The sequence below is a fragment of the Apium graveolens genome, chromosome 4, assembly GCF_009905375.1.
Source record: "Apium graveolens cultivar Ventura chromosome 4, ASM990537v1, whole genome shotgun sequence".
In the NCBI taxonomy this organism is placed as follows: Eukaryota; Viridiplantae; Streptophyta; class Magnoliopsida; order Apiales; family Apiaceae; genus Apium; species Apium graveolens.
The window spans coordinates 212,959,574-213,031,662 of record NC_133650.1 but is presented as its reverse complement, the minus strand read 5'-3'; positions in this window follow the sequence as shown (position 1 = coordinate 213,031,662).

Genomic DNA, 72,089 nt, shown 5'->3' with positions numbered 1-72,089 from the left:
GCTTAGTGTGTGCAATTCTCTTCATTAAGGATAAAATTTACAATCCAATGAATTTTCGGACTATATTTCTAATATGAGAAACTTTGAGACTTTGAATTTGTCGGCTAATATTTAGTCTGGTGAAGTTGCATACTGAACGTGAGAGCTTAAATTCTTGAAACTTTATTAGAAATTTCATATAGCATCTGAAACTTGAGTAGAATACTGTTCTTAAATATATCTAGGAACTCTTAATTTGGTTAAATTCCTGCAATTTTAGGTGAACTACAAGGTGCGTATGTTCTTGATATGATCATTAATTGGCTAAATGGAAGCATTTCATCTAGCATTGGCAGTGCAGCATCATTGCTAAAACTCTGGTTGAAGGATAGTTTTAGGGAGATTTCATATGAAATTGAAAATTGGCCATCTATAGTAATAGATTTTGTAAACATGCTTATGATTTCGCTATAGGCATCGAGATAATGATGAATGACAAAAATGAAGCATGCTTATGATAATATTTTTTTTTTCAGGAACTTATAATGATACTTTAAACTCTGTCCAAATGTATTTTCAGATGATCAGACTTTTAGAGTTTTATTTAGTTGTTCCTTACCTAGCTGTTCTTTTATCATATATCTAAAACTTTATTTCTTGCAGGTAAATGAGTTGACTCTTATTAAGAAAATGGTTGCTAGCTACTTCTGATAAACTTGCAAAGATTAAAAATTCATTTAATTTTGGTATGCACTAATATGAGTGAAGTAGTAGTTGTGGTAACAACTACTCGAGCAACACTGGAGGTTATAGCTGATGCAGAGAAGTTGGTAGATATATGCAAGTGCTCAATACGATAATATGCTGTAAAACCCGAGTTTTTTGTTGAGTGATCTGAACGAGAAATTGAAGAAGTAAAAGTGAGTAAACTTAGCAATGATATTATTGATGTAGTGTTATTAGAACATCTCTTATGAAAGCTTGAAATGCTGCAATACTATGTAGGATTTTCTTGAAAATTGGATAATCTCTACATGGTATAGTTCATGATACAAATCATATATTATAAAAGAGTCAAGATGGGTTTTAATGTTTAATTTAATTGGTTCTTGATGCATGCAGTATCTTTTAGTAAGCTTGCAAGATTATTGTATTGATTTTTGTATTTTTTTATGGTGATTTTTTTGTATCTTTTATGTTTTTTTAGTCAAAAGCTTACGATTATTTGGGTCATGTTTATACATTTATAATTGTAAAAATTAATACATAAAAATTGTGTTTACAGAAATACATGTACTCTTTCCTATTTGAAATTTGGATATTAAAATATCACGTGTAGAACAAAGTTTATTTTTTAAAGCAATTTGAATAAGTATAACAAATTAAAAATTTATTTTCCTTTTTAAAAAGAGAAATAACAAGTCTATACATTTTATATTATATGCATATTTTTTATTCTATTTAAATAATAAAGTTGTAGTGTGAACAAACTATGTAAACTTACACAATTTTGTGAAAGATCTTGACTCTATTTGATGTTGAAATCTGTACTATGAATAAATTACTGAAAGCCTCCAAAAAATTTAAAATAAGCAGAAAATTGTCACAATAAAGATGAATTTTGTTGGCATGGAACTTATAATTTTACTCCATATTTTTCAACGTAGCCATTACAGTTTTAAGTTTCAACAATGGTGTGCTTCCCTCTTAAGAAAATATGATATTATTAGGTTTATCATACAAATTATACGAGTAAATTAGTGATAAAAAAAGAAAATGTTAAGTTTTTAATAAATTATCATTGCACATGGATAATATATTAATATTTAGAATAAATTAGTGATAAGAGTGTGATTTTTATGCTTTATTTATGTAATCACCTTTGGTATAGAGTTTTTTAAAGAAAAAGACTAACGATAAATTATACGTTTTGAAAAATCACAATCATAATTTCTTAATTTATTTAATATTTAAAATATGTGGTATTACTAACATGTAATCTACATTAATTTCTTTAATTTCTTTTATTTTGACAATTATATGTGGTAAGTTAAAATACAACATACTTATATTATAATTCAAATATTTTATATATTCAGGAGTGGGCTATACCTCAAATAAAATGCTAATGTAATGTTATGTAATTTTGCAAATTATAGAGCGTATTAATATGGATATGTGTTCATAAAAGAAATATTTTAATTGTATAATGTTTATACTACGAGGAGTCGCAATAATATTAAAATACTTTTGAATAAAAAAATTACTTTAGCAGAATAACGACTTTTATTTTAATGCACTAATTTTTATGTTTTGTATATGTATTCAGGTAAAATATTGCGGTTTTCAATTCAACAGTATTAAAATAACTTATATTAGTATTATATCTTTTAATTTTTCAAATTTTAAACTGCGAGGGGTCGCTATAAGGCGCCGCCGTGTAATATTGCACTAAATATATATATTTAAGTTATATATATATATATAGAAATACAGTTAGAGAGTAATTGACAAAAAATGATTTCGAATTCACATGTTTAAGCAATATTTGTAGAAATGTGACATTGTAGTTTTCAATTCAACTGTTTTAAAATAACTTATATTAAGTACATTCATTATTTTTTAATTTTCCAAATTTTTAAATGGGAGGTGTCGCCGTAAGGCGATGCCGAGTAATATTGAACTAATTTTTTATATTTTAAATTTATATATAAAAATACAGATAAAGGAATAATTGACAAAAAATAATTTCAAGTTCATATTTTTAGGTAATATATGTAGAAAAATATATATGTGAAAAAATATTGATTAACTGAAAAAATCGCTTAAACAATATTTATAAACTGAAAAAATCGTGTAAACAATATTTATTAACTGAAAAAATGAATGATACAAAATGAAACATAAACAAAATATCAACACCTCTCTAAATCAAATTAACTATATATTAATTACAAAATATTTAAATGAAAATATATAATTTAAAATATTTTTCAAAAAATTAAAGTTTAATGCGTGGGCAAAAATCCCTAGTACTCTTAAATACATACTTACCTAACTTAGATGATATAAGGGATTTTTAAAGTGAATGCATGTGATATTTTTTTTAATTACAAATTAAAAAATTAAAAGTCTACATTTAAAATTACACTACACTGATATAACTGTTCTAAGTACACATACAGAGGCATTTTTCTCATTAAAATATTCAAGAGCTAATATATGTTATAAAAACATATATTTAATTAATATTTGTTATTATCATATTAAAACTTATTATTTAAGGTATCCTACATGATAATACTAAATGTAACACCCTCAAATTCGGGGTCGGAGATCTGAGTTGTCACGAGTTCCATTTCCATTAACCAACACTTAATCTTAATAAACAACCAACTACTACGTACTGTGACCCTACAATACACGCACACACACACACCACAAGTTATAGTCTCAGAGATGAATGTCAAAAAGAATACAAGTCATATTATTCACAATTATAAGTCATTACACCTCAAAAGAGTTTCTGAATAAATTTACAAGTTCTTTGTCATTATAAGAATTTATAGATATACATAAGTCTGGTACATAAAAATTGAAGGCCTAGCCTATTGGTAGCTCCTACCTCAACCATAGCGGCATCAACGCCTACAGAAAGCTGTAGAACATTTCTAATATGTTCGCGAATTGGGAGCTTGGTCCTGTAATATTTCCTAGCTGTTGTTGTGTGATGAAGAAATGAAGCAAGAGTGAGCATTACAGCTCACAAGATAATATATAGTGTTTGATAAAGCAAAGTATTTTAATAGATAACTTTCTGAAGATCTATCATGCATAAGATGATCATATATTATATATAAGTTTAAAAGATGAAATTACAAGATACTCCAAAATACTTATATATATTTATCTTATAAAACTCACTTGAAAACCACTGTTGTTCAAGGAAAAATCAGTTTCAATAGTTCATCATATATCGATAAAGATACAAGGAAAGACTTGTATAAAACTCATTTGTTTGAAAAGAAACTCTTTCGAACCCCTGTGTGAAAGTAGACACAAGGTTCTGTTCAAATACATTTAGAAGAAGGAAACCACTGGAATAACGTAATACCTTTGCTGATTAGGTAATGTACCACTCTCCATAATTCTCTACTAGTAGAAGGACGAATTTCGTTGGGTTATCACTCTGGCCACATGAGGGCGATATGCTGGACTGTCCCACAACCTCTTATTCTTTGATGGACTGCCCCGCTGCCTTTTACACTTACTCTGGCACACAAGGTGCCAGACCATTCCAGTTCCTTGAAGAATCCTATCCTTCTAATTGGAATTCGAAATTAATCGACATTCCCCGAGCGTATAATAGCTCGTTGATAGGTACAACATTATATAATCAACTACTTCTCGAATGTTGGCAAGTATCAAAACTTTCTTTATCAATTCAACAACCTTGTTTACGAAAATAAAATACAATACTGAGCCAAATCCCTTATATTTTTAGTGAGTATTTAAATCACCCTTGAAAGGAAAGATTTAAATTTGAAAATGGGTTAGAGATCCGCTCTATACTTTTGAAATCATTTTCTACAGTTTGATTACATTTTTCAAAAATAGTTTTAGGAAAGGAATGATTCAAATAAATTAAATCGTTTATGAAACTCATTTGAAAATATAGAAAGAATATTCAAATAATATTCCTCAAATAATCATTGATTAAAGGATATAATTAAATAAAATAATTAAAATAAATTCTTAAATGAATATTTGAAAATAATGTTATTTCCAAACAATCTAAACAAGAATTACAGAAGGGGGGTTGAATGTAATTCTGGCTTCTTTTTGGATTTTAAGAATGATTCTTCTATCAATAGTAATTGTGTTTGATTTGCAATGGTACAGAATAAGAATATAACAAAAATCAAATCACAAAGCAATTAAATACAAGTATTTAAAAACTTTCTAGTGGATTGAACTTTTCCACCAGAGATATATATTAAGTAGAGAACCCCGTGTAACAGAATTGTTCACAGCTGCTTACAAGTTGAAGTACAAGAATTACAGAGAAATTCTTTACAGATTTTGCTTTATCTATTTCTCTAGTTTTTCTTGCTAACTTCGATTAAATTCAATACAATTCAAATTGCTACCCTTGATTTATATATCACCAAGTTACATGACAATAAGACAAGACAATAAGACAAACTGTATCTAGTCTAACTTCATGCTTCTACACTTTTCTTTCCAGCATCTTTGGATATCATCTGTTTAGCATGGAAATGGAAATGCTTCTTTGTTCTCTAAAACCTTCAAACAGGCATCCACATTCCATTTGCATCTATCCAACGCATGTGACTATCTAGTCACTATCAACTACTCTTTTGAATTTGAACATCCGCTGGAACTTAGATTGATCATTCATTGAAAATCTGTTGGATCGTCCGTCGAGACATATTTGATCATCCGTTGGAGCTTTGTGAATTATCCGTTGAAACGGTCTTTTTGGCAGTTAACTCTATTTTATTTATACAAGATTACAAGGTATCTAATATTTACAATTCACCATCCTATCTTGCATATCAATCTAGTAGTTAACATAACTTGGACAATTTACAACATCTAGTTCACTAAGCTATCCAAGTATGGAGAAATGTCCTACTAGTCTTATTGTTACATAAGCTACTCTTTCAACGGATGTTGGAAATAATCATCCGTTGAAAGCTACAAATTCATTTAACTAAAATCTATTAAGTGTTTTTTTCAAGTTATCATCAAGTACTCAACATATTCCTAACAATCTCCCCCAATTTATGTCTACTAGAATTGTAGCCATAAATTAAGAGAAACTTAATGATAACAAAACACTCTATGAATACAGAATGAGATATAGTAGATTAAAATTTACAAGTGCTACAGTTTATTGAAAATTCTCACAAAGAAAGATTTGTAGAGTGTATTACAGATCATTTTCAAGGTGCTCCTCTAGACTGAGCAAATTAAGATGATTTCCTTGATTGCCTTGGCTTCTTTCCCAGCTTCACATCATTCTCTTCAATCTGGTTTTGGAGTTGTCTATAAAATTCTGATTCTTCATTATCTGTTAGATCCAGCTTTTCTTGCATTTCTTTTAGAGTTTCATTGCTTGCAATCTTTCGCTGATCTTCCAGTCTGAAGAATCTTCTAATGTTCCTTTCATCCTTGAACTCCATGATCCAGATTAGCCTCAAATACACTATATCTCCAATAAAAGGAATAGATAATACTCTTGGGAGTGCATTTGGTCCTGTCCAGCTATTTCTTTTCTCCGCAATCTTGTTTATTACCATTTTCTTGGCTATTATGTTGAATCCAAATTTTTTCTTGATTGAAGAGAAAACAAGAGTTGAATAGCCTTCATTGAGACTTCTGTGAAGTGGCCACGTAATTTCTTTACCACCCTTATACCTGAAGACTAGTCTCTATGGAAGGTGCTTGTAGGCATCAATAGACCTGAATTCTTCAAGCTCATCCAGATAGAGATTTATGTCTGAAAATTCTTTGATGTCATATATGAAGAGTTGATCTCCTTTTTTGACAGTAGGTTTGGGTTTGGCCACTTGCTTGGATTTGAGCTTGATAGGCTTGACTATTTTGACCACTCTTTCTTTTGTTACCTTGTTTAGCAAAGATGGGGAGGTTTAGATCAGGAAGAGGCAAGCTGTCCCAATCTATAGGTTCATCCTTTGGAACAACAGGATCCCCATGAAAGGTGATGTTGGGATCAACCTTAAATTCAGCCTCCTTCACAGTAGGTATGGTTGATTGGCTTGAGGTTGTATATTGGGCTGACATGTAGTCTTCCTTATCTTCACCAAAATTGATCTTCCTCTTTGCATGCATTTTGTATCTAAACTTCCTTTTTATCTGATTTAGTTCTTCTTTCTTTCCTTCACCCAGATTCTTAGTTAGCAAAACAGTTTTTGTGATTGCAGGCTTTTTAGCTTGATTCTTGGCTTCTAAAAAAGCTTGCTTTTGTGGTTGTTTGAGCCTCACATTTTCCTCTTTCTTAGCTTTTGCAAATTTTGGATGTCCAGCCACTACACAGATCAATTTACCATTTCTGTAGATTTTAGCAATCCTTTCTTTAGCACTGAGTCTCTAGGGTCTTTGAAGAAAGCTATGGACCTTCCAAGCAGCTTCTTTTCATCTGGCCTAGGGGTTTCATATGATAGGTCCAATGGATTTTTGGCTGAATTCTTTGGATAATTCCTTTTTGGATTGAAAATCACACTGGCCTTTGGAGACTTGATTGTTGAGGGTTGACCCCTTTCTAAGTTCCCTAGGCTCATTTCATTAATTGAAATTTGTCTCAACTGAGAGAAGTGAGAAAAGACCTTGTCTTTTTTCTCAATTGGACCAAACTTCTTTTGAATTTGTTCATCAATTTTCTTCCATTTATCATCCAGTTCTTTCTTAACTGCTGCAATATCAAGCTGTTTAGATTTTTCATTTTATTCCAACTTAGCAGCTGTTATCTTGATCAGATCAATGCTGTCCAAGACTGGTGGCTGTGGAAAAGTAATTGCTGGAACACTTACTTTGCTTACTTAAATTTTGAGCACTTGCTCCCCCTTACTTGTTGACTCTCATTGACTAGCTGGAATAATATCTTTCTCCCCCTTTTTTTAGCATCAATTTGAGTGGAGGTTGAGGTCTGTGCAACCACCAATTTTTCAAGTAGCCGAGTTTGTTGGGCTTGAGGTAGATGGATTGCAGTTATTGAAGCCTCTAGATTTTTGAGTCTTTTATCCAAGGAATCCACTTTGGTGTCTAGATGATAGTATTTCCTCATTTGCCTGTTGATGTCTAGCATGGTTGTGTTAGGAAACTTGGCCTCCAATCTTTCAGCAACATCCTTTTTTATCTGACTAATTTCAGTTTTCAGTGTAGTTACCTCTAGATTGTGTTGGTGAGAATGGATTTGGTGGAATTAAAGAGAGCCTAGATGTGCTTGAAGAAGTCTCTTGGTGTTGGCATTTGTAGTGTCTTGAAGAGCTGTCTGACTTTGTTGAATTATGTGAAAGAAGGTAGATTTGAAATGATGCTCATCACACTCTTTGGAAAACACCCAAGATGGAATGTTTGATCTTGAGCTGGGGCCTGCTTCTCCCCTATATCCATGAACTCTCCCTCATCATCCTCTTCATGCATCCCCAAAAATATCCTCAGAACCACCAGTTCCATAGTCAACATCATCACCAGCTGTGGGTGGCATGGCTGAGATGACATCTTTGGCCCTTTGCATAGGAGCAGTAGTGTGCACCAAGTTGAGCATTCTTTCAGCAGCCACATTGTCCTGTTCAGCTAAAACTTGATAAGCTGAATCAGGGTGAGTAAATGCCTCAGCTTCATAAGAAACAACATCTAAGACATCTTGATATTCTTGGTGAATTAGTTGTCTCTTTTCAGCCTCATTGACATCCATTAACTCACTTGCAATGGGCTCTTCCCATTCTTCTGAACCTGCTTTTCTCTCATTTTCTCTCTTTTCTTGCATCAAGGGCTCCCCTTGGCTTCCCACCCTCACACTCTCACCTTTACCTACTAAGGTGGAACTCCCCTCACTCACTTTTGCCAAGCTGGAAGAAATAGCTTGCATGTGTTCACTCTTTTCCTCTCCTTTTTCCTGAGAGCAACTCAGCCTCTCACTCAATTCACTCCCTTCCCTCATTCCTAAGAGTGATTGTACAACTACTAGATCATCTGCACTTGTAACATTTATTGAAGTTTGAAGTGGTGCAGTGATTTTCAACGGATGGGGAACATCCATTGAAATAGAAGTTGAGAGTTTCACTGGATGACTATTGTTAAGCACATTCGTCGAGATACAATCACTAGTCGACGGATCAATAATATCCGTCGAGATAGAAGAAATGACAGAGTTTGGAGTAGAGACTACTGTTGAATCTGTGGTGATTGATTTCAGATTTTGCACAGATGTTTCAGTAGACTCAGAAAGAAATGGCAAGTGAGCCAACGGATCATCTAAAAGATGATGCTCACTTGCTTGGATTTTTGGCTCCTCCATGAGAGTTAAAGATCGAGAATCAGGAATTGATGTATGAATCATATCTACATCCAGTGAATGTGTGGGTGAGTTTGGTGTGATTGGTGCTTCTATAGTTAAAGATGTTGGCTGTGACTCCACATTTATTGGAGCCACATCAAACTGACTTTGAGAATGTGCATTTACTGAGTTTTTGACTGCAGTAGGCACTGTGTATGCACCCTGTGTATCCCCAATGGTTTGGATTTCTTCTTTCTAGCATAAGTTTGGGGTGAGCCTGTGTCCCTTACCCTTTTGGCATGTGCTCTTGGCTGAGAGCTTTGTTCAATAGTCACATCCTCTTGGGAGGATGCAACTAGCAATGAGCTATTATACTTATTAAACACTACAGTTTGTTGGGAAACTGCAGTGTGGCTAGGCTGGGATTCACTCACCTCTCAAACCTTATTCTTAGGGCTTCTTTGATGTTCACCCTATCCCTCATCAGCCTCACTTCCCTTCACACTTCCCTCGTGATTTTTAGTGGATTTTACAACTAGCTTCTGTTGAGAGAAACTAGAGGGGGCTTTCTTTGACTTGGGTCTTGAAACTTTTGGTTTTGTGGCTTGGGTAGGCATCTGTTTGGTCATTGTCATAAATGCCATTGTCACAGATGTTTGTAAAGAAATGGGTTGAGAAGTAGTGGAGATATAAGTGTTTACCTCACTTACCTGAGTCTGTTCCATGATGGGCATGAATACAAGTGGAACATCCTTATGATGATTTGACCTGTTAAGATCAGCAATAACTCTTCTCTTTTGGACCCAACAATCTAACTTGTTTGTTGGGTTCTCAATTGAGAGATTCTCAAAAACAAAATTAGCTAGCATCATAAAAAATCTAGCATAATAGATATTCTTAGACCTCTTATTATATCCCCTAATTTACTCCATATCTCATACACGACAAATGTGCTGAAATTGAAGTACTTATCACTAATAAGCATATACAGCATGTGAACTAGTGAGTAAGATATAGCATCAAAATTACTAACTTTGCCAGAAAACACTTTGATAAAAGAATCACACAAGAAACTCCATTCTTTTCTAAGGCCTAATCTTCTAACCTCACCTAACTTAGTGACAGTTAGAGCATAACCCATAAAGACTAGCATGTTACTCACATTAGTGTCTGTGTGTGGAGCAAGTGTGTTATTTTCAGGAAATTTAAAACATTTTTCTATTGCATCACAGTTAACACAGTGTTCATTACCTTTGAGAGTGAAGGTAATAGTCTTGGCCTTTGAATTGAACACAACTGTAGTCCAAATTTCCTCAACAACTTCATAGTAAATGGTTGGGGACTCAAAGAGAGTTTTTGCTTTTGGGAAGAATAAGTTAGAGAAATTGCTTTGAGAAAGATAAAAAAAAGAATAGAAATGTAATTAGCTTTTATACTTTCTCAGAAATAAACTATCAAAAAGTAAAAATTAAAATAAAGTGACCAATCAAATTAACCCAAAATAGCCGTTTTAAAATTATAGAAAACTGTCAAAATTCTAAGATTATCCGTTGAAATATATACGCAGGCTGTAAGTAAATTCGACAGATAATTCTCAAAATCAATGGCTAAGATTGAGTGCAATTCGACGGATAATGAAAAAAATACCCAGAGTAATAATTGATATTTCGACGGATGATATTATTCAACGGATGTTCATTTTCAACGGATAATGAGCATCTGTCGAGATGTAAATTCTGACTTAGCCAAAATTTACATTATTGACAGGAAATATCAACTATTATTCTGGCTGCAATACAAACTGCTTAGACATCAAAATAGATTAAGAGTAATTAAGCATGCCTAACTCACTTACCAAACTAGTGAAGGTGGATTCATCAAGTGGTTTGGTAAAGATGTCCGCAAGTTGTTTTTCACTTGGAACAAAATGAAGTTCCACAGTACCATTCATAACATGCTCTCTAATGAAGTGGTACTTGATGTCAATGTGCTTTGTCCTTGAATGTTGTATTGGATTCTCAGTGATGGCAATAACACTAGTGTTGTCACAGAAAATAGGAATCTTATTCACTTGTAGACCATAGTCCAACAATTGATTTTTCATCCAAAAAATATGTGCACATCAACTACCAGCAGAAATACATTCAGCTTCAGCTGCAGAAGTAGAAACTAAATTTTTCTTTTTACTGAACCAGAATACAGGCTTGTTTCCTAGAAATTGACAGGTTCTTGTAGTAATTTTTCTATCAATTTTACAACCTGCATAATCTACATCTGAATAACCAGTTAGATCAAAGCCATAATCTCTAGGGTACCAAATGCCCAGTTTTGGTGTTTCCTTGAGAAATCTGAAAATTCTCTTAATTTCTATTAAATGAGATTCTCTAGGATCAGCCTGAAATCTAGCACAAAGACAGTAACAAAAATTATATCTAGCCTACTAGTTCTTAAATATAAAAGTGAGCCAACCACGCCTCTATAGCTTGAAATATCCACAAACTTTTCAGTTATGTTTAATTCAAGTTTAGTTGCAGTGGCCATGGGAGTTTTTGCAGATGTGCAATCCATTAGATCAAACTTCTTCAAAATATCATAAATGTATTTGGTTTGACTAATGAATATTCCATCATTAACTTGCTTAACTTGTAAACCAAGAAAGTAAGTTAGTTCTCCCATCATGCTCATTTCATATTTACTTTGCATCAATTTGACAAACTTTTTGCAAAGTTTCTCATATATAGAACCAAATATAATATTATCTACATAAATTTGAACAAGTATACTAGAGCCATTAACATTTCTAAAGAAAAGGGTTTTGTCAATAGTACCTCTAGTGAAGTGATTTTCTAAGGGAAACTTTTACAAAGTATCATACCAGGCTCTAGGTGCTTGCTTCAATCCATAAAGTGCTTTCAAAAGATAGTAGACATATTATGGAAAATTTGGATCTTCAAAACCAGGAGAATGACTGACATAGACTTCCTCTTCCAAATCTCCATTTAGAAAGACACTTTTGACATCCATTTGATAGACCTTGAAATTGGCATGGGCTGCACAGGCTAGGAAAATTCTGATGGCTTCAAGTCTTGCAATAGGAGCAAAAGTTTCATCAAAATATATTCCTTCTTGTTGACAATAGCCCTTAGCAATCAATCTAGCTTTGACCCCGACCACTATGCCATTTTCATCCAACTTGTTTCTGAATACCCATTTGGTGTCAATAGGATTCTTTCCTTTAGGCTAGGGTATCATCTTCCATACTTTATTCCTTTTAAATTGGTTTAGCTCCTCTTGCATAGCTAAAACCCAATCAGGATCCAACAGAGCTTCTTCTACCTTTTTAGGCTCTTCCTGAGATAGAAAGATGCTATATAGACATTCATCTTGAGTTGCTTTCCTTGTTTGCACTCTTTAAGATGCATCACCAATGATCAATTCAAATGGGTGATCTCTAGTCCATTTTCTTTATTGAGGTAGATTAGCTCTAGATGAAGAGGCCTCATTGTTGTCTTGATGAGTGACAGAGTTTTGATTAGAAGAAACTCACCCTGAGTTTGTGGATCTTTGACTTGTAGTTGAGGTTCTTTCTACTTGTGATATGTATTGGCCCTCAATTTCTATTGAAGGTTCAACGAATTTTGAATTCTGCCTTTTGACAGATGATGCAAATTGTCTTCCAACGGATGATGCACTTGGTCTTTTGACGGATGTTGAATTATGTGCTTTATTAGTTGTAGATTTTTTTGTATTTTCCTTGGACATTGGTTCTTGATCACTTTCATCATCACTGTCGTCACCAACCATCTCAACATTGTCAAATTTGAGGCTTTCATGGAAATCTCCATCTTGCAGTCCTTCAATCTTTTTGTCATCAAACACAACATGTACATATTCCATAATAATGTTGGTTCTTAGATAGTAGACTCTATATGCTTTTCCAACAACATATCCAACAAAAATGCCTTCATCTGCTTCGGCACCAAACTTCCTTTGCTGATCAGTTTGATTCCTTAAGATATAGCATTTACAACCAAAGGCATGAAGAAAGTTTAACGTTGGCTTCCTATTCTTGAACAATTGGTAGGGATTCATGCATTTTGCTTGATTAACCAAAGAGATATTCTGATTGTAGCAGGTAATATTTACAGCTTCAGCCTAAAATTATGTTGGTAACTTTGATTCTTCTAGCATAGTCCTTGCAGCTTCAATAAAAGATCTATTTTTCCTTTCCACCACACAATTTTGTTGTGGGGTTCTTGCTGCTGAGAATTCATGCATGATCCCATTCTCTTCACAAAATGATCTCATCACAGAATTCTTGAACTCAATTCCATTGTCACTCCTGATTCTTCTTACTTTGAACTCAGGATGATTGTTGACTTTTCTTATGTGATTGATGATGATTTCACCAGCTTCATCTTTGGACTTCAGAAAATTTGTCCAAGAGAACTTTGAGAAATCATCCACAATTACTAGACATTACCTTTTCTTTGAGATTGACAATATGTTTACTGGGCCAAATAAATCCATATGCAGTAATTATAGAGGTTCTTCAATTATTGAATCAAGCTTCTTTCTGAATGTTGCTTTGATTTTCTTTCTTTTTGACATGCATCACACAGTCCATCCTTTGAGAATTCCACTTGAGGAATACCTCTCACCAAGTCTTTTCTGACTAGCTCATTTATAGTCTTCAAATTGAGGTGGGACAGCTTTTTGTGCCATAGCCAACTTTCATCTTGACTTGCCTTGCTAAATAGACAAGTGACAGATTCTGCATTTGATGAGTTAAAATCAACTAAGTACACATTTCCTTTTTTCACTCCAGTGAGAACCACTTTGTTGCTTCTCTTGTTGGTCACAACACAGGCTTCAGAATTGAATGTTTCTTGCCCTTGTCACAAAGCTGGCTGATACTTAACAAATTATGCTTGACTCCATCCACTAGGGCAACCTCTTTAATGATGACATTATCTTTTGAAATCAAACCATATCCCATAGTATAACCCTTGTTGTCATCTCCAAAAGTGATGCTTGGGCCAGCTCTTTCCTTGAACTCAGTGAGCAGGGTAGAATCTCCAGTCATGTGCCTTGAGCACCCACTATCCAAATACCAAAGATTCTTTCTGTTCCCTGCACACAACAAAATCAAATCAAGTTGATTTTGGTACCCAAGTTTCCCTGGGTCCTGTTTTTCTAGCCTTTTTCTTATGTTTCTTGGGTTTGTCTTCATTTGACTTAGGTACTTGAAGTTCATCCTTAGTCAATTGAGTAGAACCCTTAAAACCATTCATCACTGCAAAATTATCATGCACAACTTTATTAACATGGAAAGGCATATTCTGTGCAAACATGATATTCCCGTAAGGCATGCTAAATGGCATTTGTGGCATACTAAATGCAGCATAATATGGATTTTGTGCAAATGACATGTTAGCATACCGCGTATTTAAATTGTGTGCACGCATAACATTTACAGGCATTATGGCATACTGGGAAATGAAGATGGTGCAGACATGGGAGCAGGCATATCAAGTTTGCAATTAATAGATAAATGATTAACAATACCACACTTAACACAGATATTTCTTGGTGCATATTTATCAGGTGTGTGGTTATTATGTTTGTTAATCCCTACTTTCACATTTCTATTATTTTTCCTTTTTGACTTTGCTTTCACTTCAATTTTCTCCAATCTGTCATTCAATTGCTTGATAGACAGATGACCTACATTGACTCTTTTTGTTCTGTTTCACTTGACTTGTTTCTCCTAGAACAAAGTTCTTAGAAACTGATCCATATTTTTCATTCTACTTAGCTAGCTTAGCTTTGCTAACTGGCTTACTTACACTCAACGGATGTGGCTCATTGTCTTTCGATGGATAATCATTTTGAATATTCGACAGATAATTTTCATCATCCGTCGAATCCACATCCATTGAAAGTCCTTTAACCAGATTGGAATCAAGCTTCTCCTTGTTCTTTTTCCAGGCTGCATCACAAAAAGATTCTATACCTTGAACTTTAGTAATTTGAGCATGGACATCTCTAGATGATTTCCATGCCTTAATTACTTCCTGTTCTCGTTCAAGTTGCATTCTTAAAATCTCCTCTTTCTTTAAGGATTCAGTTAGTTCATCCTTAGCAATCTTGCATTCTATTTTCAATTTTACAAACTCAACAAATTTGGTCTCTAGCACATTGTTTCTTTCACTTAAAAACACATTATTATATTTAATTTTATTGTTTACTTTAGTGAGAGACTTGAGTGTAACACGCTGGTGATATAATTCAGTAGACATGTCATTTATGGCATCATTACACTCAACTTTAGATAAATGAGCTAGGTTGGTAGTGATTACCTGATTGCTTGATGAACTTGTCTCTGTTTCATCTGATTTGGCCATGAGTGCTAGATTGACATAGCTTGTATCTTCATCCTCTTCCAATTCATCTGCAGCCCAGTCATTTTTTCGTGTAATGAAAGCCCTTTCCTTTTGCTTGAGCAACTCAAAGTATTTATGCTTATAATCAACAGGCTCAAACTTCTTTTTACCAGAATCAGGCTTTCTGCACTCACTAGCAAAATGACTTGCCAAGCCACACTTGAAACAATTGAATTTAGACTTATCAACCATTTTTCTGTTTGACTTAGTTGCTCCAAAATTATTCTTGAATTTGAGCTTGGCAAATCTCCTGGATATAATAGCAAGATGCTCATCTATGTCATCCATGCCATCTTGACTAAGATGGTCTTCATGTTCAGCTACTAGCCCTTTTCCCTTGCCTTCACAAACTCTAGGGTTTGGTGCAGAATCAACAGCTTCAACCTTTATCTCCTTCTCCTTTTTTTGCTCAGCAACTAATGCAATGGACCCTTCCTTCTTTCTTCTTTTTCCATCTTCTCATCTTGCTCTATTTGAAGCTCATAGGTTTTGAGGATACCATACAGTCTCCAAGGTGAACTCCTTGTAATCTTGAGAATTTATAAATGAGACTTCATAAGCTTCCATTCCTTTGGAAGAGATCTAAGCAATTTGAGGTTTGAGTCTTTTGTTTGATAGACCCTTCCATGCAGTTTTAGAGCATTCAGTAGTTTTTGGAATCTACTAATAATGTCAGTGAGTGAATCACCTTCTTCACTATGGAAATGCTCATATTGCTGAATCAAGAGTTATATTTTGTTCTCCCTTACTTGCTTAGTTCCATCACATATAACTTGAATTGTATCCCAGACATCCATAGCAGTTTTGAAGTTTATGATGTTGTCAAACATGTCACTGTCAACAACATTGAACAGAATGTTCATGGCCTTTTTATCCTTTTGAACTTGTTCTTTATCTGGATCAGACCATTCTACTTGAGGCTTTGGAACTGATGCTTCATTTCCTGTAGCAGCTCTCATAGGGACATGTGGACCTTTCTCAATGCAGTCCACATATGCTTCATCTTGATATAGGAGATGCAGGTGCATCTTAACCTTCCAATGGTGATAGTTGTCTTTGTCCAGAAATGGAATCTTTACTCAACCATCTTTTCTGTTCATCTTGTTAGTTGTTGTGATCTTTAAACTCTTTGTTCTTCAAGAGCTTGCTCTGATACCAATTGTTATTCCCAAACAATCTAAACAAGAATTACAGATGAGGGGTTGAATGTAATTCTGGCTTCTTTTTGGATTTTAAGAATGATTCTTCTACCAATAATAACTGTGTTTGATTTGCAATTGTACGGAATAAGAATATAACAAAAATCAAATCACAAAGCAATTAAATACAAGTATTTAAAAACTTTCTGGTGGATTGAACTTTTCCACCAGAGATATATATTAAGTAAAGAACCCTGTGTAACAAAATTGTTCACAACTTCTTACAAGTTAAAGTACAAGAACTACAGAGAATTTTTTTACAGATTTTGCTTTATCTATTTCTCTAGTTTTTCTTGCTAACTTCGATTAAATTCCATACAATTCAACTTGCTACCCTTGGTTTATATATCACCAAGTTACATGACAGTAAGACAAGAGAATAATGTTAGGAATATATGTGCATTAGTTTGATGATATGTTTAACAAAACACTTAAGTAGAAATTCAGTGTCTGTAGCCTCAACGGATAAGACCACTTTGGCTATCCGTTGATGGTGTAGCTTTACTTAGAAATAAGTCTAGTGTTGTAGCATATTTCAGTCTCTGTATTTAAGATGTAATTCTTAGAAGTTGAGAGAAACTATGAGTCATGTTGACTACTAGAAGATATGCAGATAGGAAGGCCAATTGTAAATATTTCATGCCTTGTAATTTTGTATAAATGAAGTGGTATCAACGGATGACTTAAAGACCTTCAACGGATGAGAAGCTAAGCTTCAACGGATGTTTCTAAAGCTTCAACAGATAACATCCTTCAACGGATGAGTGCATCAACGGATGAAAGCTTCAACGGATGTTCTGTTGATTAACCGTTGATAAGTGGTAGTTGTACCTACAAACAGAGGCACGTGGGTGAACAGAGATAACTGAAATGTGGCAGCCTAATTTCAGGAACATCAGAAAAAGCAGCCGTTCTACTCTAGTATAAAGAGACATTAAGTCAACAAAGTACTGGAGTGAACTGGAGAAGAAACAAGTGGAGATCTTACTTTATTATTTTATTATATCCTTATCTTCACTTGTAAACTTGGTAACATATAAACCAAGTAGTAGCTAGTAATTAGATAAGAATTTTTCCAGAGCTGTTTAGAAAAATCTTGAGAGAAAAATTATCTAGTTTGTACTAGGATGCAGCTGTGATCAAATTCTTAGATCACAGAATTTCTGAAATACCATCTCTGGTGGAACAACAAATCCACCAGAAAAGTTTTTAAAGGTTTATTGTGTTCTTTACATTTGTGTTTGAATATATATCTGTCTGTATCAGCTTAAAGCAATTCACACACTTGTTCATCTTGAACACACAGTCTTTATAAACTGCTCAAAACTTGAAAAAGTTTTGAGATTTACATTCAACCCCCCTTCTGTAAATCTCATTGTTAGTTCTCTAGAAATAACAATTGGTATCAGAGCAGGCTCTTGACAAACAAAGAGTTTAAAGATCTTGGAATCTAACAAAGATGAGTAAGAAGGATATTGGAGTAAAAATCCCAGTTCTTGACAGAGACAGTTATCACCACTGGAAGGTGAAAATGCACCTTCATCTACTCTCCCAAGATGAAGGTTATGTAAACTGTATTGAGAATGGTCCTCACATTCCCCACAAAGTAGCCACAGTTGCTACGGCCACAATTGCTGTTGGTCAATCCATTCCAAAACCTAGAGCAGAATGGACAATGGAAGACACAGAAGAAGTCCACAAGGATAAGAAGGCTATGAACATTTTGTTTAATGGTCTTGACAAGGATATGTTTGATAATGTGATAAATTGCTCAACTGCCAAAGAGGTTTGGGACACAGTTCAGCTGCTGTGTGAAGGTACAGAACAAGTAAAAGAGAACAAGATGCAGCTTCTCATTCAACAGTATGAGTATTTTCATTTTGAAGAAAATGAATCTTTAAATGACACATTTAACAGATTCCAAAAGCTGTTGAATGGATTGAAGCTGTATGGTAGAGTGTACCAGGTGAAGGATTCAAATCTTAAATTCTTAAGATCCTTGCCAAAGGAATGGAAACCCATGACTGTCTCCTTAAGAAACTCTCAGGATTATAAGGACTTCACTCTTGAAAGATTATATGGAATCTTGAAGACTTATGAACTAGAGTTGGAACAGGATGAGGTATTGGAGAAGGGGAGAAAGAAAGGAAGTTCAGTTGCATTGGTAGCTGAAAATGAGAGGGAATGCAGACAAGAAACTGTGAGATCTACATCAAACTCCAAAGATGGTACAAGATATTAGGAATCAAGCAAAGGAAAAGAGCAAGTTGCTGAGAATGAAGACAACTCCAGTCAAGATGACTCTGATAGTGTTGATGAGCATCTTGCATTTCTGTCCAGGAGATTTGCAAAGATGAAGTTTAAGAAAAACACTAGAGCCACTAAACCTCATAAGAACATGGTGGACAAATCAAAGTTCAAGTGTTTCAATTGTGGTATAAGTGGACACTTTGCAAGTGAGTGCAGAAAGCCAACCTCTGAAAAGAAGAAATTTGACCAAGTAGATTACAAGAAGAAATATTTTGATCTGCTCAAGCAAAAGGAAAGGGCTTTCATTACTCAAGAAAAGATTGGGCAGCTGATGGAGAGGAAGAGAATGAAGATGTGGAGTATGTCAACTTAGCTCTCATGGCTGATTCTGAGGAAAATGAAGTTAGTTCATCAAGCAATCAGGTAACAACTCAGGTAATCACTACTGATGTAACACAACTTACTAAAGAAGAGTGCAATGATGCTTTTAATGACATGTCTACTGAATTGTATCATTTGCGTGTGTCTCTTAAATCTCTTGCTAAAGAAAATAGTAGGATTAAAGAGAACAATCTGTTTTTAAGTAATAGAAATGCTATGTTGGAAGATAAGTTGATTGACCTAGAGAAAACCAATCTGCATTGTATATCTGTTGAGAATGAACTAGCTGAATCTATTAAGAAAGTAGAAATACTTTCTAATCAATTAAAGAGAGAGCAAGAGGTGATTAAAGCCTGGAAAACATCTAGGGATGTTAGTGCTCAAATTGCCAAGGTCCAAGGAATTGAATCATTCTGTGAAACTGCCTGGGATAAAAACAAAAAGAAACTGGAATTAATTGATGGGCTGTCAACGGATGTGGCCGTTGAAGGAAGAAAATGAGCATCCGTTGAAGGTTCCTCAATTAAAATAGGCAGATGTTTCTATTAGTGAAAATCTAAAGAAACTCAACAAAAAGTTTGGTTCAACTTCCAAGAACTTTGTTAAAGAAGAAGCAAGCACATCCAAAGATGTCAGTAAGGTGAATATAGGGGACATGACCTTAGAACAGTTAAATAATAGGCTCAAGATGGTTGAGGATAAAAAGGAAACTAAAAGAAAATCTAACAGAAATGGGAAGGTAGGTGTTAACAAACATAACAATTACACACCTGATAGGTATGCTCCTAGAAAAAGCTGTGTGCATTGTAGTAGTGTTAATCATCTATCTGCTAATTGCAAATCTATTAAGAAAACCCCCATAACTGTACCCTCTTCCATGCCTAACATGTCTGCATCATCTCTACATGCTATGCCCACTATGTCTCAACAGAATCCTTATGCACATTTTGCAAACATGCCATATTTTAACAATCCTTATCTTGCTGCATTTAGTATGCCTCAAATGCCATACAATATGCCTATGTGGAATAACATGTATGCACAATCCATGCCTTATCATATTCCAAATGTGCTAAATGATTCTGTGACTAACCCTACACCTCAACCAACTACATCTAAGACCAAGGTTGACTCAAAGTTACCTAAGTCTAGAGATGCAGGAGGGATGAAGTCTAGGAGAAAGGCTAACAAGAATGGACCCAAGGAAACTTGGGTACCAAAATCAAATTGATTGATTCTATGGTGTGCAGGGAAATAGAAGAAATCTATGGTACTTGGACAGTGGCTGTTCAAGACACATGACAGGAGATTTCTCCCTGCTCACAGAGTTTAAGGAAAGAGCTGGCCCTAGCATAACCTTTGGAGATGACAACAAAGGGTTTACTATGGGATATGGCTTGATTTCAACAAGGAATGTCATCATTGATGAAGTTGCATTAGTTGATGGTCTCAAACATAACTTACTGAGCATCAGTCAACTATGTGATAAAGGGAATACAGTTTCCTTCAATTCTGAAGCCTGTGTTGTCACTAGTAAGAAAGACAACAAAGTGGTTCTAACTGGAGTTAGAAAAGGAAATGTGTACTTATCTGACTTCAACTCTGCAAATGCAGAATCTATTACTTGTCTCTTCAGCAAAGCAAGTTCAGTTGAGAGTTGGCTATGGCACAAGAAGCTATCCCATTTGAATTTCAAGACAATGAATGATCTAGTCAAAAAGGACCTAGTAAGAGGAATTCCTCTTGTTGAATTCTCAAGGGATGGTTTGTGTGATGCTTGTCAGAAAGGCAAACAAAGGAAAGCATCATTCAAAAAGAAGCTTGAAACAACAATTGATGAACCATTACAGCTGCTACATATGGATTTGTTTAGACCAGTCAATATATTGTCAATTGCAAGAAAAAGATATTGCTTAGTGATTGTAGATGATTTCTCAAAGTTTTCATGGGTCTATTTTCTTGGATCAAAGAATGAAGCAAGTGAAATCATTATCAATCACATCAGGCAAGTCAATAATCATCCTGACCTGAAGGTTAGGAATATCAGGAGTGACAATGGAACTGAGTTCAAGAATTTATCAATGAGGCTGTTCTGTGAAGAAAATGGAATCATGCATGAGTTCTCAGCTCCAAGAACACCTCAGCAAAATGGGGTAGTTGAAAGAAAGAACAGATCTTTAATTGAGGCTGCCAGAACAATGCTTGAAGAATCAAAGTTACCAACATATTTCTGGGCTGAAGCTGTTAATTGTGCCTGTTTCACTCAAAATATCTCTTTGATCAATCAAGCTAAAGGCATGACTCCTTATCAGTTGTTCAAGAGAAGAAAACCAACTCTAAACTTTCTTCATGTCTTTGGATGTAAATGCTTTATACTAAGGAATCAATCTGACCATAAAGGGAAGTTTGATGCAAAGGCTGATGAAGGGATATTTGTTGGTTATTCAGCTGGAAAATCTTATAGGGTCTACAATCTAAGAACCAACATTGTTATGGAATCTGTGCATGTTGTGTTTGATGATAAAAAGATTGATGGACTAACAGATGAGGGACAATATGAGAGACTCAAATTTGACAACATTGAGATATATTGTGATGATAGTGAAGAGGAGACTGATGGAGATAACACTTCAAAAGGGATTCAAAACATGCCCTTGGATAATGCACAAAATACTGCATCCGTTGAAAGACAGAATTATGCATCCGTTGATAGAGGCAATGCAGTATCCGTTGAAAGACATGGTGTATCATCCGTTGAAGTACTAAATGAAGCATCCGTTGATCATAGTTTATCAACGGATAATCGATTTACATCATCAGTTGATAGAACTCCAAGTTCCCTGCAAAGGACCAACAACTCAGGGGGAGTTTCAACTAGTCAACACTCTATCTCACATCATGACAATACTGAGGCCACCTCATCTAGAGCACATCTTCCACTTCAAAGGAAATGGACCAAGAATCATCCCTTTGAACTGATCATTGGTGATGCATCATCTAAAGTGCAAACAAGAAGAGCTACTCAAGATGAATGTCTGTATAGTAGTTTTCTATCTCAGGAGGAACCTAAGAAAGTGGAAGAAGCCTTATTGGATCCAGATTGGATATTAGCTATGCAGGAAGAGCTAAACCAATTTGAGAGAAACCAAGTTTGGAAGCTGGTACCCAAACCAAAGAACAAGAGTCCTATTGACACAAAATGGGTATTCAGAAATAAGATGGATGAAAATGGCATTATCATAAGGAATAAAGCCAGATTGGTTGCTAAAGGCTATTCTCAGCAAGAGGGAATAGATTTTGATGAGACATATGCTCCTGTTGCAAGACTTGAAGCCATCAGAATTTTTCTAGCCTATGCAGCTCATGCCAATTTCAAAGTCTATCAAATGGATGTCAAGAGTGCATTTCTAAATGGGAAATTAGAGGAAGAAGTCTATGTAAGTCAACCTCCAGGATTTGAAGATCCAAATTTTCCAGACTATGTATATTATCTGTTGAAAGCACTCTATGGACTGAAGCAAGCACCTAGAGCCTGGTATGAAACCTTATCAAAATTTCTTTTGGAGAATCACTTCACTAGAGGTACTGTTGATAAAACTCTCTTCTTTAGGAATGTTAATGGCTCTAGTATACTTGTTCAAATTTATGTAGACGACATAATATTTGGTTCTAAAGATGATAAACTTTGTAAAAAGTTTGCTAAGCTAATGCAAAGTAATTATGAAATGAGCCTTATGGGAGAACTAACCTATTTTCTTGGTTTACAAATTAAACAAGTTAGTAATGGAATTTTCATTAGTCAAACTAAATATATTCATGATCTTTTAAAGAAGTTTGACTTAATGGAATGTTCATCTGCAAAAACTCCCATGGCCACTGCCACCAAACTTGAATTAAATAAGACTTAAAGGTCTGTGGACATTACAAGTTATAGAGGCATGGTTGGTTCACTTTTATATTTAACTGCTAGCAGACCAGATATAATGTTTGCTACATGTCTGTGTGCTAGATTTCAAGCTGATCCTAGGGAGTCTCACTTAATAGCTATCAAAAGGATTTTCAGATATCTCAAGGGTACACCAAATTTAGGTATTTGGTATCCTAGAGAATCTGGATTTGATCTAATTGGTTATTCAGATGCAGACTATGCAGGTTGCAAAATAGACAGGAAAAGTACAACAGGCTCCTGCCAATTCCTGGGAAACAAGCTTGTATCATGGTTTAGCAAAAAGCAAAATTCAGTCTCTACTTCTACAGCTGAGGCTGAATACATTGCTGCTGGAAGTTGCTGCTCTCAAGTGTTATGGATGAGAAATCAACTCCTTGACTATGGACTTCATGTTGATAGAATTCCTATCTTTTGTGACAACACAAGTGCCATAGCCATAACAGAGAATCTTGTACAGCACTCAAGAACCAAGCACATTGATATCAAGTACCACTTCATTAGGGAGCATGTCATGAATGGTACAGTGGAACTACATTTTGTTCCAAGTGAACAACAAATTGCAGACATATTTACCAAGCCACTTGATGAATCAACATTCACAAGATTAGTAAGTGAGCTAGGTATGCTTAATTACTCTTAAAATTCATGTCCTTATTGCAATTTGAATTGAAGCCTGAAATATATTAGTTGCTAGAACAAATTTGACTTTTAACAAAGTTTATACCATCAACGGATGTTTCCTATCCGTTGAAAGTCAAAATTGCTCTGTCAACGGATATTCATTATCCGTTGAAAGACAAATACATTTCTGGAATTTTTATCCGTCAACGGATAAAACTGAAGTACCTTTCAACGGATGACAATTTGCCTTATCCGTTGAAATGTCAAATCAGTCGATTCAGGTGTTTCACAGCCGTTGATTCTATTTTCTTAACCGTTGATACTCATACATACATCTGTATGTATTGGTTTTAAAGGTAGTTGTTACAATACTTACAGTTTATTCTTAAACGGCTGAAATTCACTAACATATACTTATTGATTAATCTTTTACTTATTTTTTTTTAAAGCATATAAGCCCTTCTGATTTTTCATTTTTACTTTACGCTTTCTTAAAATTTCAAGCATTTACCATTTTCTCTCTGCAAAACCTTCAAGTTATTCTCTGCAATTTCTACTCACAACTATGGCACCAGTCGTGAAAATTATGTCTCAATCTGGGTTCATCTATGAGAAGAACAATTTCATAGCTTTGGTAGAAAAGAATGAAGCCCATTCAGACTATCACAAAATGATGGACTTCATCAAAAATTGTAAACTTAGATATGCAATGCTGGAAGCCCCAACGATTTACTGTGAAGTAGTTGAGGAGATTTGGACAACTGCTGAGTTCAACTCCATAGATATGACTATCTCCTTCACTCTCAAAGGTAAAAATCACTGTATTAACTGTGATGATTTACAAGCATGTTTTAAATTACCTGAGAACAATGCCATGACACCACACACTGATAATGATGTATCCAGCATGTTAGATTCCATAGGTTATTCTCTTAACTCTGCTAGTTTAGGGAGTATTAGAAGAAAAGGCCTTAGGAAAGAATGGAGTTTTCTTGGGGATGCCTTTATAAAGGTTTTCTCTGGGAAAATTAGTAATTTTGATGCCATAACTTCATCTCTTGTTAATATGCTCTATATGCTTGTTTCTGATAGGTATTTTAACCTTAGCAACTATGTGATGCTAGAATTGGGTACTAGATTAGGTAACAAAGCTAATAGACCTAATAACATCTATTATGCTAGATTCTTTATGTTATTGGCTAACCATGTTGCTGAAGGTTTTGTCATAATCAATGAGAATAATAAACTCAAGTGCTGGGCACAAGAGAAAAGAGTTCTTGCAGATTTATTGAGAATGGATCTCAACAGCAGTGTGCCATTGGTATACTTACCAATCATGAATGCACCTCAGGTAGGTGAGGTAATTGCTTCTACAACTCCTACTTCTTCCAACCCCTCTATTTCTTTATCTTCTAGTGTGGCCATGAAATCTGTGACAATGCCCCAATAGATTTCTACCAAGGTCACCAAAACTAAACTTTCAAAATCAAAGACAAAGAAAACCACCTCTGTTGTTTCTCAAAAGACAACAGTTGTAACACCAACCATTAACCCTGAGGGGAGTGAACAGGGTGTGAGTGGTGAGGGGAGGGGTGAACATCAAAGAAACCCCCAGGATAAGGAAGGAGAGTTAAGTGCTTCCCAAGCTAGCCAAGCCACAGTTTCTCAAAAAGCTGTGGTGGTTGAAAAGGTATCTAGCACATCCCTAGTTGCATCCTCCCAAAAGGATGTTACTATTGAAAATAGTTCCCAACCAGGAACACAGAACAAACGAGGGAGGGACACTGAAGCCAAACACTCACCAACAAAAGCTTTTATTAGAAGAAAGAAGGCTCGAACCCAATCTTCTACAAAGGGTGCACACACTGCACAGATACATCCATCTGTATCTATGCCTTCTCAAACTCAGTTTGATGTGGCTCCAATAAATGTGGAGTCACAGCCCCATTCTCTCACAATAATCACACATCAATCACCAAACACTTCATCACCATCTCTGGATGTGGATATGTTATTCCCATCAATTCCTGATTCTCCCTCTTTACAACTCAGGGAGGAGCCCCACTCAAATACAGGTGATCATCATCTCTTAGATGATTTGTTGGATCACCCGCAAATTCTTTCAGATATAATTGAAGGATCTGTGTCACCACATCTCAAATCAATCTACACAGATTCAACAGTTATATCACTTTCAATTTCAACTTCTTTTCCTTCTTCAACGGATATCACTCATCCGTTGACAAGTGGTTGCTCTTCAACGGATAAGCTTAACAGCAGTTATCCGTTGATAACATCAGTTTCACCTTCAACGGATATTCCACATCCTTTGATAGTCTCACCACACATAACTGAATCAATTCCAAGTGTAGAAGACATGAATACTGTGCAATCACTCTTAGGATTGAGGGAAGGGAGTGAAAATTTGAGTGAGAGGCTGGGTTGCTCCCAGGAAAAAGGAGAAATTGAGAGCTCAAAAATGCATGCTATTTCTTCCAGCATGGCAAAAGTAAGTGAGAGGAGTACCACCTTAGTAGGTGAAGGTGAGGGAGTGAGTTGTGTGAGCCAGGGGGAGCCCCTGATGCAAGAAAATAGAGAAAAAGAGAGAAAGGCAGGTACAGTAGATATAAGGGTGGAACCAGCCATTGCTAGTGAGTCAATGATTGTGGATGATGCTGAAAAGGAAAGACAATTTCAGCAACATTACAAAGCTGTAATTGATAACATTTCCTTGGATGCTGACACTTTTACTCATCCTGTGTCAGCCTATCAAATGTTGGCTGCTCAGGGCAATGAGGAGGCAGAAAAGACACTACATCTAGTACACACAACAGAATCTCTTCAAAGGGATAAAGCTGCTATTAACAAGATGCCTTCTACAGCTGGTGAGCCATCTGAGGAATTTGGAGTAAATTCTGATGATGATGACTCTGTTTCTTTTGATGGAAGCATGAACTTAGGGGGAGATGAAGGCCCTAGTTCAATTCCAAATCTACCTGAATGGGCTTTGACAAAGGAGTATAGATCAGGGGAATTCAATGTCTCCTTAGTTAAACAAATCAACACTATTCAACAGGCCATTCAGAACACTTCACATGCAAGTATCAAGGCTATCCTTCAAGCTCACCTGGACTCACTGCATCTCATGAAGTTGCAGCAAGTAAAGCAGAATCTGAGTATGGATGATCTCAGGAAGGATATTGCTGACTTGAAATCCTACAGTTCTGAAAAATTGGATTCAGTCATGCCCTATGGTACATTGCAGGACTTGGTTTTGAGATTGAAAAAGGAATCAGTTACTGAGAAAAGGCTGGCCAAGTTGGAAGACAGAGTTCAAGTTATTGAAGATTCTGTGGCCACCATTCTTCACAACCAACAATCTCAAACCAGTCTCCTAATACAGCTGGCAAAAGCACAAGGCTTGACCCCTCTCCTTGATGATAACAAAAAGGGGGAGAGTAAAAGGGAAGGGGAAGGAGAGCCATCTACAAAAATCAAAATATCTAAAGTGCTAGTTCCTGCCATCACTACTTCTCCAATCATTCAAATCAAAGGAAAGCCTGATGGAATTGATTTGATTCAGCTAGCAGCAGCTGAAATTCAAGTGAAAGAGCAAAGGAGGAGAATTGATGAAAGGTTGCAACTGTTGTTTGGCTCTACACAAGATAAATCAACATCTGTGAAATATAGCACAAAGATTGAACCAATCAACATGGAGCTCAAGCCAGTAGGGAGACATAAGGATGGAGAAGCTTCTTCCAAAGAACTACAAGCTATAATTCTCAAGCCCAATAAAAGATCCAATAAGGACTCTACAAAGAATCCTTTAAAAGAAGTGGACTTTCCTCCTCCAAAAGCTAATGAGAACAAGCTTTTAGGTAGGAGTATTGCTTATCTCAAAGAGACCATGGATGAGGCTGTAAGGAGAAATAGGGCTATTATCTCTAGAGAGGGAAAGAGCATATGTGTGATGCAAGGACATCCCAAATTCTCAATAGCCAAGAAGGAAGAAGTCAAGCAACTAAAGGCTGACAAAAGAGCACAAGCAAAGCTTGAACAACAGCTAAAGTCAAGTCAAGTTGAAGAAGAGAAAGGAATTGAAGTCAGGGGTGAAGACAAGATTGCAAACTTAGATGAGGTTTTTGGGAGTATATTTGGTGAGAGTATGGAAGAAAGAGAGGAATGGCAGAAGGGAAACAGAAGAAAGGCCAAGGCACATAGAAGGAGTGAAGATAATACTGAAGTAACCAAATCTATATCCAAACCACTACCTTCCATACCTGAACCTCTTGTTGCTAATCCCACTATAAACATCCATGGTGAACCAATCATTCCAAAAGAGGAACCTATTGATTGGGACACCATCAAATTGCCTACCTTTTTAACCACTCTTCCACTACCAAAGAAACAGAAAAGAAAACCCAAATCTACACCTCCCATAACCTCTAAGAAATTCACTCAAAAACAAAAGCCTAAGCCTAAGCCATCCATTTCTAAAGATGATTATGTTCACATCTGTGACATAAAAGAAATTTCAGACATTGAACTCTATCTGGATGAGCTGGAGGATGTAAGAGGAATAGCTGCTTACAGACAGCTACCAGAGAGATTAGTGTTCAGATACAAAGGAGCTGGGGAAAGAACATGGCCTCTCCACAGGATTCTGAATGAAGGCTACTCTACCTTGATTAGAGTCTTTTCAGCTATACAAAAGGATTCTGGCTTTACCAGAACTGCCAAGACTGAAATTCTCAACAAGATTGCCAATATAAGGAAAACTTGGAGGGAGCCCAATGCTTTACCCAGGACTTTACTCATTCAAGAAAGGGGAATTACAATTCACAAATCACCTCATTGGTTGATGGAATTTAGAGATGATAAAGGAGTCAGAAGATTTTTCAGACTTGAAGACCAACTCAAGATTGCCAGCAATGAAACTCTCAAGGAAATGCAATCTAAGTTGGATATCAGTGTTGAAGATGAAGCTGAATTCTTCAGACAACTCTAACTCCAAATTGAGGAAAATGACAAAGGGCTAGGAAAGAAAACCAGGGAACAAAGAAGAAAAAGATGATTTGCTCAGGCTAAAGGAGTATCCTTGGAAATACTGTAAATCTTCAATTTCCTCCTAGTACATACATTTTTGCAGCATTTTCAAATTTCTACTTAGTTTCAATTCATATATCTGTTAAGTGTTTTGTTATCATCAAGTTAACCCTGAATTTATGCCTACAATTCTTATAGACATAAATAGGGGGAGATTGTTAGGAATATATGTGCATTAGTTTGATGATATGTTTAACAAAACACTTAAGTAGAAATTCAGTGTCTGTAGCCTCAACGGATAAGACCACTTTGGCTATCCGTTGATGGTGTAGCTTTACTTAGAAATAAGTCTAGTGTTGTAGCATATTTCAGTCTCTGTATTTAAGATGTAATTCTTAGAAGTTGAGAGAAACTATGAGTCATGTTGACTACTAGAAGATATGCAGATAGGAAGGCCAATTGTAAATATTTCATGCCTTGTAATTTTGTATAAATGAAGTGGTATCAACGGATGACTTAAAGACCTTCAACGGATGAGAAGCTAAGCTTCAACGGATGTCTCTAAAGCTTCAACGGATAACATCCTTCAACGGATGAGTGCATCAATGGATGAAAGCTTCAACGGATGTTCTGTTGATTAACCGTTGATAAGTGGTAGTTGTACCTACAAACAGAGGCACGTGGCTGAACAGAGATAACTGAAATGTGGCAGCCTAATTTCAGGAACATCAGAAAAAGCAGCCGTTCTACTCTAGTATAAAGAGACATTAAGTCAACAAAGTACTGGAGTGAACTGGAGAAGAAACAAGTGGAGATCTTACTTTGTTATTTTATTATATCCTTATCTTCACTTGTAAACTTGGTAACATATAAACCAAGTAGTAGATAGTAATTAGATAAGAATTTTTCCAGAGCTATTTAGAAAAATCTTGAGAGAAAAATTATCTAGTTTGTACTAGGATGCAGCTGTGATCAAATTCTTAGATCACAGAATTTCTGAAATACCATCTCTGGTGGAAAAACAAATCCACCAGAAAAGTTTTTAAAGGTTTATTGTGTTCTTTACATTTGTGTTTGAATATATATCTGTCTGTATCAGCTTAAAGCAATTCACACACTTGTTCATCTTGAACACACAGTCTTTATAAACTGCTCAAAACTAGAAAAAGTTTTGAGATTTACATTCAACCCCCCTTCTGTAAATCTCATTGTTAGTTCTCTAGAAATAACAAATAAGACAAACTGTATCTAGTCTAACTTCATGCTTCTACACTTCTCTTTCCAGCATCTTTGAATATTATCTGTTTATTATGGAAATGGTAATGCTTCTTTGTTCTCTAAAACCTTCAAACAGGCTGTCATATTCCATTTGCATCTATCTAACGCATGTGACTGTCAAGTCACTATCAACTGCTCTTTTGAATTTGAACATCCGTTGGAACTTAGATTGATCAACCGTTGAAAATCTGTTTGATCATCCGTTAGAGCTTTATGAATCATCCGTTGAAACTGTCTTCTTGGCAGTTAATTCTATTTTATTTATACAAGATTACAAGATATCTAATATTTACAATTCACCATCCTATCTTGCATATCAATCTAGTAGTTAACATAACTTGGACAATTTACAACATCTAGTTCACTAAGTTATCCAAGTATGCAGAAATATGCTACTAGTCTTATTGTTACATAAGCTACTCTCTTAACAGATGTTGAAAATGATCATCCGTTGAAAGCTACAAATTCACTTAACTAAAATCTACTAAGTATTTTGTTCAAGTTATCATCAAGTACTCAACATATTCCTAACAAATAATATTCATTTAATAAATAATAAAATATATGTAAGTTAGAACTTTAATCGAGTAATCAAAGTATATTTATTAATAATATTTGATCATAAATAAGATCTTAAATGAATATTTGAAATAATATTCATTTATAATTTAGAAACTAACGAATAAATATCATTCGATCAATAATTTTGAAAACTATATAATATACTCAGGAACATCGTCTCCCGATTTGAAAATAAAATATTCAGCTCGTAAGCTCTAGACTAAAGGTATAACCAAAGTATAACTATCTCTAGCATAAGTATTATGCAGTTTATAAATAATTGAATTGACAATGAAATATCAAAATTTCAAAGCAAAAATGCATATATACATCATATTAACATGCTTCCATATATCGCAAGATTTGCTAATAATAATCATGCACTTATCTCAAGATAATGCATATATATATATATATTTATAACATCACAACAACAGTTATACGGGTAGAAAACTTGCCTGAGCGATCTGGGTGGTAATTGGTCTGGGATGTGTCCGTAACCTTCCTTGGATCCTTAAACATACTAACAAGAGCCTGTAATCCTTAAGAGAGACTTGATCTATGTTTATCATGTTCAAACATACTTGTCTGGATGAGGCTTATGAACAAGAGTTGTAGGCCATCTCAATACCTTTACAAAGAGATATAGAACAAAATATTTGAGTGAGAATCGAATGAGATAAAGCAGTTTTAAGGAGTTGATCGTGTTTTGGCCGAGAGCAAATGTGATGAAAAGGGGGGAAGAAGAAAAATGCTTGCTTGCTTGGTCACTTGGTATTTATATGATGAATGGCTTGGTTAAGGATTAACCTTGGTTAATTCCCTTGATTAAAACACTTAGTCCAAATTGATTCTTGTAAATTATCTCACTAATCATGCTTACATTACTAAGCTTACCTCTTCTCCTTGCCACTTGTCAAGTTCCTATGGCTTGATGACCTAATATTGTTCTAATCCTCTTGATTAGTGCTTAATCATTTGGTTAATGGTCGCTTAGCTGTTTTACGGTTCGCTTTACTCTCGTTCTCATTAATCATTTGAGGAATCATATTCGGGATCTTATTAATTTGGTTTCCCTAAACCTTTCTTAATATCTTATATTCCTTTAATGACCCTTTGTTATAATCCTTGAATTGAATTCTTTTTTAATCATGTTGCCTTATACTTTATTTTTACGACATTTGTTGGATTTTCGGGTAAAATCAAAGTGTCAGAATTCGAATTCGAATTCTGACGACCTTTACATACACTCATTTACTTTATGGAATACTAATACGATCTCAAAATTTCCATAATAGTACTCCTATATAATGTGGTCTGATAATTTTACTCAATCATCAAAATCAACAAAAGTTACTATTCATTAGAGATTCAAAATTTCCAAAAATTGGGGTTATTACACTAAAGTTGGATAATAATTGCAATAAGAAGTTGGATAATCGCACGGGCCATTTTTAGTAATGCATCGAAATGTGTATATTATTTTTGAAATTTTAATTTTTTACAGTTAAAAAATAAATTATACAATCTCTAATAATTTAATTAAAGTATACAAAGAATAGTACTGGAAGTAATTGATGCTCAATGATTACTTTGATGTTTAAGTAATGATTTATTATTTTACATTTATTCTTTTTCCCCCTCTTTCAAGCTTTGACGATTCTGGTGATAACAAATATTTTGGTTGTACGTGATGTATGAGTTAAATATGTTGTTCTTTATAATTTGAGTAGTTCTAATATACATGAGCGTAAGGTGATGAATTTATTTTGCATATGAAGTAAAAGATGTCTCAGTCCAATCTCAAATTTCTTGTGCTGAAGTGTCATTATAATGTTATTAAAATATTTATGTTAGTGTTTAGTTAGCAAATATAGGCATATCTACTATTTATCCACGAGATACGTACTTATTGATATGTAATTTTGGGTGATAATGTTGGTATCAGACCACATATTGTTTTTTAGTATAAAGACTATTATAGCATTATTTTAATCGTTGTTCATTCTGTTCATGAATGGTTTCAACCTTTTTTCATATACAGATTCAGTTGTCATATATATTGGCTTTCCGATCAAAATATTTTTAAATTAGATAAAATTTTCATAAATATTATTGTAGCACTTAAAATTTTTGGTAATCGTTTAATATTTTGGAGACTAATTTTGTATGGCATATAATTAGAATTTGAAATATGATCTTTAAGAATTTATCATTATTAAAAAATATATACACATAGTTTAAATTTTAATACTCATGCATATTTTTTTAACAAAGTAGAATATGAAAAAAAGGTTGGCTGAGTAGAACGCATTTAGCTTTACTCGATCATGCGATAGTATGGACCAAATAGTGAGTACTTTTTAAAAATCGAGTCAAATAATAAACCAGATTAACAATTTTAATATAAATTATTTATTGAATAATCCAGATAGAGGTCTCTAATACCTTAATCCCTATGAATGTAGGATGATATAGACACCTTATTTCATTGGTATAAAGTCCTCGTTGATCCAATAAACAAAGTTTTTAAATTCGCTAATTGAAAAAAACACTTCATAGCTCTCATACATTTTTGAAAAATGGTAAATTTTGTGTTTTTTTAAAAATCAAGTAAATTCTGATGCTAAGTTAAAAATAAGCTTTAATTAGTTGGTCTAAATCAAAAATTGAATAAATTATGAGTCATATATACAGTTAACACCACTCCACTTATCCCATAAATTTTGACTTATTTGATTTTGATCAAATTAATAAAACTCAACATTCTATTTTCTTAAAATTATATTACATATGCTTTCTATCACAATAATATTTATTGAATAAACATGCATTATATACTTTATTTGTTTATATTTCGTGTAAGTGTGAACATGATCATTTAACATTGTTAATTAATTCTTATATAAGATATCGTAAATTTTAATAAGAAAATTATTGAAAGACATATATATTACATTATTTACTAAAAACATGTCATGTCCTAATTTCTTTATATTTTTCGTATAATGAATATCGTTATGTGTTACATATTGATCAAAATAATTATCTTGATTGCAACTTTAATAATTGTGAAATATATAGCTATATATATATATATATATATGAAATGAAAAAATATTATCAAAAATATTATTTCATAAATTACAATAAGGAAGTCAAATTTTACTCATATATATATATATAATGAGTAAATTTCTAGAGAGAACCCTCTTAAAAAGGAAACAAGAGAACCTTTGATATAAAACAAGATTCCAAATATTTTTTTAGCTTATTTTCACAAAATAATTATTCATTGATATTATAATAATCATTACATAAACTTCAAAATCAAGAATTGAATCAACATTCATGAGATTCAAAAACAAATTCCTATATTTTATGAGATTCAAAAACAAAATTTTAAAATTTATGAGATTCAAAAGTAGATTTCAATTTTTTAATGATTTTTTTAAATTTTCAAACAAATTATTGTTTATAATTAACTTTATTGAAGCACTATCAAAAAAATATTTACATATTTTTAAAATTTTAAAATTAATTTTTAAAAAAGGGTTCTCTCATTCTCTTTTTAATAGGGTTCTCTCTTAAGTGTTGGCCTATACACACACACATATATATATACTTATATACATAGATACATATATATACATATATATTCATATATATACATACATATATATATATACACACGGACATATATATATATAGACTAAAGTTCACTGGAGTCCGTTTTTTATTTGGATACCTGTAGTCCAGTTTATAGGCCGTTAGATGGGATGAAATGGAGGTCTTAGTTTACATTACATGTGTATAAAATAAAATCTAAAATTAACGGCCTGTACTTTACATACATAAAGGTAGTTTTTTCTTCCTTATTCCACCTAAATTTTTTTTATCTATTAAAACTTTTTATTTATGCATAAAAACTTTTTTTGTCATTTACTCTATATTAAATATATTACATTATGATGTTTATTAGGCTAAGTTATGTATTAGAATTCTATTTATGTATATTTTCACATACTATTTATTTATTTTAAATTATACTTTTTATTTAGATTTTAAAATACTACACTTTATTTGTAAAAGATCTACAACACGTTATGCATTCTATTTTTTAATATATTTTTTCACATAATATTTTATTCTGGAAGTTGCATTATGTTAGGTAATGAATCACACAAAGGGGGGGTGAATTTTTTTTTTTCTGATTTTAGGCTTTTCTTGAAAGTTAATGGTTGAACAAAGTAAATTAAATCTTATATAGAAAAGTGTTGTGCAGAATCTAAACTTGCAGAAAATAAAGAACACAGATCTTCAAAACTCACTTAATTTTTATATTAAAAATTAAGACTGTTTTGCTACAAAATTTCTAAACTCTTTGATGTTAAAGAGCTCAGCTTCTTCTTGAGAGTGATACAAGAGATTTGATGTAAATTGTTACTTCTAACTAGAGGACCAGTGTTAACTTTATAACTCAGTTAACTGTTGGTTTACATAGTGGATAATAAATATGCTATTAGCTTTTCAAAACAGTCACTTGTCATTTCTATTTATAGAAAAGAAAATCTTTCATTAGCATATCTTTAACATCTCGTGTTCACTTTAATCTTCCTCTATCAATTAATCTTTGCCATTGATCTTGCACACTCTTCAAGCTGCTTTTTGTAGACTTGTCAATCCAGCTGTTGGATTGTTTGTTGATTGTTTATCTTGGATATTGAAGTGATCTGCAATTCTGTACTTTGAGACTGTACCTCAAGATCTGCAGTTTAGATTAATAGAACACTTAACATCTCGACAAGTACATAGGCTTATCGAGATCTCTAGCACTCCATATTAAGTTTTTCTTGTAGAGGTCTTCAGCTTGTCGAGATCTCTAGTCTTCACATCTTCACTTTGACTTATCGATAACTCAGAGTTCTCTACTGAATGTAGACTTGTCGATAACTCTAAGTTTTCTAGTGAAGGAATGACTTGTCGATATCTCCAATCTTCATTTCTTCAATTTTGCTTGTCGATATCTTCCCGAGTTCTCTAGTAGCTTTCCTGACTTCTCCACTCTGAATTCATTCATTTCTTCTATCCCGGTGGATATTGCTCATCCGTCGAGTAGTGATTGTATCCTGACGGATGTGCCTAACAACAGTCATTCGTCGAATAGACAAACTACTATTCCGATGGATGTTCCTCATCCATTGGTACTTTCTGCAACTTGAATGACTTCTCGATAAGCCATTCTGGAGTTCTCGAATGACTTCTCTATAACATTAAATCTGTGACTTGTAGAGATCTTGACTTAGGGTATTTTTCTCCAAATAGATTTATTCAACTCCAAGCTTCTTCAAAATTCTTCTGAGGCATGATCTTCTTGATCTTCTTCCAGATAGAATTCTTAGGCTTGATACTGTTTTAGGAAAAAGACTCCAGTCTGCTCCTTTGCATTTTAACAGACTTTAAGTGTTACAATTACAAAACACAAATTTAGATAACAATACAACTTACTCAGAGTTGACAAGGTATAGGCATGTCTTTTACAACAATCTCCCCCAATTTTTGAGAAGATTGCTTAACATAAATTCATGCCTGTTAACAAGACTAACCCCAAGTTTAAAACTGATGGAGGATAAAATTGAAACATAAAGCTTGATAGAATTACAGTTTGTACAAAATAATATTCACATGGTTCCATGATTACAGGGGTCAGGTAAAAATAGTTTTTACATCTTCTTCTTCTCTAATTTTATCCTTCAAGTGATCAAGAATTTCAAGTTCTTCTATGATGAGTGTTCCACTTAGAGCTTCCACAAGTTTTTGCATTGTTGCCTTAGGATAACCTTGGTCCAGATACTCTAAGCTGAATCTTGAGAATCCACCAACTTTGATGTTTAGAAATCTACTATCTTTAGAAATTCTGCTCATTTCTTTTACTTTCAACTCTTCTGATCTTTTTATAAACATATCTATTTATTCATCATGTCTTCTTCTTCTTTCTTCAGCGTCAGCCTTATCTCTTTTCTTTGTTTCCTCCCTTTCAATCAACCATTCAGCCAAAGATGATCTCCAAGTCCTTGTAACAGTGTCCTTGCCTTTTAACAAACTTAAAACTCTCTTAGTTTCTGCAGAAGTCAAAGAATCCATTAACTTTTTGTTTAGAAGAGTGAATGTACCATCCTTAAAATAAACTCTAACTTCTCTCAAAGATATAGTCCAGATTTTAACAATTTCCTCAACTGGATGTTGGAAATGGTCTTCATCTGAGGTGCACCAATTTAGAGGTAGAAAGTCAGATTCCTTAAAGCAATTACAGATGGCCCTTTCAGTGACTTCTACTTCCTTTGCAGGCTTGACTTTCTTAGGCTTTCTCCCAACAGATTTGAGCTTGAATTTTAGTTAAGGTTTGTCTAAAGGTAGGATTGTCATTTTCTTGAGATTTGTGTGGCTTGAGGTGATTGGAATTTTTAGGAAAGAGTTGACAGTTTGTCTATAAAGAAATTTTAGCTTAGATGTTTGGGAAGGTTTGATGTTAGAGATAGTTGATGTTGTGTGTTGAGCTAAGGTTTGAGATGGTTGTATTTGGATTTTTAGGGTTGTTTGAGTTCCTGAATCTTTATGAGGTTTTTTGCTCTTCCTCTCTCCTCTTCTCTTTTTCTCTTCATATTTCTTGTCATCCTCCTTCTTCTTCTCTCCGCCCTTGCTACCAGATGGCTTACTAGACTAACTTGGATTTGAGCTAGAAGGATTCTGATCACTCTTCTTATGTTTATCATCATCCAAGTCATCATTGTTAAACTGAGTTTTGGGCAAGTTGACTTCTGTATTATCCAGATATCTCTTTAGTAGCTTTATCATTTCCATATCATCATGGTTCTTGTTTTTCATAGCTTTTAAGCTAGTTCCTAGGATCATGATAAGCTTCTCATTGCTCATGACACATTATTTAGGGATATTGAAAAATCTGAATTGTTGGTGGTTGGACAAATGTATGCTATACCTTTGCTTGGCTGTAGATATACTTCAGGAAAGGCAGCTACATGAGCATCTTTCAGTGCAGTTAATAGCTTGGTATCTTCACGAGTTATAGCTCTCACTTTGCTGAAAAAGATACCTAACTCAGATGCCCTCCTTGAGATAAGGCAATTGAGGGACACCTGCATACATCTATCTATCCCTAAGTCATTTACATTAACCATTATCCTATCTTTTGGAAAGTTATCCTTGTTGACCTTGATCACTCTTATGAAATTGATTGTCTTATCCAGGGCCTTTTTATATGTGAAGTGATTGTTGTTAAGAGAAGCTTTTAAGGCATTGAGTAGTTCTTCAAACTCTCTGCTCAAGCTAGGTCCTTTAACAGACCTAATAAGTGTCTCCTTGTCAAGATCAACTTCTTTAGCTTTCTTTCCAGCACCCTGAACTTGATGTTGAGATGACCTTGATTGTGCCAACCTAGCCTCTATCTCCCCCATAGTCTTGTTGGCAGGCATGAGAAGGGGAGTAGGGATTTTAGGCCTTACTTGTTCAAGCAAAGAAGGTAGTGGTATGTTGAGTTTAACTATGATGGCTTCTAAAGCTATAGAATTCTGCATTTGAAGATGCCTATGGGAGTCCACCAGAGTTTGGATATCTGTTTGTTGGCTCTTGACAAAAGATGTCAAAGCCTCAACTTGTGCAGTGAGAGAGGAGTTGGAGTCTTGCAATGATATGACTTGACCCTGTAGAGACTGAATTTGCAGATTTGTTGAAGTGGATCCAGGCTGATAAGAGTTGCTAGATGTGCCAAAGTGTTCTTCTATAGCCTCTTTGATCCCTTCTTTTAGCAAAGCTGAGGGCTTAAATCTGCTCTAGTGAAGTTGATCCAGCTGGACCTTGGTCTCATTTGAGTGAGTAATTTGTTTCTGGATTACTTCATGGAGATTGGTGAAGGATAGTTTGAGGTTTTTGACTTCCTTCTCAATAGTGCTAAGATCCATCCTAGCCATTTGCTCAGAAAAATGGTTGAATTTAGAAGAGATCTTCTCTTGAGATGGTATTATCACGTCCATTTTCTCATTCACCAGTTTCCTGATTCTGTCTTCATGGCCAGTGAGTTTGATTTCAATAGCCTTACCAAACCGATGAAATGCTTTGAGCTGAGCATTTTATACATCTGTAATGGCATCATAGACAACTTCTAGACTCAAGTCTTTTACATTGCTTCCCAGAATAGTAACATACTCTTCTCTAAATCTGGGCAGAACTTGATTAATCTCTAAGGCAAAGTCCTCAGATAACCATGCATCCACATTCCCATCGAGCTCAGCATTATTGACAATTTTCTCCTTTTGTTCCTCAACTTCTTCATTGTAAGCAAGCATGATGGCTTGATAATCTTGGTTTCTCATGTCTAAAGTCAGAAGATGCTGTGAGATGTTGGCCAGTCCAGAGATCTGCTCTACTAGTAGATCATCTACAGAAGTTGGTTGAGAGGTAGATTCTTGTAGCCATTGAGAGAGTATGTGAGGTTGTTGAAGTTGAGAGGTGGATGGTTTATCAAAAACTCTTGTGACTGAGATCACAGTTTGACTCACAAATTTCTCTGTGGTTTTGACAGTGTGTTGTCCTCCACTTGTAGTGGGAACCTTCAATTGAATTGGAGGGGATTTGACTGGGTTATTGTCATGTACACCAGCCTCAAACCCTTGTGTATCTTGCAACACACTGGAACTTGAATGTGCTATGCTTTCCTCCCCTATTGCAGGATCATGGGCAAGTGTACTCCTAGCTTCAACTGCAAAGGCAATTTCTGCTAGGGTTGTAAGGGGAGTTGTTCCTTCATAAGGAACCTCCAATTGAATTGGAGAGGATTTAGATAGCTCCCCCTCAGGAGTACTACCATCAAACCTTTTAGTCTGTGAAGACTGTTTTGCACATGAAGGTGCATTAGAGGTATCCATGGGGTCTTCGGTAAAGAGTGATGAACCCCCCATGTTTGTGATGGTGTCATCAAGGTCTACCCCAGCATGTAGCCTCTCACCATCTAAATGAGGTGTCTGGGTGGTGAGCAAAGCTTCTTGAGCTAAGTCACTTGATTTTTGGTGCACTTGAGAAATAGATTCAAGTGGAATTGGAATAGAAGAAATATTATATAGAAGAGATTGTTGCTCAGTTGTGAGTGTTGGTAGCTCCCCCTGAATAGATGAGGGAACTTCGAGGAATGTGCTCTCACAATGTGTGCCTTCCTTATTTCTCCTACCATACACTTGAATTGCTTCTTGTGCAGGCTGTGCAGACTCACTCCTGGTTGTTTTTACAACTGCATCCTGTTAGGAGGATGTAGAGGAGGATAGAGTGGTCAGCTCAGTTTGTTTACTCTTTTTAGATCTTTTGACCAGAGGTGGTTCTCTTTCAACTCTCTCCTCACCACTCTCACTTATCACAGCTAGGTTTATCCCCTTTCTCTTCTTTTTACTGACCTCACCTTTTTGAGAAGATGAGGTAGTTGTGTTAGTCCCTTAACAATGTAACAAGAATTGCAGAAGGGGGTTGAATGGAATTCTTGAAACTTTTTCTTGAATAAAAATGTTCTAACTCAAATATATATATATATAAGTGTGAATTGATTAGCAGAATGCGGAATAGTTACTTGAAATGAATCAAAACACAAGTAATTAAAAACAAGAGTCTTTAAAAACTTTCTGGTGGATTTGAATGATTCCACCAGAGATATGTAATATATATCGAGAGAACTCTGTGTGCAAAAAGCTCACAGCTTCTTACAAAATGATAACAACTAAGAATGAGAGAAATGCTAAGAATACAGCTTACAAATGTTTCTCTCTTTCTATCTGAGTTTCTTAGTTCCTTAGTTTCTATTCTATTTGCTGCTTCTTGGTTTATATATCACCAAGATTACAAAGTAATAAGACAGGATAATAAAACAAAAAACTATCAAGTCTAATACAATGCTACTTTATTACTCTATTCCAGCATCTTAGAATATCTTCATAATAACATGGAAATGACAATGCTTCTTTGTTCTCGAAAACCCAATTGAATAGGCTACCACATTCCATTTGCATACACTCGACGCATGTGACTGTGTTGTCACTGTCAACAGATATTTGAATTCTTTATCCGTCGGGTTCATGATCATCCGTCGAGTTATTGATCATCCGTCGGGTTGTTGATTATCCGTCGAATTCATTGTTGTTTATCCTTCGGGTAGCAATCAGGCACTAGACTTCATTTCATCTATGCAGAATTACAAGACATCATCTATGTACAATTAATCAACATATTATGCAAATCTAGTTAAAGTCAACATGACTTAAGTACTACTACAGATTCTAAATAATGTGTATGCAGAAACGTGCTACAGACTTATTGTTACATAAGCTACTCACTCGATGGATAATAAATCATCATCCGTCGGGACTATATTGAGTCATCCATCGGGACTATAATCCTTATCCGTCGAGTGCTATAATTTCACTAAGTAAAATCTACCAAGGTGTTTTGTTAATGAAATCATCAAGTTCACAATATATACACAACAATCTCCCCCAATTTATATCTACTGGAATTTTAGCCATAAATTAAGAGATACTTGATGATAACAAAACACCCTAAAAATACACCTTTGAAAGTAGATAAATAAAACTGTAAAGTGCTTCAATTAACAAAATGTACAAAGTTTAGCTCATAGTCATTTTCAAGGTGCTCCTCTAGCCTGAGCAGATTTATCTAGTTCCTTGAAGGTCTGGATCTCTTTCCAAGCTTTCTGTTGTTTTCTTCAATCTGATTTTGGAGCTTCTTGTGGAATTCCAGTTCATCAGATTCTGAGAGATTTAGCTTTTCTTGCATTTCCAAGAGAGTCTCATTGCTAGAGATGCTCAATTGGTCTTCTAATCTGAAAAATCTTCTCACTCCTATGTCATCCATGAACTCCATCAGTCAGTAGGGCCTTAGATGCACTCTTCTCCCTGTGTAAGGGATGATTAGAGTCTTTGGGAGTGCATCTTTAGCTCTAACACTCCTTAGTTCTTCAATCTTCTTCAGAACCAATCTTCTTGCAGTAACATTGAACCCAAAGTTCTTCATGAAAGATAAATAAACCTTAATCAGTACAGCTTGTCTTTATAGAAGGATCCTGTGAAGTGGCCACTGAATCTCCTTTCCTCCCTTGTACTTAAACACTAACCTTTCAGGTAGGTTTCTGTATGCATCAATTCCTCTTACTTCATCTAGTTCATCTAGATAGAGGTTTAGATCAGAAAACTCCTTGATGTCACACAAGTACATATAATCTCCTTTGTTGACTTTAGATTGAGCTTTGACTAGAGATTTGGATTTGAGAGGTGACAACTTCACTTTCTTGACTGCTCTTGACTTTGTTCTCTTTGGTTTGTTAAGGATTGGCAGACTGAAGTCAGGAATTGGTATGTTCTCCCATTCTATTAGCTCATCCTAAGGCACAATAGGTTCACCATGAATGTTCCTGTGAGGATCCACCACCTTGATATCTTCAAATACCATAGAGGGTTTTGATGCTTAAGTTGTAGTTGGAGTGGATTCCTTGGGAAACTGATTCTCCAATTCCTTATCAACAATGTCCAGTTTCCTTTTGGGTCTTTTAGCCAATTCCTTGATTCTTGGAGACTTCTTCTGTTGTTCAACTTGCTTCTTTGGATCTTGAGATTCAATGATTTTAGATGTCTGAGCAGGAATTTGTTGTGATGAATTTACAGCATGTAGCTTGGCCAAGATAGCAATTTGCTCTTTCTTTTGTTTAGCCTTTTTAGCATCTAGAGCAGCTTGCTTCTTTTCCTGCTTCAATCTGGCCTTTTCTTCTCTCTTTGCTTCAGCAAATTGAGGGTGACCATCCACTACACAAATTTCTTTCCCATTCCTGAAAACTTTAGCAATTCTCTTTTTCAAAGCTGAATCAGCTGGATCTTTGTAACACCCCCAAATCCGGGGTCGGGGATCCGGGTTGTCACGAGTTCCATTTCCCTTAATAACACCCAATCTTAATAATTACTCAACTACTCTGTACTATGACCCCACAATAAACACACACACCACACGTTATAGTCTCAGAGATGAACATCCAAAAATAACCACAAGTCATTTTATTCCACAATTATCTGCCAATACACCTTAAAAGGTTTTCTGAATAAATTTACATTTCTTTGCCATTATTACAATTCATAATTATACATAAATCTGGTACATTAGAAGTTGAAAGCCTAGCCTATTGGTAGTTCCTACCTCAACTACGGCGGCATCAATGCTTCTAGAAAACTGCAGAACGTCTCCTAATCGCTTGCGAATCGGGAGCTTGGTCCTGTTCATCCTTTCTATCTGTTGTTGTGTGATGAAAGAAGAAAGCAAGGGTGAGCAGCAAGCCCACCAAAATAATATGTATAATGATTAATAGTATATGAGCCTTCTCATAGTACTCATGAAAGTCTTGGTCAAAAGAAATGAACCAAGTTTGATATCTTAATGCGATGAAGTCGCAAAATATTCAGTATATATACATATATACTTTTCAAAATCTTGGAAGTCCTCTTCCATGCATAATACACACAAAGTCCCAGTGTATAAGTGTATAAAAAATATCGTTGCAAGGTGATCTCATATATCTAACCTTGTCTCAACATTTTTCTGAAAATCTTTGCCATTCATAAGATAATTATTAACTAGATATAAGTTTAAAAGATGAAGTTACCAAATGCTTCACTACACTTATATCATTTATAAAGCTACTTGAACTACCACTGTTCAAAGTATAAAGAGTTTTCAACAGTTCATCACATAGATGAGACTACAAGACAAGATTTGAATAGATTAAATCTTTGAAATTCTATTAAAGAAAATGAAGTCATGATATACTTCATTACGTTCTGATATATATATATATATATATATATATCCACATATACATCTTCTTCATACAATTTCCTGAAAACCTATGTCATGTAAAGTATGAACAGAATTGCAATATCCAATAAATTTGGAAAGGAAAAGAATTTGGCATAAACCAGATATCTTGCTGATCAGGCAAAGATACCCATAAGTAACCTTTTCTACTAGTAGATGGACGAATTCCCCACTGGTCATCACCCTGGTCTCAATAGGACCTTATGCTGGACTGCCACTCAGCCACTTATGCATTTGATGGACTCCCACTGAGCCACTTACACTATCATGGATGCCCACTGAGCCCATGTTGCTTATGCCGACTCAATAGATGGACTTACTTCCCGAACGTTCAGTAAGTAATCAATTCATTTACCAAAACTGCAACCTTGTTGCGAATATAAAAAACACCAAAGAGCCGGATCCCTCAGGTTTTGAGCGAGTATTTAAATCCCCTTAAAAAAGGAAGATCTTAAATATAAAAATGAGTTTTGGGATCCGCTCTAACTTTTAAAAATCATTTTGAAGACTCAAAAACACTTTAAAGAGTGTTTGGAGTAAAGCTGATTTAATGAAGTAAATCAGTCCCCAGTATATTTAGAAAATGTCTGAATATTATTATTTAAATAATATTCTCATAAAGAATAATCTTTATAAAAATAATTGAAGTAGAAGTATTAAAACTTATACTTGAAACTAGTATTAAATAACCAAAGATATACTTATACGAAAGTACTATCTTTATTTGAATAATCGAAAATAAGTTTGATTATTGACACCTTATTCTTTAATAAAATAAAGAATATATTGCAGTAATAAGCGGAGTCATAATACCTCGAATGAATATTATAAATAATATTCATAAAATAAAGGAGTCATACATCCTCAAATGAATATCCAAGTAATATCCAATAATAATATAAAAGAGTCATAAGCCCTCGAATGAATATTCAAATAATATTCATTTAATAAAATAAAGAAGTCATAAGCCCTCGAATGAATATTCATAATAATATTCATTAAATAAAATAAAGAAGTCATAAGCCCTCGAATGAATATTCATAATAATATTCATTAAATAAAATAAAGTTATCCAATAAACCTTATTCGATTAATAGTTTTGAAAACTATAACCATATATATATAAATATATATGTATATATATACATATATACAAAATCTACTCGGGATCCTCGACTCCTGGTTTAGAAAATATTTCCACCTTTTGGGTCCTTATACTAAGGGTATATGCAAGTTATCGCTATCCTCTAGCATAGGTATTATCAACTGAATCAACAGATATATATAGCAAGAATACGAAACAGGCATGCATATATATATATATATATATATATATATATATATATATATCATAGCAGCATGCTTCAATATATTGCAACATTTGCTAATTAACCAACATGCATCTTTCGCAAGATAATGCAAGTACATATATACATCACAACAACAGTATAACGGGTAGAAAACTTGCCTGAGCGACAGGGGGTTACGAATGGCTCGGGACGAGTCTGGTAACCTATAAACAACAAGTAAGTTGGAATTAAACCAAAGTCACTTGTAAATCTATACTTTAACTAACTTAGACTCTAACGCTTGTTTTGCGCTTACTGATTCTCTTAAGTCACTCGAGTACCCTCGGCTCCACCATTTTTAATAATTTAACCTTTATGAGTTTTAAGGCGATTCCTTCGTGAGTGTCTTACCAACTGCCTAAAACACTTACCATAAATGTTTCATACATTAATTAACCCTTTTTGGTCTTTAACCTATGTTTCAAAGTAAGGCGAGGGGAAAAGTTTCGTTCGCGAAACGCCGTTACTTGAAACGGTCGTTTCTCCTAAACTGTGCATCGGAATCGAACGAACTACATACCAAAACGAAGCTCGTAACATGAGCTATCTAGACATGGCAATGGTCATAATATAGCAGGGGGTTCTCGGGTCCTAAAGTTATGCACAAAAACAGTCTAAAGAAAATCGGATGTTACGACGGCTATGTTTACGCGATTTCCCAATTTTAAACCATTCAAAACCATCCCAATTCAACCTCAAATCCAACATACAACCAACATCCATCCTTATCACATCATAACAACCCCAACCAATTTAATTTTAACATTCATACTTATGCCTAAGCTTAACTTTAACCATACTTAAGTTCTTTTAATCAAAACAACAACATTTACCATTCCATTTCACTACCATTTCAAATCCCAAACTCTAATCACAACAACAAGCTACAATATCACCCTACTAATCAAAATCATCTTATAATACATAGGAATCTAGGGTTTGGAGATGATATACCTTCCTTGAAGTGGTGGGGGGAGCTAGGAAGCCTTAAGAAGCTTTGAGAAGTCTTAAGAATGCTTGGATCTTCAAGGAAAACAAGAAAAATTTCAAGTTAAAAACTTGAAAACACTATTCATTGTCTTCTTCTTTGATTAAATGAAGAAGATTGAGAAGGAATTAATGGCTTAAACTCATGATATAGCCCTAACTAAGCATAAAGATGATTAGGGAATTATCTTACCAATTTAGGATGCTTGGATCTTTGATTTTGAAATTCTTGCCCTTTAAAAAGCTAAAAAGCCGAGAGCAAGGATGAACAATGCCTTGGTTCTTTTTGATTTTGATGAAGAATGATTTTGTTTGGCTTGGTTGATTTGTTTTTGTGTTTGATTTAGTCAATTACCTTGTTGCCCTTGAATTTGTGTGGTTCTCATTCAACCACACCTCCTTCCTTCCCATGTCATGCTTGTGTCATCCTCATGATGTCATCCTCCCCTCCTTGTCCCCTTCTCATTGGTTGGGTGACATCATCCTCTCTAATCCCTTTGATTAACTTCCTAATTGTTTGCCTAATGACTGCTGATCTGTTATACGGTTCGCTTAACTTTCGTTTTCGTTTATCATTTGAAGGATCATACCCGGGATCTTATTACTTAGGTTCCCTTAACCTTTCTCAATACATTATATTCCTTTTTATGATCCTCTATTATAATCCTTTAATTTAAATCCTTTTATCCTGTTACCTTATACTCAATTCTTTCCGTATCTATTGGATTTCCGGGAAAATCAAAGTGTTCGGATTTGGATTCTGACGATCTTTACATACACTTATATCCCATATAAAGTACTAATAAAATCTCAGAATATCCATATCAGAACCCCTACATAGTGTGGCATGAAAAGTTTTCTCATTCAGCTAAAACACTATTCACAAGGGTTACAAAAAGTTCAAAATTTTGGGGGTTATTACAGTCTCCCCTCCTTAAAAGGATTCCATCCCGGAATCATATTGAAAATAAATAGGGATACTCTCTTAGCATTGCACTCTCTAACTCTCGAGTAAATTTTCCCACATTGTGGTCCTACCACCAAACTCCGCCTAGTTTGATAACCCTTCTCCTAAGTACTTGTTCCTTTTCACTCTATAACCCTTCCTGGTTGCTCCATATAGGTTACGTCTGGTTGCATGTCTATGCGCTCATATGCCCCTATTTATCTGGCATCCAAATTATACTTCCTTAACATTGATACGTGGAACACGCTATGAACTTGCTACATGTTCGGGGTTAGGGCTAACTCATATGCTAACTTCCCAATACGTCTTAGTATATCCCAGGGTCCAACAATTCGTGGATTTAGCTTTCCTTTCTTTCCGAACCTCATCAATCCTTTTTCCAAGGGATACCTATAACATTACTAGGTCCCCTATTTCCCATTCCTTGTCTTTTCGTGTTAAATCAACATACTTCGTGTTCCCATCTTGGGCTACTACCAGCCATCCTCTGATTAGATTTATCATATCCTTGGTCCTTTGGACTACTGCGGGTCCGAGCATCTTGCGCTCTACAACTTCATCCTAACATAAGGGAGATCGACATTGTCTTCCCTCAAGGATCTCATAAGGCGATACCTCAATACTGACATATGATCTATTGTCGTAAGAAAACTCAACCTGTGTTAAGTGATCATTCCAATTTCTTTCAAGTCTATTGCACAGACTCTCATTATAGCTTTTAGCATTAGAGCTTTTGCTTCTCACTACCCATCCTTTTCCAGTTCGTAGTCGCTACTACCTTCCGTTCCTAATATTATACTAGTTATACTTTTGCTCGTTAGCGTTCTATAACCTTTTAATAACCATGCCAACCTTAGTATCACGAATGTGTTTCCATTCCGAATACTACCACAACTTTATTACTCCTTTTTCAGCTGTTTCTATTTCCCAAAGCTTAATCCTTCATATAGAAGTAAAAGAATTTATTGAGAGATCACTATGATCATGAACACTTGTTATATCGCATAGTTAGTACAGAAGGTGGCCAGCCTTTAGTACTTGACAAGCAATTAAACAATAGATGGTATCCTACTAGGCTTCTATCACACAGATAGATAGTCATTCAGCAATACCTCCCCTTTCTGGAAGGGTTGTTCTTCTCAGCTTACATGAAATGAAAAGAAGAGAAAAGAACGAATTAAAGAGAATTGTATATATGAAAAAAATATACTGCCGCAAAATATCTAGCTTGGAACCTACCTCTGAACTATAGAGGTTTGTCATAGGAGAACAAAATATATACGTATTTATATCAGCATCAAGTATTATAGCATCGTATTTCCCATGCCTAAATATTTCTATTCCGTCCATCATTCTATGGACCCATGCTCTTCCTCGAGCTTATACACAATCACCTTTGAAACTCCCTCGATTTCGAAAATCGAACCTGGGATCTCATTTTAGACATCACCGTTACTAGAGTTCTATGCTTGCACCGCAACCTTCCTCGTATAATAATACGACTCTCTATTGATAAGAAAGAATAAATATACAATAGGTAGATACTCTACTTAATTAGTCTATCAATGATAACTTATACACTACCACCACCCGATTAGATGTACTCAATCTCAACACCCATTCCAATACAACTCTCACGGTTGTAATCAGCTCATTACTCGCAGAATCATTGCTGCCTTACTATGGTCCACCACTGACCTACTGTAGTCATTCATTTTCCATGAAGTCTTAATAGCTAACCATACGGAGTCCATACATCTCGTATCTAATTCTCCTAAGGAGTTAACATAACCACCAATCACAATTCATGAAGAACACTCCAAACTCTGACGTACTTTCATGACATGAAGCAGATAAAATTGCAGAAGAGTTTCAATCAAAGCAACGATAGCAGGTTAATACCATTCTTAATCATATGCCTTAAATAGAAGACTTAACTCAAAGGTTCATCTAGTCCTTTTTGAAACATGGTCCTGGCTTTTCCCAAGATAGGACCTCCTAAGATAGATAGCCCGTTCATGGCGATTACACGAATTAAACCTTTACCAACTACTATTACGGTTGGGTATTGCACAGTCATCAGAAGGAATGTCACTCTTCCAAACCATAATACAACCTTCACAGTTTTAACCATCATCACTGTATTCTTTTGGCACAAGCGCCTATAATTATCCTCTTACCTTTAAAGTGTCGGCCACCTCTTTGGCCTTTCCTGATAGTAAAATTTCCTTACAGTCAATGTCACTTTAACCACCTCCAAATAAATTTTCTACCTTATTTCAATCACAGCTTATGTGAAAATGCTTTCCTTAAAATCTGATGAGTAAAAAAAAAATCACCATTTTTCCATAAGTTATTGCCTCAGTCTTTAGAGGTTAATCACTGTCATGACTGACTCTCAATCATAATTAGAACATCTTTTATCTTAAGTCCTAATTGCCCTGAATAATTTCGACCATTACTGGTTCGATCCATATTTTCTCGTGGTTTAACACGTGCCCCACTTGGCAACATTATAATTACGTCATATTTCCTTTATCCACATTTCTATTCTTGAGAATTTTGAATATTACCTTTATCCTTGTAAAACCTCTAAGGTTATCCTTGAATCGTTCCTCCTGTATTCCCTAGATACAGGGCATATCAAAATACCATATACTAATACTAGAATCATTGTCTATATACTTTTGAAAAAATTTCTCCACTGATCCTTTAAAGGTTGTTGTTACCTTAATCCTTTCCAATTCATATTGTCAAAACTCACACTGTCCCTATTAAGGGTGAAATTCCAACCTTTATGCATTCCCCGAGGATTCATTTTAAGTTACCGATGTTCTATTCTTAATTCCACCTTTAAAAGGTACCTGCATCCTTCCATGGATAAATCAAGTCATATATCCTTGATAGATTATCTTATTCATCATTTCCACCTCGATAGTCTATACCTAACTTCATAATAGCATCCTTATTCAAATTGAGGTCAATCCATATGGCCTCCAAAAGATAACAATGGTCATCCGCTTTTCTTTCCTGATTTGGTAATGATAACATGGATGTTCTGGAAGATATTGTCGTGTTCAACGTGAACTTCTTCTTAATAATTCCTTATTTACTTTTGTTGTTTATCTCAACAGTCACCTTAATATTGGGATATCTTTCATACCTGGCGTCTCCCTTTCTGGGTATCAAGCCATCGGTCTTACACTTCACATTCTTGAAGGTCACTCCCTTCATCCAATTTTCCTAATTTCTTACTTTCTTGCCTCCTCAGTCTATCCGCGTCTCATTGTTTATCCTTCGAACTATCTCAAGATTTCCCCGAATCCTCCCAACTTAAAGGGGATAAAATATATGTATCTCTTATGCCTTCAACCATCAATTTTAACTCATGGTAAATCACCCTCATCCTGACGATTACATACTTTTCTATTTCTATTGTTACGAGTCTTTAGGGTTTCCTCATACCCATCTTCCTTATCATTCCTCAAACTCTATCGCCTTTATATTCCTTTCCACTTCAGCTTCTTTTTATTTTCGTTTCCATTACAACCATTACATGAACCAACACTACATAAGCATTGATTTCAAACATCCCGTCATTCTGGATTCGTGTCCTCAGAACGAATCTTGACAACTTTTACATCTTAGATTCATAATTCATCATACTCGTCTGCCTTTGTTCTGGCTCTAAAGCTTTTACACTATCTCCTTATCTTTGGGAATTACTTTCCCGAAAACAATTGACTGAACTTAAATCAGTTTATTCTAACCTCTGGCTCCGTGCCTTTCTTGGTCTTTCACCAGCGGGTGGTCTCTCTCTTAGGAGGGTAAGTGACAAAAACAGTCTTTTGTGGTTCATCAATCATTTTAAATCTCAAATGATTCCTATATTTCCTTTAGCCAGGCTCTTGCCTCGGCTGGGTCAGCCTGTTCCTTGGAACTCTGAGAGCTTAGCGATTTAAAGGTCATGAAAGAATTTCACACCACATTGTTTCTTCAAGGTGGTGGTTGGGAATAAAATATAAGTTCTGTTTAGACAGGTTCATGAATTTCCGTATAGGAGTACCGTCTCGGGTCTCCTTATCTCGCTCGACTTTTGCTTTCTTAGTCTAAATATTTCTTCCTACTCCCCATAATTGGAGTCATCTTTTAATTTAAAATCTTCATTTTCCACTTTATTATATTCCGGGTTCTTTATATCTTAATTGCAACCTCCCTGATTATCACGTTCCAGGTTTGCCCTTAATCTTATTCCTTGTGGGGGCATATTACTTGGAAAATTTTGAGAATCTCCGGATATTTGTCTTACTTACTTTGCTTAAGTCTTCCCCTCGTTTAGTCCTTGCACGATTGCAAATTATGAATTCTTAAGTTCGATAAACTTCATGACACTCTCTTAAGTGTTAATAGAGCAATTAACAATGTGATTTATCACAAACAAACTGACCTAAACTGAAATTAACGAATATATACATAACCATTTGTTCGAGGGTACAACAACTAAACATATTAAAGAGGATTACATCATTTGAACTTATCGCTCCTATCCCAAAAGTACTACCATAGATAGTCATCTCATCATTAAAACTAATCATTCATAACTTAGGCTAATCCTCCAAAAGCGGTGCTACATGAAACCCTTGTTTGATTGCTCTGGCTCTACACACTACCATGGATTAAGAGATGCGAGCACGCACGACATCCCTAACCTGCTCCATCACAGAGGTGATGAGGTCTAAGATAGTCGCAAGTAAAGCCGGATCAAGCTGACCCTCAAGATGGCCTCTACCTGTAACACGGGTGGTAGCCTCAATCCTTTCCATGCTATATGCTAATCCTGCCGGAAGTATCCCGCCCTCAATCCTTGGTGCAGTAAGTCGATCCAACAGATCACTCCTAACATTACGGGCCTCAGACAGGCCACCCAAAGTCATATAATAATTGGCGATAAGAGAAGCCTGAGTGGTAGCATCTAGCAGTCCATGGGGCACAGGTGGCGCAGACCCAGGAGATCCAAATGGATAACCAAGCACGGTATCAGGTGACAATGGTGCAGGAGATAAAGGTGGCATTTCCTCAGTAGGTGCTGGGCTTTGTACCGGGGATGGGACAGGAATTGGTGGGACCTCATGGATGTCTACAGGAACCTCTGGAAGAGGGTCTGATACTGGTATAATTGGTGTCGTGAAAGGCCCCACTCCTTCTGCCCTCATTAACCTTTGTGCCCTTGGTAACTCTTCATCCTCTAGTGCCACCCTCGCGGCCATTCTTGCTCTGGTAGTCGCCCTGACTACGGTCATCAGTTCCTCAGCTCTTCATTCTCATCAGGATCCTCCATGAGATCCTCTTCAGCCACAATCCTTTCCGGAATAACATCCTCAACCGCAACATTCTCTATCTGAACCTCATCCGGTCCCTCATTAGGGTACTCCAACGGATTCACAATTTGATCTCCAACTTGTAATAAAACATCCTCATGTTGATGCTCCTGAACCTCAAGGTTCGGTGCCCCGCTGCCCTATACGAGAACGAACTATGTTACTATCACGATACTTATAAGGGTTCCCGTAAGGATTTTATCTGTCAGTGCTATGTTAGGTAGCCCGAATATGAACTTGGCAAGAGTTCTTATTATCTTAGTGAACTTATTATTTAACGTCATATCATCTCTGAGGTTTATAACGCTTAGCTCTGATACCATTTCTGTAACACCCCCAAATCCGGGGTCGGGGATCCGGGTTGTCACGAGTTCCATTTCCCTTAATAACACCCAATCTTAATAATTACTCAACTACTCTGTACTGTGACCCCACAATAAACACACACACCACACATTATAGTCTCAGAGATGAACATCCAAAAATAACCACAAGTCATTTTATTCCACAATTATCTGCCAATACACCTTAAAAGGTTTTCTGAATAAATTTACATTTCTTTGCCATTATTACAATTCATAATTATACATAAATCTGGTACATTAGAAATTGAAAGCCTAGCCTATTGGTAGTTCCTACCTCAGCTACGGCGGCATCAATGCTTCTAGAAAACTGCGGAACGTCTCCTAATCACTTGCGAATCGGGAGCTTGGTCCTATTCATCCTTTCTATCTGTTGTTGTGTGATGAAAGAAGAAAGCAAGGGTGAGCAGCAAGCCCACCAAAATAATATGTATAATGATTAATAGTATATGAGCCTTCTCATAGTACTCATGAAAGTCTTGGTCAAAAGAAATGAACCAAGTTTAATATCTTAATGCGATGAAGTCACAAAATATTCAGTATATATACATATATACTTTTCAAAATCTTGGAAGTCCTCTTCCATGCATAATACACACAAAGTCCCAGTGTATAAGTGTATAAAAAATATCGTTGCAAAGTGATCACATATATCTAACCTTGTCTCAACATTTTTCTGAAAATCTTTGCCATTCATAAGACAATTATTAACTAGATATAAGTTTAAAAGATGAAGTTACCAAATGCTTCACTACACTTATATCATTTATAAAGCTACTTGAACTACCACTGTTCAAAGTATAAAGAGTTTTCAACAGTTCATCACATAGATGAGACTACAAGACAAGATTTGAATAGATTAAATCTTTGAAATTCTATTAAAGGAAATGAAGTCATGATATACTTCATTACGTTCTGATATATATATATATATATATCCACATATACATCTTTTTCATACAATTTCCTGAAAACCTCTGTCATGTAAAGTATGAACAGAATTGCAATATCCAATAAATTTGGAAAGGAAAAGAATTTGGCATAAACCAGATATCTTGCTGATCAGGCAAAGATACCCATAAGTAACCTTTTCTACTAGTAGATGGACGAATTCCCCACTGGTCATCACCCTGGTCTCAATAGGACCTTATGCTGGACTGCCACTCAGCCACTTATGCATTTGATGGACTCCCACTGAGCAACTTACACTATCATGGACGCCCACTGAGCCCATGTTGCTTATGCCGACTCAATAGATGGACTTACTTCCCGAACGTTGGGTAAGTAATCAATTCATTTACCAAAACGGCAACCTTGTTGCGAATATAAAATACACCACAGAGCCGGATCCCTCAGGTTTTGAGCGTGTATTTAAATTCCCTTAAAAAAGGAAGATCTTAAATATAAAAATGAGTTTTGGGATCCGCTCTAACTTTTAAAAATCATTTTGAAGACTCGAAAACACTTTAAAGAGTGTTTGGAGTAAAGCTGATTTAATGAAGTAAATCAGTCCCCAGTATATTTAGAAAATGTCTGAATATTATTATTTAAATAATATTCCCATAAAGAATAATCTTTATAAAAATAATTGAAGTAGAAATATTAAAACTTATACTTGAAACGAGTATTAAATAACCAAAGATATACTTATACGAAAGTACTATCTTTATTTGAATAATCGAAAATAAGTTTGATTATTGACACCTTATTCTTTAATAAAATAAAGAATATATTGCAGTAATAAGCGGAGTCATAATACCTCGAATGAATATTATAAATAATATTCATAAAATAAAGGAGTCATACATCCTCAAATGAATATCCAAGTAATATCCAATAATAATATAAAAGAGTCATAAGCCCTCGAATGAATATTCAAATAATATTCATTTAATAAAATAAAGAAGTCATAAGCCCTCGAATGAATATTCATAATAATATTCATTAAATAAAATAAAGAAATCATAAGCCCTCGAATGAATATTCATAATAATATTCATTAAATAAAATAAAGTTATCGAATAAACCTTATTCGATTAATAGTTTTGAAAACTATAACCATATATATATATAAATATATATGTATATATATACATATATACAAAATCTACTCGGGATCCTCGACTCCCGGTTTAGAAAATATTTCCACCTTTTGGGTCCCTATACTAAGGGTATATGCAAGTTACCGCTATCCTCTAGCATAGGTATTATCAACTGAATCAACAGATATATATAGCAAGAATACGAAACAGGCATGCATATATATATATATATATATCGTAGCAACATGCTTCAATATATTGCAACATTTGCTAATTAACCAACATGCATCTTTCGCAAGATAATGCAAGTACATATATACATCACAACAACAGTATAACGGGTAGAAAACTTGCCTGAGCGACTGGGGGTTACGAATGGCTCGGGACGAGTCTGGTAACCTATAAACAACAAGTAAGTTGGAATTAAACCAAAGTCACTTGTAAATCTATACTTTAACTAACTTAGACTCTAACGCTTGTTTTGCGCTTACTGATTCTCTTAAGTCACTCGAGTACCCTCGGCTCCACCATTTTTAATAATTTAACCTTTACGAGTTTTAAGGCGATTCCTTCGCGAGTGTCTTACCAACTGCCTAACACACTTACCATAAATGTTTCATACATTAATTAACCCTTTTTGGTCTTTAACCTATGTTTCAAAGTAAGGCGAGGGGAAAAGTTTCGTTCGCGAAACGCCGTTACTTGAAATGGTCGTTTCTCCTAAACCGTGCATCGGAATCGAACGAACTACATATCAAAACGAAGCTCGTAACATGAGCTATCTAGACATGGCAATGGTCATAATATAGCAGGGGGTTCTCGGGTCCTAATGTTATGTACAAAAACAGTCTAAAGAAAATCGGACGTTACGACGGCTATGTTTACGCGATTTCCCAATTTTAAACCATTCAAAACCATCCCAATTCAACCTCAAATCCAACATACAACCAACATCCATCCTTATCACATCATAACAACCCCAACCAATTCAATTTTAACATTCATACTTATGCCTAAGCTTAACTTTAACCATACTTAAGTTCTTTTAATCAAAACAACAACATTTACCATTCCATTTCACTACCATTTCAAATCCCAAACTCTAATCAGAACAACAAGCTAAAATATCACCCTACTAATCAAAATCATCTTATAATACATAGGAATCTAGGGTTTGGAGATGATATACCTTCCTTGAAGTGGTGGGGGGAGCTAGGAAGCCTTAAGAAGCTTTGAGAAGTCTTAAGAATGCTTGGATCTTCAAGGAAAACAAGAAAAATTTCAAGTTAAAAACTTGAAAACACTATTCATTGTCTTCTTCTTTGATTAAATGAAGAAGATTGAGAAGGAATTAATGGCTTAAACTCATGATATAGCCCTAACTAAGCATAAAGATGATTAGGGAATTATCTAACCAATTTAGGATGCTTGGATCTTTGATTTTGAAATTCTTGCCCTTTAAAAAGCTAAAAGGCCGAGAGCAAGGATGAACAATGCCTTGGTTCTTTTTGATTTTGATGAAGAATGATTTTTTTTGGCTTGGTTGATTTGTTTTTGTGTTTGATTTAGTCAATTACCTTGTTGCCCTTGAATTTGTGTAGTTCTCATTCAACCACACCTCCTTCCTTCCCATGTCATGCTTGTGTCATCCTCATGATGTCATCCTCCCCTCCTTGTCCCCTTCTCATTGGTTGGGTGACATCATCCTCTCTAATCCCTTTGATTAACTTCCTAATTGTTTGCCTAATGACTACTGATCTGTTATACGGTTCGCTTAACTTTCGTTTTCGTTTATCGTTTGAAGGATCATACCCGGGATTTTATTACTTAGGTTCCCTTAACCTTTCTCAATACATTATATTCCTTTTTATGATCCTCTATTATAATCCTTTAATTTAAATCCTTTTATCCTGTTACCTTATACTCAATTCTTTCCGTATCTATTGGATTTCCGGGAAAATCAAAGTGTTCGGATTTGGATTCTGACGATCTTTACATACACTTATATCCCATATAAAGTACTAATAAAATCTCAGAATATCCATATCAGAACCCCTACATAGTGTGGCATGAAAAGTTTTCTCATTCAGCTAAAACACTATTCACAAGGGTTACAAAAAGTTCAAAATTTTGGGGGTTATTACAATCTTTATAGAAAGTAATTGACCTTGACAGAAGCTTCTTTTCATCAGGCTTGGGTATCTCATACACAGTATCCAAAGGATTCTTCAATGATAATTTTGGATAGTTCTCCCTTGGTTTCAGAATTATTTCAGCCTTTGGAGATTTGATGCAGGATGACTGTCCCCTTTCCAGATAGTTCATGCTCATCTCATTCACAGAAAGTTGCTTGACTTGAGAGTGATAGATGGCTGACTTTACTGGCTCCTTGACTAGTCCAAACTTCTTTTGTATATCCTCATCAATCTTCTCCCAGTTGATTGGCTTCAACTGCTTTATTTCAGCTGCTCTAATGTTGGCTGTTGCTGCATTTATCAGATCTATATTGTCTGTAACTGGTGGTTTTGAAAGAGTAATTGAAGGCACAATTACTTTACTGAGAACAACATACAAAACTCCACTTGGTATGTCCCCATTTCAACTGGTGTATGGTAAGGGATGTCATTTACCTGCAGAGCTTGAGCATAAGGCCTATTGGGCATTGAAAAAGTTGAACTTGGATTTAGATGCAGCTGGAAAGAAGCGAATGCTTCAGCTTAATGAACTTGATGAATTTCGACTCCAAGCGTACGAGAACAACAAAATGTACAAGGAAAAGGTGAAAAGGTGGCACAATAGGAAGCTACATCCTAAGTTATTCGTGCTGGGGCAACAAGTTCTCTTATTCAACTCTCGTCTCCGACTTTTTCCTGGGAAGTTGAAATCAAGGTGGTCTGGACCTTTTAGTGTTAAAACTGTGTTTCCTCACGGAGCGGTGGAGATTTTTGAGAATGATCCGGACCAAGCATTCAAGGTTAATGGTCAGCGTTTGAAGCACTACTATGGGGACATGGCAAACCGAGAAGTGGTTAGTGCCATTTTATTGTCAACTTGAGGAAGGTACGCAACGTCAAGCTAATGACGAAAAAAAGAAGTGATGCGTGGGAGGCAACCCATGATTTGTTGTTACAGGAACCCTTAGAAGTTAATAACCTATCCAAAACCACAAAAAAATCAGAAAAACGGGACCAGAAAAAAAAATTCCAGTAGCCCCCTGAGCGCCCCCTCAGCTCTGCTGAGCGACCGCTCAGCAAGTTGAGCACCCGCTCAGCTTAGCTGAGCGACCGCTCAGGGGTCAGCTGGGAGAAAAAAAATTTAGTCCACAAAAAATCCAAAAAAAAATCAGAAATTAAAAAAACAAATTACAGCCCATAAAACCCACGACCTATTCCCCATTATCCCATGATTTTACACCTTAAACCCACTACTAATCAAATTCTACCCTAATCCATACCCTATATATACATACACCTATCCCATATATCTCCCATACACTTTCTACACTTCAACTCTCTCCCAAACACGAAAACACAAATCTCAAGCACTTTTATTCAGATTCGATGGCACCCAAGAGAGCAAGGACTATTGATAGCAGCAGCACAGTCCCTACTGCTGATTCTTCGAGGGGTACTGCTGCGAGGCCTCGTTTGAATGATAGGGCTACTGAGGAGGAGTACACTAGGCTTCTAGGGAATCCGATTCTGAAGGAGAGGGGATTTTTACCATCGGGGAGGGATGGTGAGTTGCTGCCTATGATTGCTGAGAAGGGGTGGATAGCTTTTTGTGAGTCACCTGAAGCAGTGCCTATGAGCGTGGTTCGCGAGTTCTATATGAACGCGAAGGCCGATAAGAATGGGTTTTCTGTGGTCCGAGGGATGACGGTTGATTATCACCCAGCGGCGATTCGCCGTGTGATTGGGCAGAGACAGAGGAAGCCCACGGAGGAGAACTGGAACGAGAAGACTGCTGAGGATTTTGACTTCGATTTGATTTGTGCTACTCTCTGTAGATCGGGCACAGTATGAACTTTCAAGACTGGAACTAATGAGTATCGTCACTTTCCAGCGATCGTGATGAACAGGTATGTCCGTGCATGGAATTCATTTATTTGTGCTAATATTCTGCCTTCTTCACATGCACATGGGGTCACAGTTGAGAGAGCACAGTTGTTGTGGGGAATTTTGAATGAGGAGTACTATGTGGACCTTGGTGAGTTCATCTACCAAGGAATTCTGAAGTTTTTGAGGGGAGCTAAGCACATGAACATCCCCTATGCATCCACGGTTACTAAGCTTTGCCGAGCGGTGGGAGTTCAGTGGCCGTCTCATGAGCAGTTACAGTTGTCGGCTGCTCCTATTGATTCCGGGACTCTGAATGCGATGCAGGAGTGGACTGGTGGTGAGCCCGAGGAGCATGGGCTGGGTTATCGTCTTCCAAGAGGGCGTCCAACACGAGGTGCTACTATGGCGAGGCCAAGGCGTGATGAGGCTGGTTCTTTTAGAGCTCAGGAGGGTGCTAGGATGGCTGATGCCCAGTATAGGAGGCTGTCACGGAGGATGGATGCTATGTACGAGACGCAGAGCAGGTTTGCTCATGAGCTCACCCTTGCGCTAGGGACTGCTTTTCGACGCCTTTGAGCTGACATCCAGTGGCCAGTTTTTGGTGAGGATTCTGCATATCCGCCTCCTGATATACCACCCACTGAGGGTGATGATGATGATGACTCCGAGTAGGTATACCCTATGTTCCTTTCTACTACCTTCACTGGGGACAGTGAAGATTTTAAGTTTGGGGGTGGTAGTTAAGGAATATTTTGTGTGTGTGACATATAGCTACATATTCATGATAGTTTAGTTCATATAATTGCATAATTTTTTCCATATAGTTTTTTTTATTATTTATAGATTTATTTGATTATCATGTCATGTAGTTCATGCATATGCCATGATCCCTTTTGTGATGATTTACCGACTGATTTGTGATGTTGATGCGAGTGTAGTGATAGCATTAAAGTGATGTTGAGTCGTGTAGGTTGATATGCATGCTAGAAACGCTTGTATTTTCACTAAGTCTTAGAGAATGCTTAAGGACTAGATTGTTGCTATGGTCTGATTATTTTCGAGGTTAATCTATTTATTATGCTTAGAATTTTATAATAGGTTCTCAGTGATAAAGACATGAAAAGAAAAAAATGGAGTAAAAAAATGGAATTCGTTGCTAATTGTGGCTAGGCGTCAAATGGCTAGTAGACGGCTCGTATGTTTATGCGAGTAGTCTAGGCTTGAGCAACATGGAGCGAAACGCACTTGCTCAGAAATTTTGAAAAAAAAGAAAAAAAAAGTATGTGTTTATGCATAATTCATCACAAGTGGGCTCTTTGGTATTCGAGTTGTTAAGTTCTTAGGGGACTTTGTGCCTAGTGACCTAAGGCTTTTATAGTCTGGGATCCGCTAACCTAACACTCGCTACATGGATACCATTGTATAAGTCTTTTGTGGACCTCACTCATTGCACGGTCAAATAAGCATTATTGTTATGAATAAAAAGCATGATTCCGTAATAAGCTCCAGGATTCTTGTAGTGTTATAAGTCACTTTGTGCCTAGAATTTTTATTCTTTGTATAATCATGTGATTGCCTTGATGATAGTTGAGTTATAATAATTGATCTAGTTCTGAAGCATATCTGTTAAGCATCTGCACACACCACGTTTCTGGCTATATGTTAGTTTGCATGATGTAATTGATCTTTAGTCGCCTAATTGCATTTGTTGAGATGTCGTAAGTTGGTTGGTTTGGTCGTAGTAAGGGGGATCACTGCATTCCATATAGATTGCATTCATGCATATTTTTATTTTGTTTTTGAGTCTGTGACGCTTGAGGACAAACATCGATTTAAGTTTGGGGGTGTGATAAGTGGCATTTTATACCACTTAGAACGTCTTATAATAGCTTAAATTGGTGTCTTGAAATCAAGTATTTTGTGTATTTGATGCCTTTTTCTAGTGTTTGTGCATTTCAGGGTATTAGTTGCATTTCGGGGGAGAAATCATTAATAATAAGTCTTGGCAAGTGTTCAGCATTGTAAGTGGGAAGAGAGGAGCAGATTACAGCGAAGATACGGAGCAAACAGACAAAAATTTTAGAAAGGGTCTGAGCGCCCGCTCAGCTATGATGAGCGGCCGCGCAGGAAGCTGAGCGCCCGCTCAGCTATGCTGAGCGGCCGCGCAAGGTCGAGAATTCAGAATATATATTTTAGACTTCTATTTCTGTTTGGCTTTCAACTTCTGTGTAATCTGAGTTTTATGGGACTCCTATATAAGTAGATTCAGAGACGTTTCACGTGTTTTGGATTATTGTATTGATCAATGAGCGAAGGAGATAAGGAAGAAGACCGTTTTAGCACACCGCAACGAAGAGAAAACATATTTTCTTGTGATTCTTTATTTCGTTGTAACGTTGGATGCTAGTTTTCTTTACTTTCAACCTATTACTCTTGTGACGTACTCTGGTTTAATATAATTAGTTTAGTTATTATTCTTTTGTGTTTATTTATCATGTTTTCATTTGAACCTATGATGACGATGAGTGCTAACATGGACTAATCGTGATCATGGGGTCGTAACGGATTTACTATGGAATTCTTTAGTTAGTTGTTTAATACCTTAGTGTGTGATGATTGTATGATATCTAGTATTGGTTGTGCGTATTCGTCTTATGTGCGTCACGAACATATAAGATAGGGTGTTAATCTCTTGTGAAGCGACGGTGGATCTCGAGATTTAGAACTTGCCATGCTAGCATAGGTTCATGTATGTGTCTGCATGATTAGTGGGTAGCTCTAACCGTTTTATTCGCCCTGTGTAATCAAAAGGAATAACTTGTTCTTAAATCATTATGTTGTCAATTTCTGTAGACATATAGGGACTCAACATAATAGATGCCTATTCAACTTCTATCTTAATTGTGGATGTTTGGTAGAATGGTATTAGTACAATGAAAGTTGGCTTTTGTCAGTTTCATGTTATTCGATTAATATCATCACTGTTGCATGCTAAGGGTAATAACAATGACTATTGAAGAAAGTAGTAATGAAGTTATGATCTCATGAGTGTTTTAATATTGTTAATTCGAGGTGTTAATTAAGTGGTTAATTTTAGTAGTTAATTTTAGTTAATAATTAGTTACTCAAATCTAAGTGTTATTGTCTTAACATTGAGAAGTAATCATACATTGGTGAGTGAGTTTAATTGAACATAGTTAGTCTGAGTCTCTGTGGGAACGAACTAGAAAGTATTCTATATTACTTGCGAACGCGTATACTTGCGTGTATTATTAGCGCATGTTTTCACCCTAACACTTTGGAAACTGGTTTCATTTCAGGTGCTAAATCAATCATAAACGCATTTCTTTATCTAAAGGAAATATTGGTAACTCGTCTGAAAACATATCTAGAGACTGTAAAATCTTCAAGTTCGGTTTGCTCCTGACTCTTATTTATAATCGCCATAGCACTTATATTTTGGTCGTTGTAATCTTAAATCATTCTTAACAAGTTCTTTACTTTCCTTTGTCCTCTAAACTTCTCCATGTTCTCATTTGGCGTCTTCAGAACTATCTTCCATCACGACGGTCTACTTGGGCATCACACTTGAATAGTTAATCCACTCCTTAGAATAATGTCAAATCCTCTTATCTCAAATGATATCAATTCTTCACAACTTATTACCAGAAATATTGATTACACCATTGGTACTTACTTATTCAATAATTGCACGTTCTTAACTTGCTAGCCCTTTAGTTATAATCTTATCAATTCGACAGGGTAATTCATCTTATCAACAAAACCTTGAGAGATATACGATCAAGTTGCTCCCACATCTTTCAATACTTTAATGCATAAGGTATCCACAATAATCATCCATGTCATCACATCCATACTCTAAATAACACATTTCTCAGGAAAATCGCAAATTCTCATTTTCGGAGACGTATTCCTTATTGAAGTAGATCCCCTTGACTCTTAGTGCATCCCTGGCTAGGGTTAGAGATTTGCAATTCTCGCCATATGCTCTTGTTTCCTTTCCATGCATGAGAGGTAGATGGGACTTTGCCTGCTTGGTGTATAATATGTTGACTTTTATTTGAAAAGCCCTCACAAAGAACAACTATAAGACGAAACAACTAGAAGGATTCACAATTTTAATAGACTTAGAGTTGAAAAGAAAGAAGAAGTAATGATTTGAATATGAATGAGACAACCACATTGGTACTTAAGATGGCCAGTCTTTCATACCGTATGGCATACAACACATGATTAGGTGGCGTCCCACCCGACTCTTCGTCATTCCGACAAAGTGTCTCATCATAACACTGTTTGTCTCAATCAGAAAGCAAAACTTGAGGGGAACAATTAAATTTGAATGGATTGCAAATTCCTCCGTTTTGATATCATCAGAAAGAATTTATTAAGAAAAGGAGTTCATACATTTTTAGGAATTAAAAAGGAATATACGCTGTAATGTTGAGGACAAGAATGATACCATTGGTCACCATCCACATTTCGCTTGTATTCATCTTTCGAGTTTGATCGATCATATCCCAATTGTGTCATATAACAACTTTAAAAGTATGCTAAAATGTCTTCACAACTAAGCATTATGGTAGATTCTTACTTGTTAAGTCTCGCGTCTATAACATCGCACCTACACGTATAATACTTTAACAATTCGATCATAATGGCGTTCTTATCAGATAACCTTGAGTTTCCTCTTTTTAATTTAGAATAACCATGAATCATTCAACATAGCGATCTTTTTATTAATAATATTCTTCTTTTAGAAAAGTCTGGAAATCTTCCCAATCTTCTTCGGTCATGCTCAGGCTTCCGTTAAATCAGTGAATTCCTTGAACTCTGATAATCCCAGTAATTGGATGGATAGTTACTCCGTACGCTGGTTCTGTTGTTAATCTTATCAAACAATACTTACACCTTACTGTTAGGAACAATCAACTTCTTCATAATCACAGGTTACTTCGTTCTCCGAATTAGCAATACTAAGTTTGAAACAACATCCTTCCAGATAATCTGGGTCTTTTAACAAACAAGAAACTCAAGTAGTAACTTAACAACCGATGTTTAAAACTTATTTTATTCTAGAAAGGTTTTTAGAAATTTTTATAAGGGAAAAAAAATCTTTTTCGAAAACTTGTTAAAAATGGTGAAAATCGCACATCTAGTTGTCCTTACTATATGCGTTGGTTGTTGTCCTTCTTATAACCAGATACCAAGTTAAAGAAACGATCACTCAAAGGTCCATTCACTTCCATTTATCTCCTCTCCTTCATCGGGTCTATTACCTTCCTTAATCGATGAAAACTTCAAATATTGTGGCATATTATCTTATTCGTGGATCTACATCAAGGCTTCCATACTGATAGTACTCCCGTTAACAACTTTGCAATCGTTAAGTGGAACAGACTGTCCAATAGTCAACAAGTCAGCTAATGTCAAATCATTTTGTTAAAATATATATCACATCATCATAACACCATTATCTAACTTCAAGAAATCTCCAGATCCCTAATCTCCTCTAACTCTCTCTCTCTTCAACACTTATCTACTTTATTCCATAAGCTAGTCATGGGTGGCCTAATTACTAATAGCTTCTTGTGACCTGGTAACAGCTATCCTCCGGAACACTTGAATCTTCTTTCTAAACTTCTTCTCACTTTAATTTATATCTCAATACTCACCATTTACTGCAGCTCCCGAATCCATCCTCATAGATACAATTGCTTCATAGAACAAGTTTTAAACTGTGCTATAGAACAGGGTGTAGGGTAAATTGAAAAGACACACTCACAGCCGATGTCTAGTAAAACAAGAATAAACAGATAGAGGTTTCTTAAATAGGTCGTCTCATATCAAGAGGTAATAGAATAGCGTGGAATAACTTGGAAAGGTGCAACTGTCTTAACAGAAGGTAATACCATTAATACCAATGGAAGAACAAAGTGCAAATCAAATTTAGAAGAAGATGACGATCCTCAAACGGAAGGCTCCAAATGATCAGATGATGTAGGAAAATCAGGATCTGCCATTGTCGTTGTCTAGAAATCACGTTGCAAGCTAAGAATCCCGAATCGCAACACGAACTGTGCCGGAGACCTACTATACAGTCGCACTCAACCTGACGATGACCTATCTTTCTATTTCCTATTCCTAATCCTAACCCTCTACCCAATCCCAACAATCTAGGCTTGTTTTAGTGACTTATAACCTGTAGCTCTGATACCAACCTGTGGCGCCCTCCAAACCCGGGTCAGAAGTTTGGGGTCCACAACACATATACAATATGTAAACCTGTATATGAAATATTATTTGCAATGACCCTGCTTTACATAACCACGGATCGCAACAGGTTAAAGTATGAAAACAAGCCAAACCTTAACTTTTATTACAACGTACCAAATCCCAACTAATTTAACTTACAACTGATAATAAAATTATTCTTACAATCTTATTATCTCACTACCATATGAAGCTTCTTCTAGCTTGATCCAACTCAAACTGGAATCCTAGCTCGCACTTTGGACTGAAGAGCTTCACTATCATCCATATCCTTCTTAACTGTAAAATATATAAAAAGATTCGCAAGAGTGAGCTAACTAGCTCAGCAAGTCATAATATCAATAACTGAGGTTAAACAATGATTAAACGAGATGATTCAAAGGAATCAAGTTTCTTGTTAAACAACCAATAGAATTGGATATTCATTTTAAGTTTTTAAAACCAAGGTTAGGCTGCTGATCAGTCACGTACTAACCCCGAGCAAAGGACACAGCACTGCTCTAACTACTGGATCCAAGGCACACATTGGCCTAACTTGACCATCGATATGGTCTGACCGCGAATCTGGTCCACATAAAGAAAACTATCCAATTCTAAAGCAGTTCAATATGATAAACAATATAATTCAATAAAACTGGAGCATAATTAATAACAATAAAACATTTATATAAGAGCATGGTGAAAATTCATGGGTACCAAAAAGGGTATATCAAAGTATATATAAAAGAAGTGGCTTCCAGCCTGTAGGATAATCGGGTATTAGATAAATAATGTTTTTACAAGGTTTTAGTACTTTGATGTCACAAGGTATGGTTGAGTATAAAAGTTTCTGTATGTGTAAACAATTCTGTTCCAGTGTTTGGTATATGATGGATATATATTTGTGAAGCAGCATCGTGTTTCTGTGGTTTAGTATCTGTGTAAGGCATATGTCATAACCTATTTGTTTATTCGAGGATTTAACTCAACTCAAATAAGAATGTAACAAGTAAATAGTGGATCTACTGTCAAAGAGATCTAATAAAGTAACATCTGTCAAAGGATTTAGAAACAAGGTTCATCTACAGACTTGAGAAATTAATTCACCGGAAGAAGTTCAAGAAATTGTTCAAGCCCCAGTGATATAAATCAAGATTATGAATTTAATCAAGTGACAGAGATCTCGTCAGGGTATCAATTAATTACAGGGATTTAATCTGAAATCAAAGTCAAGACATGAAGAAACGTCATGGAAGTTAGTCGCTCATGAACCAGACAGTACATCGAGTGTCAACATTGAAGTGGTGGAATTGATTCATAATTCTCAGTGATTTTCAGAAGATATTCAGAAGAATGGTTGCTGCTCAAGGTTAGTATTAATTCTCTATTAATTAATTAAGTCATATAATTTAATTAAGAAAATAAATTATATCTACAAAGATTAATTTATTTATTAATTGAATTAATTGATTAATTAATTCAGAATTAATATTAAGGATTTTCAGAATTTAAATTGAATTAAAATTCATTTAAATTCAGCAAGACAATCTTTTGTACTAATATGACAATCGGTATGACAATCAATAGTCATACCGAAAGTCATGCTAGTACAAACAATAATCATACCGAAAGTCTCTCCAGATCAACAGATTGTCTTGCTAGTACAATTGGATTGTCTCACCGATTGTCACTCCAGTTCATTCAAGTCTGTTGATTAATTTAAAAAGAAGAGAAGCAGCAGAAGTCATTCTTGAAAGGAATATGTCCTAAGTCCAATCATGTACTAGGATTTAGGAATAACTCTTTATGTAATCTGTTTTGATTTCATTGATTTTAATAAAAGACTTGTTTTGTTTTTATTACGGGCTCTATCTATTTAAGTGTTTAAATAAGATATACCATAGTTTAGAGTAAAGCTTTTTATGGATTATGATGAGATCATAATAGTGAGACCTAAAAAGATGATAACTCTAAACTTAAATAGTTCCTGGTCATAGGATTACTAACTGGTAATTAATAATCGGCAAAGATCGGTACATACTATGCTTGCTTCATTATGAAGGATGTCTGTTCTCATAGACATTTTGTGTGGTGACACTCTAGCTAGTATGTAGGTGCTTATTATGGAATAAGTTCACTGAACATGACTCGCCCAGCTGAACAACTGATGGAGTTCACTCACGTGTCAGCAGTTGTTCACATAGTGATAGTTGTACAAGTATCCTTAGACTTGAGGTCATCATAGTCATCTTGTGTACACTGAACTATGCTTTGGTTTAATTCTTAGTCTCCAGGGACAATTATTAGGGCTCTACTGGGTATAGGAATTTGTACACGAAGATAGTGTATGATCAATAAAGGATCTACCCCTTCCAGTGAAGGAAGCGAATGTTCAAGGCTGATCCACTTATGCTAGTTCAGGAATCTCTGGCCAGAGTAAATGAAATTAGAAAGGAGTTTCTAATTTGCATAGAACTAAGCATAGTAAATGGTAAGCAAGTGATTGAATTAGATAGGCTTGACACAAGATCCATGCCTTGTATTTAATCGGGACATTGTAGGGTAGAAGGAGTTTATTGTACGGTAACTATTCACTGAATAGGTTCTTGGTATTCTAAGCAGTGAATTCATATTATCCGGATAGTCGCGATATGCTGAAAAGTATCCCTCACGATGTAGAATAAATGTGATTAATTAATTAATTATATTTAATAAATTAGAGAATTTATATAAATAATGATAAAATAGTTTTATTATTATTTATTTCTACTACCGGCTTAATATTGAACCTACAGGGTCACACCATAAAAAGAGAATGATTTAATGGTGGAGGAATTAATTAATAATGGCTAATAATTATTTATTTGTGAAATAAATAATTAATTGGCAAATTTAATAATTGATTAAATAAGATTTAATTGATTATAAATTAATTAAGAAAAGTTCTTAATATTATTAATTAAGGATTTAATCAAGAGAGAGAATTATTTCTAAAGTGTTTAGAAAAAGGATTAATAATTAAAAGGTGTTTTAATTATTAATGAGAATAATAAATGGGATAATAATAATAATATTTATGGGAAAATTTCAGCTGAAAATTTTGCCTATAAATACACTATTATAGACCCTATTTTTATTTTGAACCCAATAACCCCAAAACCCAAAAAGTTTGGAAAACCCAATTCTCTCCACCTCCTTCCTCCTCCTTAACATCGTTTTCTTGGTGGATACCGGTGGAGTGCTTCACACTTGAGGAGCAACTGCTAAGGATCTCTGATCGTTGTCTCCGAATTATTTTAAAGGTTAGATCCGATCCCTCGAATTTTTATTCATGATCTGTATGCTTTTATTTGGATTTTATATGTGTAAATGTGTTTTGCCATGCCTCCGCTGCGATTAAATCCAACAATTCTATCATCCAACACAACAGAACCCGAGAACAAAAAGAAAAAGAAGCAGAACAAATATTTCATCTTCTCTGCAAACTTCAAGATCATAATTTCTAGTTTGTAAAGTTAAATCCAAACCACTAGAAATCTTTATCTTGTTCTTGTGTAACTATTTAGCGGATCAAAATCCCTAGAACTTAATCTCAAATTGTGTTTAGCATTTGAATCTTTATATTGCAAAAATAGAAAAAGTTCATGTCGAATTTATTCTAGATTTGTGATAATTAATTTGAGATTAACTCCTTGTAATCGATATCGTTGTTGTAACACCTTTCAAGTTTAATAATATTCTTATTTAACTTGAATTTTGTTTCAATTTTTATTCCGCATTTTATTCGATTATTTGGTACTGTTTGTATTCAAACCCCTTCTACAAACACATTGGGACCTAACAATTGGTATCAGAGCCTTCTGATTAACGAACAAATCAAATCCTAGACTTTTGTGATTTTTCAACTCGAATTTTTATTTATTCAAAAATTCATAATGACTTCACAAAAAGTTGGAACCGTTAAAATTCCACTATTTGATAAAGAAAATTACATCATGTGGAAGAAGAAGATGTTATTATTTTTACAAGTTGCAAATCCCAAATATCTGAACTTGGTAAAGAAGGGTCCAAAAACTCCGATGGTTATTGAACCAGAGGTGATAGAAGATGATGTTGTGATTACCAAAGCTAGAACCTATCCAAAAGAGCCTGAAGATTTTACTCCTGCTGAAAAGGAAGAAGCCTCCTTGGATGCCACCCTTCAATTAATATAAATTGATTCCCTTGATCCCTTGATGAACAGACATGTGATGAACTGTAAAAATTCCAAACACATGTGGGAAATTATTGAGGTGATTAATGAAGGCACAGAGGAAGTTAGGGAGAACAAGTTAGAGATCCTAACCTCTGAGTATGAACCTTTTAAATCAAATCTAGGAGAAGGAATTTCTGAAGTGTTTGAGAGGTACAATGCATTGATCAATAACCTGAACATTAATAGAAAATATTATTCAATCAGGGAGGTCAACAAAAAGTTCCTTTTAACACTGCCAACTCATCTTGAACATAGAATCACTGCCATTAGAGAAGCTAGAGATCTGAGTGAGATTTCTTTGGATAGACTCTATGGTGTGTTGAAAACCTATGAGTTGGAGCAGATTCAGCAAAAGGAAGTCTATGGGAAAGATAGAATGGTCAGCACATCTACTGCTCTTGTAGCTGAAGGTCAACAACAACAACAATCTCAACAGTCGGAGAGAATGGTACAGTTTTCCAAGGCTGAGGAAAATGTGATAGTAGCAGAATATGATCCTCCTACTACAAATCAATCCAGTGATGATTTTTATTCCTTGGAAGAGCTGGAGCAATTGTAAGATGAGTAAATGGCCCAAATTGTCAAGAGATTCTCCAATGTCAGATTCAAGAGAAATCCCAAGTTCAAGTACAAGTCCAACTACAACAGATTCCAGACAGGTGGATCTTCATCCTCTAACACCAGTAGTGGTGGATACAAAACAGGGATGGTTGATCGGAGCACCATTAGATTCTATAACTGCAATGAGTTGGGACACTTTGCCACAGAATGCAGGAAGCCAAAACAAGTAAGGAAGAAATCTTATGATTCAAATCAGAAGAGTAACTCTGAAAGGGCTTACCTGGAAAAGGGAAGAAGCTGGGATGATACTGATAGTGAAGATGAAGAAGATGAGAATCTTGCTTTTATGGCTATTGATGGAAAAGCTTCATCGTCAAGAAAAGAGGTAAAATTTACTGATGCTGAATTAGTTTATCATCTAGGAGGTTCCTTAGATTGTGCTCATCGTGATAATGAACTATTAAGTCAGCAGATCAAAGACCTTGAGAAAGAGGTCAATGAATTAAGACTTGTGCACATTAATCAAGACAAGTTAAAAGAATAAGTATCTTTTCTAGAGAATAGAGTTGACTGTTATAGACAACTCGAAACTATTCTCAAAGACAAGATCACCGGTCTTGAGACTAAGGTTAGAGCTTACTTCAATTCTTGTTCGAAGGCTAAAGAGTTCTACAGTAAGCAAGCTGTTAATCAAACATCTGGAATAGGTTATGATTACAATGCTTCTATTGGAGAATTAGGCATAAACTCCCCTCCTCATGTATGTGCTAAAGGTAGGGAAGTACCACATGTGCTTAAGGGTGTTGATGAACCCCTCTATAAAGCATCAATTGCTGAACCATTTGATGCGACCTCTTCTGTTATTCAAGAAGAAATACGTGCTGAAGATCATGCTAATGAGAAGGTTGTTTCCAAGTCAAGTATGTCGAAAGTTCCAGTCAAAGTTGTGAAAGCAACTGAGACTAACTCAGACACACATGAGTTGGATAACAAAAATGCCATGTCTACCATGCATAAATTGCCTGCTGTTAATCACTCTCATAAAGCATGTGGTGTTTCTAATTATATGTCTTGTGCTTTTAATATGATGTATGCTTATTTTAATGGTAAGCATGTTTCTAATGATAAGATTACTCCTCGTCAGCATGTGAATAACAAGAAGCATGATAGGTCTAAGACTGCTAGTCATTCTAAGGCTAGAAAGGAGACATTTGTGCCTAAGCCTAAACAGAAATTTGTTAAGGCTGTTTACAAGGTCAAATGTTCAGTCATTGAGGATGTTGAGACCATTAAAATCAAAAATGTTGTTTTGCCTGACAAAGGACAATTCTACAAGTATGCCGGGCCCAACCAAGTTTGGGTTCGGAAGAAGGTCTAATCCATTTGAAGTACAGGGCAGTATACAGGTGTAACCGGTAGTGTGGATTCTTGACAAGTGGATCATCAAGACATATGACCGGAGATAGAGCCCTGCTATCAAATGTGGATTGAGAAAGTTGGCCCCCTGGTTACCTTTGGAGATAACAACAAAGGTTTATCTGAGGGATATGGCTGTTTGCAAGCTGGGAATGTTATCATTAAAAATTTGTATATTGTGCTAGGTTATTATTAGGAAGCAGTATCTAACATATAGCACCAGTGACGAGACTTGAGAATATTATGACATATCAGTCACCTGCTGCACATTACACTTGGAATTGGACTCTAGTAAGATGTGTACAAGTGTACTCCTGGTTGGTGAGTCAAAAGAGGAAGTCAATGCACCACAGTTCATGGACTTTGCAGCTGCAGATCTATTGGACTATGCAATCTCTTCTTCACAATCTCACTTCAGGTTGGTATGAACTAGTGTACTACTCAAGCAATCGTCAAGGACATGGTATGGCACTCTAACTGAAATTATAATTTAATATGAACTAGTAGAGTCGTCATAGTTATAACTCTCTTATCACTAGGTACAAACATATTATTTTATATGTGCAGTGAGTTTTAGGAGAAAATCAAACTTCTTTCTACATTAGTGATTTCTTATTTCATGTAAAATCCTTTGAAATCACTATTGTACATCATCTCTCTCAAAAGATTAAATGTATAATTTTCATTCATTATAGATCTTAAGTACATTTTATCTCTCTATTGCCATATGTTCTGTGATACAGGTTCAGCCTCCA